This window comes from Scomber japonicus, chromosome 23 (assembly GCF_027409825.1).
Source record: "Scomber japonicus isolate fScoJap1 chromosome 23, fScoJap1.pri, whole genome shotgun sequence".
NCBI classification, from domain to species: Eukaryota; Metazoa; Chordata; class Actinopteri; order Scombriformes; family Scombridae; genus Scomber; species Scomber japonicus.
In genome coordinates, this window is record NC_070600.1 from 19,213,531 (window position 1) to 19,285,619 (window position 72,089).

The 72,089-nt window shown below is 39.2% G+C and overlaps 1 protein-coding gene across 1 annotated transcript; it reads right to left on the reverse strand.

Moving 5' to 3' along the window:
- Positions 1-1,207: 1,207 nt before the first annotated feature.
- On the reverse strand, positions 1,208-29,097 carry LOC128353106 (liprin-beta-1-like). The gene is made up of 25 exons (XM_053313794.1): positions 28,994-29,097; positions 19,484-19,562; positions 17,556-17,761; positions 16,442-16,522; positions 15,363-15,476; positions 15,131-15,241; positions 13,459-13,551; positions 11,946-12,063; positions 9,704-9,765; positions 9,555-9,621; positions 8,778-8,896; positions 8,496-8,569; positions 7,556-7,592; positions 7,065-7,218; positions 5,986-6,121; positions 5,777-5,899; positions 5,282-5,432; positions 4,713-4,824; positions 4,541-4,629; positions 4,287-4,409; positions 4,052-4,177; positions 3,268-3,456; positions 2,342-2,503; positions 2,108-2,173; positions 1,208-1,974 (listed from the first exon to the last, which is right to left on the reverse strand). The coding sequence occupies exons 2-25, from the start codon at positions 19,545-19,547 to the stop codon at positions 1,876-1,878; spliced, it is 2,676 nt and encodes an 891-aa protein (XP_053169769.1). The 5' UTR covers positions 19,548-19,562; positions 28,994-29,097; the 3' UTR covers positions 1,208-1,875.
- Between the last annotated feature and the right edge of the window lie 42,992 nt (positions 29,098-72,089).

A 72,089-nucleotide genomic window follows, 5' to 3' on the forward strand; every position in this document is an offset into this window, starting at 1 on the left:
TTAACACTTTGCAAGTTATTTTTATGCACTGTTGAGAAATTTTGCGAGCACTTGCTTTGTTTATACAGAATTGTGTAAATATGATTATTCCATCGCAGATGTTGAGAAATGTTTTACTTGCCGTTTGTCTGTTTGTCAAGCAGTGTCCAAAATGTGTCACACGTCAAAGATGGTTGTTGAACGTGATGTGGATACTGATGCAATGTCTTTGCTGTGGCAACAGTGGCTACTTGTGTTTATGCAACATAAAAGGCAATTGCTAATGAATTATTGATGCTTCAAGTCTTTAATTGTGTTTTATGATGAAGCTAAAGGTCTCTGTCAAACCTATGAATCATCCTCCTCTATAAGTGTTTGATTATAACTGTGTTAAAGTGTTTATCTTGTCTGTTCTAAAGGGAACTTTAAATGAAATGAAAGACATTTTTTCCATCAGAGAAAATGCTTTTCTCTTATTTTTATTACCAAAAAAAATTAAGAACAACAGAATAAAACCAGAATTGGTATGCATGACAGTATAGATCTGGATTCATTCCTTCCAAAAAAAAAAAAAAAACAGACTTCGGTTTCCGTGTTTACTTTCTAACATTTTGGGAAATAATGTTTATTATTCACTTTTCACGCTAAAAGACTGATACTACTTCCATGTCTGTGTTAAGTACAGCTGGAACCAGGAGAAGCTGAACTTAGAAACAGGTAGATGATTAAAAAAATATATCTGTCAACCAACTACTCTAAAGTTTACAAATGACATGTTGAATCTTATACATTTAATCCACACAGAAAGAAAAAGGTGTGGTTTTAGGTGGAGTTACGTGCTTTAACAATGAAATGTATCTGGATTAAACTAACAAGATAAAACATGGTCATTTGAAATGCTGGTAGGTTTATTTTTGAACTCCACCTGTTTCCAGTGTTTATGTTGAGCTTATATAATTATAATCACCTCCTGGCGCCAGCTTTACATTTAAAGGCACAGACATGAGTAGTATTTCCTTATCTAGCTCTCAGTAAAAGGGGGTGGATGTTTGTATTCTCATAATGTCAAACCATTTCTTTACATGATCAGGTCAGCCAAACTACAAAAAAAACATTTTCTCACTTCCTCCAGCGGTATTTAGCCTCACTGTTAAGATTTTAGTTGCTCCAGTTCAGTTCAGAGCTTGACTTTTCTCTCTCCGAGCCAATAACAGTGAACTTCAAAAGCAATCTCCCTTTTCAGGAACAGTGTTAGAGTTACTCTGAATACTCTGCAGAAGGCACACCATGTGTTCCTGTGATTTACCAAAACTACAAGCACCACACATGCACATTTCATTCATCTCCATTGTATCAGAAACCTCACACGGAGCTGGATAAACCCTTAAAACACAGACAAGCTCATTAAAATGATCTGCATGGCTAAATAGAACAAGAGAAAGTGAGTACATTTTTCCTGTTATTTCAGTGAACTCACCCTTTACAATAATTTGAAGCAAATGAACGTACCACAAAATGGAAAAAAATTGAATCTGGCTTCAGCCGTGGACATGAAAACTGTTCAGTGCTACACTCAAAAGACGAGTAATACAGCTGAGGATAAGTCCTTAAAATAAAAAGGAGAGAAAGAACAAACACAAAAGTAAGCGTTGAATAATAAAATAAATGCAGAAAGAGAAAGAGGTACATTGACGCAATAAAATCTCGCATTTTCAGGTCATGCATTATAGTTTGGCTTCAATAAATATGTATGTTCGGGCTATGGTTGTGCTTAATGATGAGAATACTGTAAAAGCAGAGGTCTCACATGTTTACTGTAAAGGTTGGTGGGAGGTGGAGGGATTGGCACAGTTTAGGTTGTTTTAAACTGAGCACGGTGACTCAGAGCTCGGCGTCTCAAATCAGATGCTGGGAGTTGGTGTCGGTTACTGCAATGTGGACCTCTGGAGGACTGACGGAGACCTCCTGGAACAGCTCATCTTCCTTCAGCATGCTCTGAAACACAAACAGGACCAGAGAGAATAGTTATATAAGGTTTATAAATGACTCAGGTTTGTACACTATGTCCAGTGTTGGTTATTCTTTCACACAGTTGGGTTTTTTTACTGTAAACATGTCAGTGTCTCACCGTCAGATTGTTGATTCCCTCAGAAAACGCTCCTATCTGTCTCACAGTCCCTTCAGAGTCTTCCATCTGATCAAATATACAAACAGGAGATCAAATATGAGACATAGCTCAAATACAAAGTAAAGGAATTATTTAAAATGCTTCAATCATTGTAAGAATTGGAGATGAAAGAAGTTAAACATCATCCAGAGACATCCTGTCTGGTTTAGTATCAGCAGGGATTTTAACCCTCACCTGTTCAAGGTGCTCGAAGGGTTCCTCGTAGATCCGTACGCCGCCTCTCTGGAAGCTGCTGCTTTTGGGCATTTCCACGTTCAAGGGGCAGACATACTCCTCGCCGTCATCGTGACGCTTTTTCCTGAGACTGCTGAAGCCGCCGAATGACAGTCGTCTCGGCTGAAGGAGGGAAAGAGAAAGAATTACTTTACCAATCACAGTGGGACATTAATAATGAAATAAAAGGGTAAAGAAAACTTTGATGGACGTGTTTCACTGCTTCCTGATATTTTATAGGTGATTTATTATTCCCAAAAAAAAATGTAATCTTTAATAAAAATAATTGTTAGATTCATGTTCAAATGAATGGCTGTGGCTCAGAAAAAAGAGCAGGTCATCCACTAATCAAAATATTGGTGGTTTGATCCCCGGCTCCTCCGGTCAGCATGTCAAAGTGTCTTTGGGCAACATACTGAAGCCTAAATTGCTCCTGAAGGCTGTGACATCGGTGTGTGTGAGAATGAGCATTTGAACTCCTGATGGGCAGCTTGTCACCTTTCATGGCAGCTTCTGCCATCAGTGTGTGAATGTGTGTGTGAATGAGTGAATGTGACATGTAGTGTAAAAGTGCTCTGAGTGGTCGGGAACAGTATTTTACAACAGCAGTATTTTCTAGTCTTGTTTATGTTCCGGTCATAAAACCACAAAAAGAAGAAGAATTTAAGCAGCTACTAACATCAACTATTTAATGTTAAACAATATTATTATTCATTAATAAAAGGCCTGATGAAAAATAAGCCAACACATAATATCACTATATGAAAATATTCCTGGACAAAAGCTGAAACAACAACAAAGACAACATTAAATACTTGCCATCTAATATTAATCAATCTGTCCACAGCACAGTTGGACAGAGAGGGATTTGTTTTTGGGGCGTTTACCTTGACCTTGGCGGTGGCGGTGAGGACGGTGTAGTCTGGGTTTTCCAGACACTCCTGTTTGAGCCGCTGGGCCTCAGAGCCGATGAGCAGGTGGAAATGTGTAGCCAGGTGGCGTCTCAGCAGGGTTTTGTTGGGAGGGATGTTGAGCAGAAGGGCGAGCGACTCCACGTTGAAGCGAGGCTCCAACACCTTCAGAGCACGCAGATATTTGAGAAAACATCATGGGGAGAGGTCAACGAGGGTAACGGTCATGACAGAACAGTGTGCATGATACTTGTTATCTTGTCTGCTTTGTGGAAACGTAATGAGAGATTGTTCATATTAATCAGTCATGTAGTTCTTATCTTTATTCTGCCTTAACATTTGTGACATTTTCATATTAATCAGTCAGCCAACTACTGTATTCTAATAATCGAATAATCATTCAAAGTAATTTTTAGAAAAAGAAGCAGAAGAATTATCTGTGTCTAGCTTCTAAAATATAAAGATTTTATAGTTACTTTAGTCTTCTAACTTAATGTGTAAAACAACATTTGAAGACTTCACCTAGGGCTTTGGAAATTAGTCATCAATACTTTACAACTTCTGAAATTTAAAGACCAAATGACTAATTAATTTGAGAAAATTCTTTAGAGATTAATTGAATCATGCTTTGTATTCATTTTACTTTTTTGCAAATTTCCTTTAACATGTTCCGTGATTTGCTTCCATCATAGTTTTTAGCTAAATTTCATCTAATTTCCCCTAATCATCTTCATCATCAACCATGTTCCTGCCCTCTCACCATCAGCCCTCCATGAACGCCGCTGCCTCTCAGATTCGGGGCATATTCTGCCAGATCCACGGAGCGGAGCCACTCCATCACTCTGTGGTTCGTCCACTGGGAGATCTCTGCTGGTGTGATGTTGTTCTGTACAGTAAAAAAAAGCATGTTTCAGAAGCGGTTTGATCCCAAATAACTCTAAAAGTACTTAAAAAACTAAAATAAAAATGTGTGGGTTGTGACTTCTGTGCGATACCTCATCAGACGGTCGTCTCCTGAGACAGCTGGGTTCGTAGGAGTTGAGGCGGAGGACCTGAATGGCCCTCTTGATGCTGAGGTGATGGAGAACGCTGCCCACCTTCATAGACAGCAGGTCCTCCTGGGAAACAACAAAGAGTTACCACAAAGTCATGTCACCTGTTGAATGATTTATTTCGTGGCAGAATATAAAAAAGGTTTCTTGTCACTTTATTGACAAACAAGCTCCTCAAGCTTTCAGTAAGAGCTCACCACTGTCATGTAGTGCAGCATCCGTCCATCTACCCGACCTTCATCAAAGTGATTTTTATACTGCGGGAGGCCGATGTCATCCAGCCATCCTGAAACATCAACATCATGCATTTACTCTAAAGCCTGAGAAAATGACCGTACAGTCAACCTTTAAAGATGACATCACACTCACTGGTAACCCAGTTGTGGTCCAGTTTGCCCTTCAGATCCTCTTCCTCTGACCCGAGGGCCTGCAGAGCCAGCTGGAGCTTCTTCCTGTGGAGAGGCTGCTTCATGCCCAGCTCCTGATGATGTTAACAGGAAACCAAAACATCACACACAGGAAATGTCAGACAGCGGCAGGTCAGAGGTGAAACGGAGCAATTTTACATCCAATTTCTTGGAGTTTAACCTCCAAGAAATTCGTAAACGTTAAACTTGAACTTTAAGCTAAAATTTGAAAGGTCAGAAGTAAGAAATTTACTTCATGAGGCTGCTTTACACTATTATACGAGATTAAAATCTGGTGTTTTAGCTCATTTAGGATTTCTGACACCGCTAAAACAGGAAATTATCAAAAGCCAAACAATCCAAAATAGACTAGACAGGAACTGACAAAAGGTCAAATACAACCAACAAACTTCAACTCATTTTCTTATTATTTCTTTTCAGGTCACTGCCCTGAAATCTAAATATATGCCACATAAAAACACAAAGCAGCACTGTGCTAGCAGTAAATCTTTCTCATAAAGACACTCCCACCTTCTCCAGATCGTGTTGTGAAGCCTGCAGTAGTGTTTGTCCAGATTTGATCCAGCTCTGGCCTTGGCCGACATATAACCCGAGGCCTTGTTCATGCAGCCAGTCACACACTTCCTCCTTATTCCACCGTGAGAGAGGAACATCGACAGCACTGGCAGGGACAGAAAAAGAGTATCGAAGAATTTAAATCGACAGAAAAAGCATTGACAAAACATTTAAGTCGTTTAGAAGAAGAAATAATAACCACTTTAAAAAAATGCAATTTATTTTCTGTATACAGTATTTTCTTTTCTCTAAGGAAGACTGTAGGGCTGCAACTAATGCTTTATATGGTTATTGATTGATCTTGCAGTTCATTTTTTGATTAATTAGTCTATAAAATGTCAGAAAACAGCCAAAAATTACCTATCATGATTTCTGTAGCTGTTTTTTTAGATCTATATTTGCACTGCAGTACAGGTTATGGTTAAAATGTATCACTATTATTCTGCCTACTTGTGTTTTATTTCTCGTGACCAGCCGAGACGAGGGCCGGCAGTGGCTCTGACTCCGCCCCTCCTGAACTCCATCTCTGCAGCATCGTCCAGGTTGAAGGAGGTGGAGTGACTCCTCTTTAACCTTCAGGAGTAAATATCGCAAAAAATCAATGACCAGACGTGACGTTATAATAATGTGAAAGCAGCTGACGGATCACGGCTCGTTACCTGCCGAAGAATTTCTTAAAGCCTTTGGACTTCTTTTTGGTTTCGGGTGAGGAGGGCAGAGGAGCTCCATCTTGAGATTTCCGTGAAGGAGCACCAGCCAAGTCCAGATGTTCTGTTCCTTTACGTTCTGTCTCAGCTGGGAAATAATTACGTACACATTTACATAACTGAATAAAACTGGATCACCCATCACCACTGAGAACAGATCAGATTTTGGACAATTAGCACTACAAGACTTTCTTTGAGGAATCTACCAGCTTCAAACACTACAGCATCAACTAAGAGGCACCGCTACAATCCAGGAGTTTATTTTACTTTCCTAGTTCATTAACCTGAAACATCACAACTGAGACCACCCATGCAAAGGATTAGTCGATTACTATGAAAACACACTACTATGATTTTCTCATTTTCAGCGAATGAGAAATGCTTCATTATTAAAACCGGCCACCATCAAAAGAGCTGAACTGCAGATGGTCTGAAGTCATGAATGAGGGACAGCTGGATGATTTAGTGAAATCACTGACACTAACTAACACCTCAAACCACAGAAAAGAAACAAGAAAAACTAAATTAAATCAAATAAAAGAACAATGTTTTAATGAAGATCAGAGCAGTAATTCCCAACTTTCCTTCTTAAATATTGTATAAAAATGTTGTTTTATCTCTTTAGGCCTAACAGTCTAGAGGAAAATGACTCTTTAATCTAATTGCTCACAACTCTGAGTAAAAATGGTTGAGAATCACTGATCTAGAAAACAGTGGAGGGAAAGTTTGTGTGTATCTGAGACAGTGTGACAATGCGATCATTTCCTTATACAAGTGAAATAATCACATTACAGTGTCAGTATTGTCTTTATGTACATCCAGCTGTATCATCCAGAGCTGTGGTCCAAAAAGGCCACTCTGCTCTACTGTACCTAACGCAGGTGCACTTGCACTCCGTGAGCGATCTTCACAAATTACCACCCGTGGTAAAAACATGAGAATCAGTAACAAAACACAAAAAGACATATTAATATAGTGAAAATGATGAATTATGTACATTTCTAGGACTGCATGGGAATTCAGGAGCTCACCCAGATTTGGAGCGCTGGCCGTCTGTTTGCCTCCACGCAGCTTGAAGAAGCCACGACCGAAGGAGGCGCGGGCTTTCTTGGTACCAAAATTTTCATCGCTCGTGGCGTTTATTTTACTCGACGAGGAGGAACCAGTTCTTGTTTTATCTTTAGTCTGTGAGGGGGGGAAGAAGTTCAAACACAGAAGTCAGATCAAGACAAAAAGATAAATAATTTCATCTTGAAAGGCGGGGGGAGTGTAGTTTCGCTATTTAACCACTAGATGTCAGAAAATGACAATGTCAGGGCAGGATCCTGTGATTGGTCCTGTGACTACTTGAAGAATAATATTAAGATATTCTCCATAATATATGAAGTTGAGAAAGAAAATGTATGAACTATGAACCAGACTTTGAGTGTTTACACTATCGGAATTAGTATAATAATTAAGGTCAGTCGACTTTTTCCACTACAGACTCAAGCTGTGCAAATCAGAGACGGCCTGGTCTTACCTGGTCAGTGCTGCTTGGCTGTGGGAGGTCTGGGGAACTGGGGGGGAAAAAAAAATCAAGCTTAATCAAGAACTGAACAAGTAATTAAAGAGATCTGAAGTGTTCCCTGCTACAAGTAAAAGTACAGTTACTATGTTGATATACCACATGTTTACAAAGCCAGATTAATGGTATACAAAAAAAAAGAAAAGAAAAAAAAAAAGAGTTGAGTCCAAATAAAAATGATTTTCCTAGAAATTTAAAATGCTATTCAACACAGCCAACTGAATGATTACACAAAGCCAGATAAGATAAACTGTGTCTGCCATGTCTGGATTTCTTAAACTAAATTCTTTACAAAGTTCAACATTTCAGACCAAAGTCGCAACGAGTGAAAACAGACCTTCAGTGACTGAAAGAAGAAATTAAAAAACAATTATGGTAACATGAGTAAGTAATTTGTTGGTTGAAACAACTTAAACTAAAATTTGAACTGGCAACTTCTAGTGAGCGCAACTGGCAACACGCTGAATGTAACATCAGCTGTAATAAACTCCGACTGTTCAGGACAAACTGTGTACTTTGGGAAATTAAATCACCTTTGGAAAAAAAAACATCAAGTTTGAATAAATTGTGTGTGAATAATTCAAAGTATTCAATGCACGAAATGCACGAAAGGCCGAGCACTGAGACTTAAACTTAGATTTCAGGGGACAGAAAAAATGATTTTATTGTTTTTGGATGTTATATTGTGTATATTGTCTTTATGAAACATATGTGATGCTGGTGAATGAGTTTCTTAATTAGATTGAGTTGTATTTACTTTTGGTCATGTGGTAAAGATATTTTCTTCATTTCCTTGTATTTCCTTAAGCTGCAGAGCATTAGTGTTTTTTTTTTTTTTTAAATAACATGTAGGAGCAGGAAGTAGACAGAAAAGTCAGATGAGCGTTGGCGTTACCTTTCTGCCGCCTGTAATTGTCGTTCTCTGTCCAGTTCATTCATTTCAGACAGCACCGCTATACACGGAATAGACTGAGGAAAGGCAGAAGGTAACAGAGAAAAACAGGATTAATTGGACATTTTTCCCCATTCGACAGCAGAACACTTACTCATTATCACAAATAATAAGCCAAACAGAAGTGTGAGGCTGAATTTTGATTTTTTTTTTTTTTCTTCTAAGGAAGTTTACAGTCTAGGGTTCATCCTGTGTGCAAATTGTTTTGACAGAGGTTGTGTTTACCTCGCCAGAGCTCCTTCCTGCCTCCCCTTCCAACACCAGAGTGACCTGATCCACCTCCATGGCTACAGGAAGTGAAGGATCATCGGGGATATCGTCATAGTCGTCTTCCTTCAACTTGTCTGAGAGGACAATTAGGACAGTAATCAGGGATTTACTGGAGTTCATCCACCCATTAAACTTTATGATATGACATACAGTAGATAAGAGTCAATGTTATTGAGTACATGACAACAGTATTCTGAGTAAGAAAATCTCTCTAAGTTTATTTTCTTCACATTTGTGGTAATTTGGAGTTGAAATGGTTCCCAATTAATAAATCAATTAATTTAGGGCTGCAAAAAACATTATTTATTATTGATTCATCTGTCAAATATCTTTTCAAATAATCAATTGTCAAAAAAATGCTGATAACAGTTTCCAAGAGCCCAAATAGTAGTCTGTAATCCTGTTTTGTCCAACAAATTTAAATATTTTCAACTTTGAACTCACAAAGGCCAAACTGGAACCAGCAGTTTTAATTGTTGCCCTTCTATCAATTATTAATTAAACCCCTAACTTCATCTATGAATTTGATAAATAAGTCTGTTTGCTAAGAGAGATCTTGAGAATATAGATTTTCATGTAAGATATTATATTTATCAGCCTTAACAACAAGTGATGTTGCTTTGATTCAACTTTCCTTCAATATTTATGTGATGAAGCGATGCACATATCAAGGTTAGTACATTTGTAAATAATGAGTAACATTATTTATTATATAATCTTAAACAGTCGCACCTTTGACCAGCTCCTGCACTTTCTTGCATTTAGTGAGTGACTCCTCCAGCTCTTTTATCCTTCGCTCCTGTAAATAAAAACACATAATGTTACAGAGACGACTGCTTTAAAATTTAAATCAGTGACCACGTTGTCACATCACACTGTACCTTCTCATCGTTGACTGACGTCAGCGACTGCAACACCATCTTCATCTTCAACATTTCTGCATCTGGAAAAAACAAACAGAAAAAAGAAACAGGCTTTATGCTTGTGGAAGGTTTAGTGTAGCTTCAACTCACCCGACTCTGAAACCAGTCAGCAGAAATCAGAAATAATGAAGTCACAGGGACTCAGCGTGCCTGTCGGCAGGGTTCATGTCTCAGCTTGTTGCTGCAATGAACTTAATTCAATTATCACCACAAAGTATTGAAAAAAGTGGGATTTTGTGTGTTTGAGCGGGAGTGCTATACAATTAAACATGTGCCAACCACTAGGTAATCTAATACAAACCAGGTTTATCCTCAAGGAAAACCTCATGAGCTCTAAATGTGTTTACATGAGCAGAGCTTGTGATTATATTGTGGTAAAGAAGTAGGGTTGAGGTTTAATATCATTTAATCCTTACATCATTATCCAGTATGAAATCTGCGGTTTTGTTTCCGAGTTAAACAACTTTAAAACTGCTCTGATCAATATTTTCACATTAGCAAGGGATTCAAATATGAAAAAGGGTCTGTGGAGAATTTTTAGTGGTTTCCGGCTCATTGTTTTGGCTTTATGAAATACAACTTTCCATGAATTGGTTCAGTCTCACTGACCAGAGCGAGAGCCTGACCAATACTGGATTTTTGGGGTCGATGACCACACTGATATTAGGGAGTAAAATTATTCTGATATCAATATACCGGTCAATATTATTATATGTACAGAATACATTGATAAACTCTCCATCTAAATCTCTCAACTGTGATGAAGGCATTTTACAGTTTAACAATAAACTTTATTGTATAAAATGACATCAGTGCACTAAAACTTGAATTAACAAAAGGGGTCAAATATATACATAAAATGCTGCCTATAACCGATATATCTGAGATAGGTCATTATTGCCTGATAATATCGACTGACGGATATATCAGCAGCACTGCTTTAAAAACCTACTATACACTATTTGTCCAGCACTGAACAGCAGACAGAGAGAGTTAGCGACAAAGCTGAACATAGTGGAGCATTTAGCAGCTTAACTACCAGATATTTCCTTCAGGAGATGATGGAGACCAAACAAGAGCTAAAAGGAGAGAGAATATTTAGATTTGATGAGTGGGGAGAGATACTTAATTGAGATAATAATATGTTTGTGAATGTTTTGTTCACAACTTGTTTCTGTCCCAAAAACCAGCTATTGCAGGTTTAAGTCACAAAAGAACCAAAACCTACGGGTTGATGCTCAAAGAACAGAGGTTTTCAGCCATAAAAAAGCTAAAAAGCTATGAAAAGTTGCTCAAAGATGTGATACGATGAGTTATACTGTGAGCTTCCCAAATATGGTAACCTCTATCAGAACTCAACTCTACTGTATACAGTATGAGAGTCAGGGTGGGCTCTTGTTTGGGCAGACTGTGGTTTATTTAACCATCTGAATACAAGCAGGGTGCAAATGAGCTTCTGCAGAGCTGAAAAGTCCTTGAGCTAAATTTTCTTCATCTGTAGGTGACCCCGGACCTCCGTCTTCGCTGGAGGAAAGCCAGCAAACTGCAGATTTCTCTACCTAATTGCATTAAATTGCATTTAAAAATCCCTGATCACCACTTAGCTTCAAAACCATTAGCTCCACTTTTTGCAGAAGTGGAGCTCTGACCCAGTTAGAGGCATCGCTTTTGGAGGGTTGATGTTGTCAGTGTCTGAACTAACAACTAGTGTCTGTAAAAGGGAGTTGAGAGATCAAACACAATACATAAGACTGTGTTATACAGTTCATGTATACAAGCAGACCCTTACAAGAGACTCCCTTTCAAATAAATGGCATTCCTTTACCATCACAGAGGATAAGATAATGTCAGCAGCGAGTGGAAGGAGTAGTGGAATCAAATAGTCAGATGTTTGGTATGGACCCACAGAGAGATAAGAAGTTAAGTCAAAAGATCCTCAAATCACCTCATCACAGTTCAGACCGTCTATGAAATGTAAGATAGGGAAAAAAAGATTAATGGAGGAATTTAATTTCTCAAACCCAAATGAAAGAAAAGTACTCATTATTTGTTCAGGAGGGGTGCTGGAGGGGGGATCTAGTTTTACTGGAATGAGGAATGCTTATTTGTCCAATCCTCATAAACCCTTTTGTAATATTAGAGTTGGACTCCATGAAATGGCACAAGCAGATCTCAGAGAATTATTAAAAACAGCTCCCACCTCTCTCTCCCCCGTCAGCTCTGTTGAGGTTCTCCACCCTCAGTCTGCTCTCGTCTTTCAGCCTCCTCAGCTCCAACTCCCGCTCATCCAGCTGCTGCTGCAGAAGCTCGAGCTCCTCCTGCAGATGAGAGAAGACAGAAAGTCATTACTCTGTAATTCAGGCTTGGGAGGACGACTGTCATTAATTAAATCGGGAGACAAGATCATTTTTGGATTATCTTTTTATTTGAAAGTTTCTAGAGCCCAGACGCACATTACTGAGTATATGATTAATATGAAATTAGCCCCTGAGAAAAAGGAATGACATTAGCAATACTTACAGCATTATTCATCATAATAAACTTAACCAGGTCAATAAGAGGATAATGTTATAATTACTGCAGCATCCAACAAGGGCTTATTTTCATTCTTGATTGAAATCTGCTGACTGTTGGGAAATAAATTAGTCAATAAACAGGAGGTCAGTTAGTTAGTTAGTTAGTCAGTTAGTTCAATTATGTGTTCACTATTTAACACACTGGAGGTCTTGTGAGATGACCGGTGGTTCTCAAACTGTTCAATGAAACTCATTTATGAAGAAGAAATGATCATAAAAAGATTCAATATCAAGATTCATGTCTGCAAGACTTACTCAAAAATGAAAAACGATATTTAAAAGTCGAAGATTGGAGCATTAAGTTCAATGATGTTATCTCTTTAGTTTGAAGAATTTTAGAGGCTAAGGTATTGAGTATTTCACAAGAAAAAAAAAAGCTCCATCTGAAAAATATACATGGGAAATCCTCCACAGTTTGGGAACCAGCGCACAAAAATTAAACTACTAGAGCATGTTATATGGTTAGTATATAAATCAGAGTATTAAATACTGGATGCAGACTCTCTTATCAAAAGTGCCCGAAGAACGAACTGCTCAGAAAACTAATTTAAATCAAGATGTACCGATGAACAAGAAGTGTAGCTAGAATGTGCTTATTGTAACTAAAACTATAACATTAATATATTCTATCAGTCTATAGGTGTTAGTTCATACAAGCTAGTAGAGGATTTGGTACAAATCCTGTGACCGGTACAGGTGGAAGCACTTACAGCGAGTGTGGTGAAAGTCAGGAAAACAGGGGTGCAGCAGTGGAGAAGGAGCAGGTTTAGAGGATCTTAGGGGGGCCAGAAAGAAGTAGAGTACAGGCTGGAGATTAAACCTCGTTCACCTCATCTCCAGTGAACCGCTCAGTGTTCCACTTTGGACGCTTGACAGGTTAGCATGTTGCAGAAAGATGTTAAAATAACAGTCGAGAGGGAGGAGGAGGAGGAGTGGAAAAGGGTGAAAAAACGGGGAGGCAAAGGAAGGAATGAGCAGAGACACAACGTCATGGAGGTAATCACAAGGTTTTTAACATAGTAATGATGCATTTTAAAAAAGGAGCGAATCAATTCAGATCTGCTGTCAAAGTTCAATGTGAAATAATGAAGTGAGTGCTGACTGGACTTCCTTCAGCAGTGAACTGCACACACTCACTTTGGTAGCTTTGAGTTTCTTCTCACACTGCAGTCTTTCATTCTCCATGTCAGTCACCCTGAACCGCAGGTCCGTTACTTCTTGGTAAAAGCCCTGGGGAGGAGAAAAGAACTCCCATTACCCATTAAACTCAGAGCGAAACCTGCACTGGGGAGGTTTTTGGAGACTGTGTGGGAGAGATTTCTGATTTTTTAACATGGGGGGGGGGGGCAGAAGTCCTGCCAAAGGTACCAAACATTATTATCCGACTGATGTCCCTCAGGAGAGAATTTGAGAAGCTCAGTCCACACACGGAAACAAATCCTGGTCTAAAGGGAAGCGTCATAGGTAGTAACTGCTTTTATCCCCATCAGTAACAGTGTAGGAGGAGTGTGATTAAAATGAAATGTGTGTTGTTATTTATCATCTGCAACCCATTCATTTTTAACTTTGAACTCCAGGTCATCATTGCTCCGTTTCACTCACTTTATTTACAGGCTCAGTGCAAAGTCACATATCACAGCTCGACATGCAATATATTATTTTCAGGGTACATTAGGCTACATGAATGCTACTATAAATGAACTAGAGGACTTAAAAATGCTGGATATCTAAAAGGTTTCTAACACAGCAAATATCTGTATATAAATGGAGGATACTGGCAAAAAAAATGTATTGATAGTAAAACAAAAGCACATTTTGCCTCAGTTGTTTTGAAAATGTCCGACAAAAGCTCAAAAAAATTCATGAAAGTTATCTTTTTGAACATTTGAGAAGCTGAAACTGCTGAATATGTTTTGCTTAATAACTGATGTAAACAATTAATAAGTAATCACGATTATTTAAAAAGGTAAAATTTCTGTCTATTCACTAATCGATTCGTGGCTTCAGCTCTACTACAGTTCCCATCATACCGTGAGAGATGTAAGAGTAATGGTTATGTATGTATTAGGCTCTGTTAAGGGGTTTCTTTTTTATATGAATCCTAAATTAATTTATAGACATCTCCCCTCAACAAATAGTTACTACTATGAAGAGAAAGTTGCACTGTGCTCTAGTTTGACTCAAGTTTAAACACTGAGAGGAATCAGTTATACTTTTGACACTAAATGCATCATCAGAGGTGCTAAAACTTACTAAAACAAATATAACAGATAATTACAAGACGCAGCATTTCTTAGATGGAGCTGATATGACGTATTCTTCAGGGTTTAAAGTTTAGTGGAGCTTAAATGGAAAGAAAAATAAATATGTGCAGCTGCAGACAAATCAGTCAACTCCGTTCAAGCTTTTACTGTCTGGAAAACACCATATATATATACTGTTCTCACAATATATGGACAGAGTGTATGGAAACTTTAACTTTCACAGCCTTTTAGCCCCCTCAGTGAGGTGGGAGGAATGAGATGGGGGTGGTCTGGCAGGAAACAGCTGCTGGAGCACAAGAGGTGTCTAAGCCTCTTTTGTAACCCTTGAAGAAGTTCAACCCTGCACCACATGACAGATCTGAGTCTGTCCTCCAGCCGAGTGAGACGGACCTTTGTGACTTTAAAACAATGACCGGGACGCTGCCAGGACTGAGTCACACATCAAATGAAATGAAAGTGCAGGTGCAACTAAAAAAACGTCTGCTATCCCTGATCCATTTCACAGGGCTGGGGATGTGGTAGAATTTAAGAGAGAGGGTCCTTACCTCACTGTCCTTGTGATCTCTCTCCACAGAAGTCAGCTTCAGCTTCAGGCTCGACACCTCCGTCATGAGCTCCAGCTTCTGTGTCTCCAGCGCCGTCCGGTTCACCAGCTCCTGTGGAATAAGACAGACACTTTGTAAAGCTGAGGGGAAAGTATTCAGTGGAGTCAGTATGGAAAGATGTGAGGAAGAGGAAATAGCAACTACTACTACTACTACTCTGTAGTGGCCTCACCTGTTGAAGCAGCTCCTCAGTAGCATTTAGTTTCTCACGATGGTGCTCAAGACAAGTGTCTAGGTCCCGAATCTTTTCACCTTGCACCTCCACCTGGTCTGTTAGAACACTTACCTGGACAATAGAGAGACAGTTATATTAAATCACAATGGCTGATTCTCAAAGACCCCAAAAACTTTATTAGCTTCTTAAATTTGTTTCTGCAGCAGTTTTTAATTAATTCATATGATGATGATGCATCTGCCTTTTGTTGTCTGTGCTCATCTCACTGATTTGAAGAGGGCATGGTTTAGTTAGAAAAACATCATGTGTACTTCTGAGCACCAACCAGAGTTTACTTAGCAACCATCGAAACAAAATATGATGACAGATGTTGGGTTGTTTGCTTTTGTTGCCAGTACTTTCAATCAAATCACACCCACGCTGCCCATATGAATCAGATTATCTGTGTTTTTGACTGTTAAGATCATAATAAATGAAACATTGTAGCTTATTTAGTCATGAATGTTTAATTTTATAGAGGAAAAACTGTATTTAAAAAGAAAGTCTTTAAGGATTTGTATTAAGATAAGTTGTGTCAAATTTTTAGTCATGACCTCCAAACTACGGCTATTTCAATTTTTCAAGTTGCAGTAGTAGTAAACATCAGTTAAAACACTGAATGTTATGTTTAGAGTAGTAGTATATAGCTAAAAGTATATAGTAGAGGTCAGACCTTCATTAAAAATTAGTCTTAAACCAAGAAATACAGGGAAAAATTAATTTTGAATCTATGCTTCATGGTTTAAAAAGTTATGATGAAAAGCATAAAATGCTTTACAAGCAGCCACATGGTGATGCTAAGGCTCAATAAGACTGGTTGGTTCTTTTTCTCAAAATTTCTACAAAATTAGTTAAGTAGTTTTCAAGGCATTTTGCTAACTAACAGACAATACAACACACAGGACACTAAACAGTCTCAGTCTCCTTGGCAGAGGTAATTACACAAGAGCAACCAGGCACAGTACTACTTAATTGCCCATTCAAGTGCAATTGTTTCGTAGCCTTGCATCTGCGTTGGAGAGTTTTCGCTCACAAACCTGAAGGATAAGACATTCTTTGTCACTCTCCAGTCGTGACAGACGTTCTTGGTAAACTGCTTCTGAGCCATGGCCATTAGGCTGAAATGAGAGACAATGTATGTTGATTTGTGTTGTCTGAACGAACGGCTGCATCAGTGAAAGAGGATTTTAAAACCATCATTTCTTTTTAGAAGAAAGCTCATTAAAAAAAAAAGGTGGTGGGAGGTCTTTAGCTGTCATGTTGAAATGTGGGTCTAGCTATAGAGTCCAAATGAAAATACACACCAGTCTTCAGCCCACATGGGTTTTCTAATGGATGCACATCTCTTAAGTACATAACCATTTAACCTCTCTTAAATGAACTATTAACTCACATTGTTTTCCCTTGAAAAAAAAAAAAGTACAGATATGAGAGTTGAGTTTTTTGGAAAACATGTGAGGGGGTCAATAGTGCTCTCACGTGCAAGTGATTTGAAAATTGAATCAAAAGCAAAAGTCTTCTCTCAAATATCACACATGGAGAGGTGAGGCCATGTGGGGAGCAAAACAAAAGCCTCAGTCTGATTCAACGTGAGTTCAGAAGATGGAAACTATTTCCAGCAGGACTCCTATAGAAACTCCATCATTCACACAGGCACGTCATAACAGTACTTTTACTTTAAACAGACTCTCTGTATAGGCAATGGAGCACGATCAAGAGATGCAAAGCAGATCAGATGATAATTCACTCCAGGCTACATCTAAACAGGCAACGTGCAAAAGACAAAGATCTTATCTTTTATTGACTTGGGCTGCAGCAAAAATGTGCTTAAAGTGAAAATCAACTGAAAGTTTGTTTTGATTTATATATATGATAAACTTTGACTGTAAGATAAACACTAGATGACATTTCTAGTCACCAGTTACATTACAGCACCAGTCCAACACTCTAGAAAGGGTATAGACCTGCAAACTGATCTTAAGGAGTGGGAGACTGGTTTACTGCAACCACCGCAGCAAACCAGAGGTGAAGACTGAGTTACAAGCTGTCAAATTTTTACGATTTCATTTACAAACACTTCTAAACTGTAAAATATATTATCTTCTGTTTCTAAAAACATTAACGACCAAATATAGCAGGCTTTTATTTTACCATTCGTCCATGCAGCCACCCTGCAACCCCTTCCGCCGTTGAATCCGGTATCTGACATCGCAGGTTGTCCTTCTCCTCGTTGTCCATGAGCTCCAGCGCCGCCCGCAGGTCCTCCAGTAGATGCAGCACCCGAAGGCCACCCAGGAAAGGTGAAGTGGGCGACTGGCAGTCAAACAGCCCGTTGGAGTAGTCCATGGCCTTGGAGCCTGGGAGATTGGAGAGAAAGAGTTAGATGTGTGATGAGAGAAACAAAAAGAAGCACTCACTATTTCATATAAATAATAAACACAAGAGTGAAGATGTGAAATTACAAGAACTCACCAGGCTGGCAAGATACTCAAAATAAAAATTTGATGTGTCAGAAAAATGGCAAGCTATGACTAAAATGAAAGATTTATGACTGAAGCTACATCTGGTGTTCATTTGTGGGAGTGGTGTGATCACGGTGACTAAGCAAAGCAGTAAATTTTAGTATTTGTGTGACTGATTGTTTACATCTTCTTTTTTTTTCTCAACTTCCTACCAAACTCCTGGCTCCATCATCTGGATGACATCAAACAAACAGACTTGGAGTCATTGTGTATACACTGCTGACTTTTCATTGTGTCTGACAACACGCCAAATGTCATTTTTAGTCCAGACTACACCGCCCACCTTAAAATAACTAGTAGCTTTACTTAGGCTTGGTTCTTCTGAGGCCTATTTTACTTGTATTGTATGTTTGATTAGAGATGCATCATGGTAGGAGATCTAATCACATGACCTCGTCCACAATTTTGGAAAAAGTAAGAATATTATATGAAAACTTAATGGGTGATGTTTATCCATTTTATTTGACACAATATTTCAATTAAAGAACCAAATTTGTACCATACCACATTTCCCCAAAGAATATTCAGTATTTTAAGTACTGAATATTTTACTGATATTGTTAAAATGTAAGTAATATTTCTGGGGGGAAAAAATCATAAAAACTTTATTGAAGTGCGTATTAGTATTCTTTCCATGCCTGCATAAGCACTGTTACACAGTCCTGTACAGAAGCTGCACACAGGGATTTAATAAGACAATAAATAAGCAAAGGAAGACAATTCCATCTCCTCCCGTATCTGTGTATCTGCTTTTACTTGAATGCAAATGCACCAATATGTTTACTGATCTCGAGTGCATGATGTTCTCATCGTGTGCTGCAGCAGCGCACTCTGCACCATCTGTCATCTGTCTTAAATGTCAGCCATAATGAAGATGTCCAACGGTAACACGGAGGGAGCTAAATAAATAAATATCCCAACAATCATGGCTTCCTAACAGTAGCGAGGGAGTGGGGCTTGATGAAGGCTGTGGCTTCTGCGGAAACAGAGAGGAGGGGGGGGGGGGGGGGGGGGGGTTGTCATGTGACCAGCCGCCTGGCTCCCATTGGAAAGGTCAGCGCTATAATTACACACATCAGCGGAAAAGTGGGGACTCTGAAACTGAAGCCTGCTCTGCTCATCTGTAGCGGCACAAGTATAAAGAGTGTGGCCAGAAAAAAAAGTTCCCAAGCAGGAGTTTGTATTCCACACGCACAAAACTTGAATAATCATTAGTTTCCGTCACTGCGGGGACAATGGAAACGTTCATTCCTCATGGTGGAGGAATGCAGCGGAGGCAGAGAGGGCCTGTGATATAGCAGCACAATATCAAGCAGCAGTACTCCCAACTTTTATGTATATTCAGCAGGATTGCATTTAACAGCAGGTAGGAGGTAGGAGTGGAATAAGAAGGACATCATTGTGTTTGCCGTCTACTGGACTTGATATTCCCAGCTTGCGTTTCAATGGTTTCCAGATGTGGCTCGACCCCATAGTATGCCATGCCTACTTTAAAAAAAAAAAAAAAAAAAAGTGCTCTGGCCAGGTTTTTAAAGTCGAAGTGTACACTGTGGTTACCTGCTATGATCCCATCCATTTGCTCCAAGGCTGCTGCCAACATCTCGCTGGCGTCAGACATCATCTCTGCTCAATGAATCTGAAATAGGAAAGAAAGTGTGTGAGGGAAAAAAAAGAGAAAGAGAATAGAAGATGATCCATAAAGCAGCCTGCTGCCAGTTCTCGGAAGTTAAGAGAGTCACACATATTTTCCTCAAAAGCCAACAATTGTACAGACGAGGGGATCCCCAAAAAATTCAGTACCCTGCCAAATGAGAACAGTAGCCAGCTGTGGGATGTGTGCAGCTGCTAGAAAAGTCTCTGGTGATTTTTTTTTGTATTTTTTTTCAGTAAACAGACCAGTAATATGTAGATGTGGAAGAGAGGGAACATTTTTAAAGAAAACAATTACTATTAAAAGCCCAATGTTGACTTAAAACTCTAATATGTAGAAATCGTGTACACTGAACAAGTAGTTAAGTGTCTCAAATCAAAGATGAGAATGACTTGCAAAAGTAAACAAAAGAAGATGATTATTTAACTTGGAGAAAGACCAGTCAGGTTGTTTTCATTCAGATTCAAACTATTCTCAAAGTCCAGCTGTGGTCAGAAGTGGAAACTTAGTGGGGAGAGATTAAGCCACCTTAAAAAACAGGTAGAAATGAAATATGGGCTAAGTGTAAATGAGTGTAACCAGAATGTAAAGCATGAAGTAGGATCTGATCAACTTTGTGGGTTTTCTCTGTTTGAAAGAAGATTCCTATAAATCTTTCACTTGTGTAATGATTTTGAGTAAAGCCCAGAATTTGACACTAGTATAAGCTAACAGATCTCAAATTATTACCTATTAATGTATTCATTGTTTAACAGAAAGATTTATCAGCAACTATTGTAATAAATTGGATAAGAACACTTGTGATGATCTCTTTCTCCCATCTTCTGAGGTTGTGGACTGTTAATATGGTGAAGTATAAATTTGAATATGTCACCTCAGGCTTTAGGAAATTGTATGTCATCTTCAGATATTTTAAAAGACTAAACAAACCCATTAATCAGGAAAATGATCTGCTGATTAGTCAACAATGAAAATAAACAGCTGCAGAGATAATCCCTCTCATTATTACCGCTCTGAGCGTCGCTTTGCTCCGACACAAGTATCAGCTTCCAACTACAAAGCCCGCCTGTACGTTATTACATTTCCATTTCAACAAAAATATAACTGTATTATCACTAATCGTGTTATGGTACAAACTCCCATTCTTCCTTCTCAAATGACTGCTGCATTAAATTAACCCTGCAGTCTGAAGCCACAGAAACTGGCTGCTTGAGAGACAAAAAACAAAGTGATCTCCAGGACTTATTACCCAGCAGGCCTCATTTCCGGTGACCACGCAGTCACGGGTGCTCATAGGCAGACTCCCTATCTGAAATAATGGCACTATTCTCCCAGGGGTCTCAAGCCTCGTAAGCATTGGCATGCACGGCATCTCAGGCTTCCATAACAAAGTTGGACAGTATCCCCATGACCGCTGGATTCAAAAACTTATCACATGTCTCTCCTTTTCTTGTATTGACCACTTATCACTAAACAAGATGTGATTTAAAAAGGGGGGGGGGTTGAGATGGTGTATGTGGGTAAAGCTAATTCTCAGAAATAACAGCAGCAAAAAAACAGTGGCTCTACTTGTTCGGAGGTCTCATGGTGGGGGGAGGGGGGGGGGCAGGGTCTTACAAGCTTTACTTCATTTCCTCTCTCTCTGGGGTCACAGTGTCACACCCAGCAGGGTAAAAATTGGGCATTAAAAGCATAATTAAACCAACAGCCTCAACATGAGCTGGGGGGGGGGGGCTGGGGTCTGCTACTAACACAAGGGGCCTTAAGTGCTCCATTGCCTCATTGCCAGAAAAGGGGGGGGGGGGGGGGATTTCTTCTATAAAACATCATATGCACACTGCTGTTTATCTCCACTACTCCATGAACTCCGTGAACATATCATTAAGATTATGAACAGAATTCTTGAAATATAAAAGCACATATGAACCACATGACGTCCTTTTAGAAGCAACAAAAAAACTGAATTAGAGGTCAGTGTCAGAAAAATACCTCAAATTTGAAAATAAGATGAGCCACTTCCCAATTCGATTTTACAGTTCCCATGAGGATGGAGGATGGAGGATGGAGGAGAGCCACGGATACACGTCTTACTACTAATAGGCTTTCCTCCGCAGGTATTTCCCTAGTATGTTGGAAAACCATCACTCACCCTCACCGGGGTGGAAGCTGTATTTGGTCAGCTGCTTGTTTTCACCCCCGTGGGAGAAACATAAAGCTTATCTCCTTTCCAAAAAAAGACACTTTTTGTTTCGAATCCAAATATTTCTTTCTCCCCATGAATGCCGAAAACAACAAAATGCATGAAGAGAGGAACACCAGTGGGTGCTATCTTATGCACTCAGCTATCCTAGCATTCTTTTTTTAAAAGATAAAACAAACCACAGTGTGTTAGTAAATCTCTCTTGTTTAAGCTGCTTTTCCTTCTTTCCCTGTTGTCTTGTGATAAAAGCTGCAATAAATGTGATGCCTGATGCACACACACAAAAAACCATGCATGTGCCATTTCCAGCACATAAACCGATGTGCATGAACACAACGTGCAGTGAGAGCATGTGCATATCACGCAGTCTTCAAAGCAGGTGGACATGTTTTTCTAAAGTAATCTGAGGTAGAGATTAAATAAAAGATGAGAGGCAAAATCTTTTAGTAAAGCGTTTGTTTTGTTTGATAAGCAGCTGCAATGATTGTGTGGTTTTTAGCATTTACACTGATCTGTAAGATGCCGATCAAAGACACATTCACACATATAAAATGAGTAATTATTTCTGTGATTCATTTTATCACTATTTTAATTAACACAGGAGTCAACATTGTATTTTGCTGTTAATATTCTTGTTTTTTATCCTTAGTCGTGTCACACCTTGCAAAGTCTGTTCAGATATGAGTGCTACTGTACCAACTGCCAACGATGGTTTACAGGTCCATGTGATGTAGTAATGATATGGACGCTATAAAAAAACGGAAAAGCATGCATAATGGTCACACATACTGACCACTGAACCTTGTCGGTGAAACTGCATGTCTTCTTTCTCATTTGTTTCACAGACAGATTCAGATACATTTGCACCATTTTTTACTAAAAGACTGAATGCTCCTGAAAATGTCAAATGGTGTAACCATAAAAGAATGATAAATATTAAGTATTTTATCCCCTTGCAGTGTATTTAAGTGTACTTATACAAGTGATTACTTCATTTTAAAACATCAAATGAAAAGATAATTTAAGAGTATTTCTACATTTAAATTTTAAAGCATTATGTCAATATTGGGCAAGACATATCCTAAAAACAAGTTTTGACAAATTAAGTAAATTTTGCTAAAGAAAAACATAGTGTTGTGTTGCAAAAGTGGATTATATTTATTCTACATTTATTGTCCTGTATATAATCTGATTTGTATGCTCGTTACCCCATTTGACACTGGGTTGCACCACATCATTGACCCTTATGGATAATTGTGGGAGTGGAAATGAGGTTTATGTCCACATGCACCCAGTATCCACAATGACTAAGATTTATGAAACACAACCATGCCTGCACATGGCATAATAAATCTAAATCATATGCATATTTCTGGCTTCATGCATGCACAGTATCAGTCATGAATCTAAACATCTGGACCCTGGTATTTGAGTTTCATGAGAAATCGAATCATTTGGTGGAAAAAAAAGGAGCATCTAAACTTCTCCCATGCAATTCAGAATACAGGGTCAATTAACTTCTGAGAAAGAATCAAACCAGGAATTAGATGCGCACTTCAAAAAAAATGCTGCAGAAAATGGTATTAAAACTTGCCACGTAAACTAGTCTCTTCATTCTTCTGATGTATAAAACCAGACCCTTTAAAATGCCAGTCGGAGACATTTTCCACTTCCTCGTGCATCAGTGATGAGCAGGTCATTCTTAAAAAATTTTCTGACCAAAAACCTCAAGAGAAAAGCCCACAGATGAGGGTTAACTCTCCAACCGTGTGAGGAAGTGTCTGTAATGATGATTGATAACGCCACAGCGGAGGAGTGAGCCCTACACACATTCCTCAGCAGGTTAAGTCTCCCGAAAACCAAACACTAATGCCTGGTACTGACATCCACGGCGACCCCTGCGACCTGCTTCCCTCCAAGCCGTCGCACAAAATCCTGCAAGGACTTTATTGAGCTGAAAAACTGAAGCAAACAAACAAACAGTAATAATGCAATGACTAACAAAATCTACAATGTGCTCATATTGTGCATACTTAAAAAATGGATAAGGCTGGTGGGATTTGTTTATTATTGTCAACAAATCCCCAAAAAAGCCTCAAACCATCAGTGAAACCAATGCTGATATATCCTATAAAGCTCCACTGTTGTCTAAACACTATTAAAAACACATCAGTGACCCACACTGCTGCAATGAAAATGGGCACTGTAGCATTTTCTGACTCAAATATTCACTAAAAAGCACAAAGTGTGTATTGATCCCCCCCAAAAATGCATTACTACCTTGTGTTTGAGTATCATAACAGTGCCCAGCTGTTTAAGGGAAACTGTTTTTTTAAGAATACATCTGAGAGCTGTTTTTAAAGGGGCTTGAGGGCTGAATGCCACTGAGTGTAGGCAAGTCAGAGTAGAGAGTATTGAGAGATTGAGGATTAATGGATTGGTTTTGGTCTTTCCATGAAAAGTTGTTGACATCAAGAAGGGGGAAAAAAGGAATAAAACTGACCTTATCCTTGACGTAACCCTGTCCAGAAGTTGTAGATTTCAAGTCTTTTCAAGTTTTACATTGTGAAAAGTACCTCGACTGCTCTTTTCTGTCATGCCAATAACTTCTCATTGGCAACTCTCAGCTAACTGCCAAGTGGAAAATGTTCATATTACAAAAAGGCATGAATAAAAAAACCTGGAGTTGAACAAAGAACTAGTGACAGCTTCTTCAAATTGAACTCTTTTTTTTCCTCCTGCAATGACATTTTAATCATCTCAAGTTCTGAATACACTTTGTTTGACGCTTGATGCTCTGACAGGCAGAGCTCCTTGTACAAAAACCACATTACAAACACGACTGATTTATGGCTCAGCTCCCAACAAAAAAGTTCAAATAAAATGTGTTTCAAAAGTCAGCACTGTCCATCTAAATACATCTGGCTGAAGTAATATTTAATAGATCTATTTTATAGGAAGACATCAGAGAATCACACTTCACTTCTTTCTGATGCTATGAGGTGATTTTTAACATCAACCAGATGGAGAGACGAAAGATATGGATGGAGGAGGGGGGAGGGACAATGTGTTTGAAAGGAAAATGGGCTGGGATTACTTGACCCTACGCTGAGTGGTCGGTCTCTGAAACACACAAATACACGCCTCCACCGATGCCTCAAAAACACTCGTGGTCCAATAACCCAGTTCCAGCTGTGGTGCAGATGTGCTTTTCAGAATACAACTGGCTCGGAGTACGGATAGCAGCGGCGTTAGCTGTTGTAGTACAGTAATCCGAGTAGAAGGAGTCAAAAGTTCAGACCTGGGAACTGTTATTGATGACAACCTTGTTAACTTCCTGAATAAAAAAAGCTACATTATTTGGCCCTTTCCAAAACTGTTTGGAAATATCTGGTTTATATTTTTCTGATAGAACTCTTTTACTTTTAGCAGGTGTCCCACAGGGATCAGTTTTGGGTCCATAGCCATTTATTATTTATGCATGATAAATAATACATATACAGTATTTTCCAACTTACCATTCTAGTATCTGTAAAGCTGATGATACCATCTTCTAAGCTCTCAGTGTCACTAATAAACAAGGTCCAGATTACAGTGTACCTTCTGTCTGTATGCATTTTAAAATAGCCTAAACAATGCCATTGAGGTTATCTAACTACTGCATTTTAAATATTCATTGAACATTGCTGTTTTGTTTTGATTGAAGATTATCCAACAATACTCATACTGTACATCTGGGTCATGAGCTAAAAATAAAGTGTAATTTGTTATTCCTGTACTGAGTTTGCTTCTATGGATGTTTGTGTTGCTGTCAATGCTTTCAATCCACTGACATACAGCAGCATTTGATTATATTTGAGATAAATATGATCTCATTACTGCATCAAGAAGCACATTTGTGTGTTAATTTAGAAAGCTTAATTATCTAATTTGCAAAGCTATCAACCACCCTTAGTTGAATTTATAGGTTAAAAACCGGATTGTACCCTAAGTTAGTTTAAAAAGTTCCTAAAATCTGAATAAACTAAATCAGTACTATCAGCTGCCTGCTCTTCTAGGAGTCACTGCAGTAGTATAAATAAACTAAATATAAAGTTTATGATAAACTATATAAATAAAGATTACTATTAGATTTGGTATCAGTCGGAGAAGCTGCAGTAATATTTGCAGTTATCGCTTAATCATTTTCCCAGAAACCCGTGGACACATCTCACATGATTTGTTTTCTCTAACCAACAGTCCAAGTCTTTTGAGACATTTATTTGATTATGAGAGCAAAAAAATGAAAGCAACAAATCCTCTCATAGAAGAAGCTGGACCTTGAAAATGTTTGGCTCTTTTGCTTGGAAAAAATACTTCCAGACAAATGAGGCAGTTATCAAAAGTATTAGGAGAACTTGTTGATCTATTGATTGGATAATTGGATCTCTGTACTATCTTTAATCTGCAGTTCTAGGGCTATGACGATAATCGTGATCATGTGATGTCCACCACGGTATGGGGTTGGGTTCATTATCGTCATCAGTTTTTTGTTTTTTTAAATGCCAAAAACAACTGGATGGAGATTATGGTGAAGAATCTGCTTGCGTTGCCTCGGCTTGCTCCAAGAACCAGGCCGCGATATTGTAATTTGGAGGTATGACACGTTGCTTTTTCACCATGGTAAGACTGCCAAATATAGTACAGCAGTAATCGTTCCAGCAGTGTGTCAATACAGTAAGTTAGTCACACGTGAAATCCAACTTCCAGTCAAACACCTCGTCTTTGTTTACACCCCCCCTTCACTCCCACCCTACGCCTGAGAGATGTTACAGTGCTACTTTTAGTCTGTAGATGCTGTGAGGTCAGCTTGTTTGACAGAAACGACTGCAGCGGCAACGGTGGCCACATCGAGAGACACTGCAACAAACAACTCTTTGTCTTCCGGAGACTCACATGGTAGCAAGGCGACACTGATCCCAAGTTATTACAGTTTTTCCACGTGGCCCGAAACTACATCACAGTCTGAAATCACATTGGAAGAAGTGAGGAAGAGGAGGAGGAGGGGAAGGAGGAAAGGGGGGGGGGTGGCTGAAAGGAGCTGGAGGAACTGAGTAAGAGATCATGGCAAGCCAAGAACAACTGCCTTTTGTTATCAAGGTCGTAGCATTAAAGAGAGACCTTTCTAAAAGTGAAGTCATATTTAGTGTCTAACTGTTGAGCTGCTGCAGTAAAACTCAGAAGACAAGTAAAATACTGCCAAGTGAGATGAGTTCTACGTGAATGAAACCATAAACAGGATTCAAGCAGAGGCATCCTCACACACTCAGGAAGACCTCTGCTTGGTCCTGTCAGGAAACGTTTCCTGGCACATTTGGGAGAAATGTCTTCCTCTCAGTCACAAACTGCCATTTCCCAGAAATCCCAGAACTGAACTGACTAGGGGGAAAAAAAGAAAAACAAACACTAAAACTAAAAATTTAAAGCCACTGTCCCTGGAGCAGACTGGAGTATCACCTTTTCTCTATTTAGAGGAGGATCTAGCATGACTCATATTATTTTTTTTAAAATGGAGCCTTTAATTATATTTATATGCGTTAAATGTTTCAAATTAAGATTTTTAATTGAATTTCGAAAGCTAATAAACATCCCAATATATCATATGACTTCAAAAGTGACACCTCCCCTCTTTCAAAACACATCACCACATGAGCACCAAACCAAAGAATGTGAGGAATGCGAATGCCTAGAAGAAGGTTTCCAAGATAGGACGCCGCCTGTCAATTTTTTGGACAAGTGGCGTCAAGATAAATGAAACCTAAACCTCAGAAATCTCTTTAGGGGTCTCTTGTCTACTCACATTGATCTTATTGCAGGTTAAGTTTGCTGCTAATACAAACCAGGCCTGATTAATGGACTTTGTCTTCTCTTTACCTGAATAACAAACAAATGAGAGTGCCTGCTGCCTGAGGAAATACGATGATTGCTGCCCGGAGATTAGATTTATTTATTTTAGTCAGTTCAACAATCACTGGGCAATGCAGTATGTGAATATGTGTTTTATTAGGGTAGTACTCCAACTGTAACATCAGATATGCATGTGCAAGAGGCAAGTGTGCAAGAGGCAAGTGTGCAACACCGTGAACTTTAAGCTACTGAGTGTGATGGTAGGATACAAATATGGTTACTGTCAACGAGGGAAATAAAATCCTTTGTTATGCTTTCAATTCTCAGCCTATGAGCCAAGACATCAGCAGACGTACGCAGAGTAAAGAGCTGCCAGCAGGTCATGCAGTGCCTCAGGAGGGAGGTTTTTTTTCCTGAACATATACTACAGAGGTTTATACAAACAACAGGCTGCAGAAGTCTGAGACTGATAATGAAAGAAGCTGACACAGGACCAGGAGGAACTTTAAAAGTGCTGGCTTTGTGTTGGCCGCTACTGCCCTTTGTGTTCCTGGGAGCCTGACAAGAGGAGTGATCACATATTTATAGACATGTGGCCCATAATAAACCAGCTCTGGTTAAACTAAAAGGACGTATAGGTGTAAATATAGTATGTATAGTGGAAAATATACATGATTTCACTTACTAAAAGAAAGGAAACTTCTGTTTGGATGGTAAACTATGTGGATTAAAGTTATTTCTTGTGTGTCTTTTAGTATAAATGACATTGAAGCACTATGAAGCACTTACTGACTTTGTTGAGGAGCATAGTAAATATGCCATAAACTTTAAACTGTGTGGATTAAAGTTATTTCATGTGTGTATTTTAGTATGACATTGAAGCACTATGAAGCATTGACTTTGAGGAGCATAGTAAATATGCCATTAACTTTAAAATAATAGTCAAATAGCAAATAAATGAGCTAGCTATGATGATGCTAACTGATACCAAAGCAGAAAGTAGTAAACACACCAAACAATAACCTACAATAACTTCAATTTGAACTCAAATAACACCACAGATGCTGTAATTATAGTAAGTAGCTACCCATAGAGAGATAAGTGGCATAATTGATACTCAAACGTATTTTAACAACAGATAAAAAAGCTTAACTTTCTTTTTTTAGTGTCAATGTTGAAAGTTAAGACAAACACATTATATTTAGCTTCGTTGAGTCTCATTTTATACGGAGTTTAAGCACAAAATCAGCGTGTTTTGTCAACACTTAACTTAGCAGTCCCTGCGAAGTTTGGATAAAAAAAAGTTAAGTGAAAACTTCGGTGAACTTACAGTTTTCGACCAAAAAATGTGGAAAAAGAGGGATTCAAGCTTTTCTCCAGTAGCCTTACTCCAAAACACTTTGAGCAGTTTTCAGCGGAGCTTCATTGTCGGCGTCCAGCTTCCCATTGAGTTTCTGTGTGAAGTGAAGTTTTCATGCCAAATGAAGATAAATGCTGCGTTCAGGTTCTCCTCGGACTTTTTAAGCTGTGATGTGCCAAATGGGCGCTTCAAAGAGGATGTGTTGTATTTTGCCCCAGATGTGTTGCTGCTCCAGTACATTCCCTAAAACAAGCTAAAATATTGATTTACCTGACTTGTTATTAGAGTTAATACTTGTGAATAACTTTTCTAACTAACGTATGTCACTCTACGTGGACAGCAACTAATAACTACAACCCAACACAATATTGAAAATTACATAAGCAATAAAAAAGAAAAAAAAAAGTGATGTGTAAATTATTAAAAAGTTTCTTGTCATCAAAAAGCATATAACGTCAACTTTCGGCAAGTCGTGTACCAAACTTTGTTCTGAGTTGTTGTTAAAATGTAATATTACGCAGACGGGAACTCATTTTTCCGTTTATTCCGACATGACTTGAATGCCACAAAATACATGGTAGGCGTCAAGCTGAAAACAATGAGGGAGGAAAATGTAAGGAGTCTATAATGATAATGCCGGAAGTTAGACGATTTTACCTAAAAAATAAAAACCATAACACTTCAAGTCAAAAATATATAATTGTGGGGGAAAAAACAACCAAATGGTATTATCAGAATCAAACTTTTACTATTTATAATGGCTGTAAAGTCACCAAACTTTGAAAATTATGTGAATATCATCATGAATGCAACATCATCAGTGATCATCATCAGTGTCATTTGTAAAGCTTGAAATTGAGTTTAGCAGCTTATCTAACACACTACTGATGTCGTGGGCAGCCAAAAAGGCTTTAGATCATCGCTTGTGATTAACATTAAAAGTTCTGAGATTGAGGTTGGAAAGAAAACAACAGATGCTTAACCTGATTGAACAAGTTGGCTTCACCCGCAGTTCACTAAATTAAAAGAGTTGAGTGCCAATAAGTATCTAATAATCAGTGTGTACTTTATGAAATGCATTAGTCTCAGTGATTTTCTGATAAAGACCTGGCATGTAAAGTGTCTCACCACATGAATGAAAGTCAGTGGTAAGAAGTAACATTTACTAAAGTATATTTGTGCTTTTCTCTGGTATTTCCATTTTCTGTTACTTTTACTACATTTGAGAGAGTAATTATAATATACATTTCTACTCCTCTACAGTTACTTAACAGCTTTAGTTAAGTTACTTTACAGATTATGATTTTCACCCAAAGAATATCAGTTCATCAGATATAACATATTATTGTAGATTACTAGCAAATAGTCAAAGTTAGCTCCACATCATGCACAATCGATCAATGCATCAGATAGTCTGACTTTGAAGATGTCCAAAAATGTCAGTACTTGATGATTTCACAATGGGTGAAAGGTCATGTTTACATTATGTGAACTTGAATGACAAGTATATTTGCTTATATGTCAGTGCTGAAAAAAAGACACACAGACAATCACTATTTTATGGTCCAGGAGAACATGTTTATGGAATATTATGAATATAACATTTTCAATGCTGATTTTGGGAATGTATTCAATAAACACATGTCACTGTGGCTCACATTAAGGAAAGTCCAGCTAAATCAGATGTAAGGGTGTTTTTACAGCTCATGTAAAAATGGGTCATATTCGTCCCTGAACAGTATGTAAGGGTTACAAACAATATTAAAATACATAAAACCCCATTGTAAGGCATAAAAGCATTGTCAAATTACTTTTCACAGTTAAACTTATTTTTTACTATCAGAAATGAGAAACTGTCACAGTATTTATAGCATGAACGTAAGCTGGACTTAAGTGGTGAGATAACTGAGGGTAGTGCATAAAAGAGTTAGCTGAACTATAACAAAGTGGTCAGTGCGTGGGTTGGGTGGGAGTAATCACATCACACTGTGGGCAAATTAAAGCCCTATTCTTAGCGATAAAGGTCAATTTCATTCTCAGTCCAATTTAGAATCATCGCCTGTTGTTTGCTAAAATATATAAATATATAAACACACACACTGTAAGTCTCTTTGCAAATATCTTCTATCTTCAACAGCCACAGTTGGAGCAGTTGGAGCTTGATGTAGAGTTTGATGCAACAACAGGCACATCAACCAGCAGGTGGAGTTAGAGATGTTCTCAAGCTCCTTGGACTATATCCAGAGAAATAGTTGCCTTTATGAAGGAGCCTTGACACTGCCAAACAAACACAGAAAGGTAAATTCACTATACAGATGTTCCAGCCACATCCTGGAACAGAAGGAAAACACTGCAGGAAATGTGAGTGCTTGATTGTAGTCCAGAGAAAAACAAACATATACATGGTTCTCAGTTCTCATGGTGTTTGGTTTAATCAGAGTATGAACTTTAACAGCACAGACTATCTGAGAGAGAGAGGGAGGGAGAAAAAAGGTGATAATGGTGTAGCAGCCCGCAGTGCAGTATAATGAATGTGTCCTAAGATTAACTACATGCTTCCATACAATATTTAAGGAACTATTCATGTGCATGCAAGTGCTTCCTGTCATTATTCACATTTGATGATCAGTATGGTGCATGCTGATCGAGGTTGATCAACAGAACCAGTCTAACGCTGGAGACCATTTATAATGTAAAGCATCACAGTTCCTTCCTTCCTTCCTTCCTTCCTTCCGTCTGTCCTTCCTCCCTCCTTCTCTCTTTCTTCCTTCCTTCTGTCTTTCCTTCCTTCCCTCCTTCCTTCGTTCCTTCCTCCCTCCTTCTCTCTTCCTTCCTTCCTTCCTTCCTTCCGTCTGTCCTTCCTCCCTCCTTCTCTCTTTCTTCCTTCCTTCTGTCTTTTCTTCCTTCCCTCCTTCCTTCCTTCCTTCGTTCCTTCCTCCCTCCTTCTCTCTTTCTTCCTTCCTTCCTTCCTTCTGTCTTTCCTTCCTTCCCTCCTTCATTCGTTCCTTCCTTCCTTCCTCCCTCCCTTCCTTCCTCCCTCCTTTCCTTCCTTCTTCCTCCCTTCCTTCCTTCCTTCCTCGCTCCTTTCCTTCATTCTTTCCTTTCCTTTATTCTTCCTCCCTTCCGTCCTTCCTTCTTTCCTTGACTCGAGGACAACAGGAGGGTTAAATTATATACTCACTTTACAAAACTTAAACACTTGGAAAATATGGGTATTGCCATTCATAGGTCTACATGTCCAGATGTTGCAGCTGTTGAAGGGAATCTTGGTGGAGATATGCTTTTCGACTGGTGGCGAGACACAGCACACAAAGCAATATAGTATATCAAACGACAGGTTTTTTTTTCAAATCTGTCTTAAAACAACACTGACACATTTTTCTTGCTGTGATCATGTTCATACAGGCCTTTAGAAAATCCCTTCATTTGTTTGTAAGTGATAAATCCAAAGTCCTCATTCTGTGCAAGCATGTATTCAAAAGTTTATTTGAAGCTGATATCAAGCTTCAGCTATCCAAATGAGTCAAATCCAGTCAATATTTGTTAAAGTTACAGTCTCTTTAGTCTCTTTAGCGCCAAATTTCCTCTTTTTGTTTCAACTGCAGCTGAACAGGAAAACACTGTCCGTCAAGACACAAATGGGAAATTTTGCTCGAGTGTAACTGTGAAGAATTGATTAACTGAGACTGCTGAAGCCTCATACTGTCTTAAGATAAACTTTTAAATGCAATTTTGCTCAAAGTGAGGTGTGGATGTGGACTGATTACAGCAAGCAAAACATATTTGAGTGTTCATTTTGGGACCTGACTGTCTTAACTCCATTTATTAGACTATAACTTCCATATTACATTTATTTTACAAAGGCTGCAAAATGTTATGTGTTCATGCAGTTGTATATTACTTGTTGTCTATGTGTGTGTAGTGTGGAGGGGCTACAACTGAATTTCATTGTGCTATCCTTCAATGCATACTGACATTGAAAATGAACCTTGAACATCTTGTGATTTTTCGACAATTTAAACAGGTCCAGTGTTGTCTATTTTTACCTGTTGAAAAAACAACTAAGGAATAGGTACACTGTATTTGTGTGCATAAGCTAGAAAAATTGCAAAAGAAAAATTGTAACAAAAATGAGAACAATTTTCAGATGTGGTTGAGACTGATGGAAGCATACAGGTTGTTCTAAGTTGAATACAACTTATTTTCTAACATATAAACGAACAATAAACATGAAAATGTCCCAGCAACTGCCACCCACACCTTCTGTGTCGACTGAAAACAATATTGAGGTGAACAGATGTTACTTTCTACAGACTGGTTATCCCAAAATAACCCCCATTTCCAACCAAAAAATTGTGATTTAGTTGATTATCAGGCTATGGGAGACCTGAGTACATTAGAATATATTATAAAAATGTTTCTTATATATTTATTATAGTCCTTGTGAATTCCATGCACGTACAAATGATGTATTCTCCTATAATAGTCTCAGTGCTGCTCTGGGAATACAGCGTGGTTCAGTATATGGTGGCCTATATGTTTAACAAAAATGACTCCCTTAAGGCATATATCAGTGTGCCCATGTCTGAGGGGAAAACGTCCCTGTGCCTCTCATTATATAGCAATAAACGATGTAAAAGCAATTACTTATTTTTTTTTTTACAACCTGCTTCAGACTTTTATGATTCTTAAAGTACAGCACTCACTATTGTGGCAGCCAACTGGAATTCTGAGTTTGATCATTTGAAGGGAAATTATGCGGCTGAAAGCTTCGATTCTGCAGTCGGCTGTCATTCTGGCCTCATGAAATGTTTTGGCTATCTAACACAATCTCTGGAGACAATGTCCCAAGGCATTCAATCATGCAGCTTAGTGATTTTAGTGGCCATGGCAACCTCGCTGCTTGGATGTACCTACACAGGCCTGTAACAGTTCTTAATTTCCCTGCGAGTCGAGGGAGCCAGAAGCATCTCGAGACCAACATGACTGAGCTGATGTCAAGTTGTTCATGCTGAAGCTGGAGTGTGAGACTCCAGGCTGAGGTCAAGTGTTCATGTTGGTGCACGTTAATGGATGTGAAAGCATTCAGGTTACAGAAATATCCAGCAGTGCAAAAAGAGATCGTAATTCATATTTGACTCACCTGCTGGTCCTAAAAGCTGCACTGTATCTTCCACATGGGCAGATATGTGTTGTAGTTGTAGCACTATGTAGCTTCAAACATGTTTTTCATTGCAGAGTGAAAGTCTAACAATCAATAGGCGAGCAAAATTGTAAAAGCAAACTTAAGTTTTAGCCATTTTTCCACAGACATATTGTTAGATAAATGTCAAGTCCACAAACAAGTATCCAGTAGACACCAAGATGAGGTTTGTGGAGGGCAGCAGGGAGAGGGCCAATCTGTGTTTGACCCGTCACAGAGCTGTTATTGTCACCAGGAAGTCTAATAGCTACAAAAGCTCCATGGATACACAAGTCCTGCATAAGGACATGTACTGTAAATCCAGTTATTAGTCCTTGGAGGCATTTTTAAACAGGCTAAAGGAACATGTCACCCAGGGCAACAATGTGGCTCATTGACATATTTTTAAACAGTTTTTGGACAATAAAAGAGGCACAGAATAAGTAAGTATGAAGTAATTGTTGGGTAGGCTTTGCATTGGTTGACATTAAGACAAATATAGAAAATCAGCACTCTTAACCTTTAAATGTCAAAAACTGTGACTCCTAAAACCAAAAATAGATACTTTACATTTATTTTTGTGTGCAGACGATAACAAATGAGATGCGACCTGTAAATAAGTTATTAGAGCTTTGGAGATGCTGGAATTGAGACATGATTGAACTGTCTGTTCCCTTCAGGTATTTATGCCAAGCTAAGCTAATCACCTCCTGGAACACAGTGCTGATATATTATCACCATTTAAGTTCATATGGCAAACCTGCTATAGCAAACAGATGCCTATTTATACATCCAGAAGATAGACAGCAATATTCATTTGGAGGATTATTTCTTTGCCGTCTGGATATAAGCCCAATATTTACTTTCATTTTAGTTCTGTTTTTGGCCTCAGGAAATCTCCTGACGGATATATGTCTCTGAGCAGAGAGTAAAACAGTGAAGTTGTTGGCCAGAAACTCCAAACAGTGACCTGAACGCCTCTATAAAGCTTCATAGAGGCGCTGCAGTATCAGGTGATAATTCTCTGTGGGTTCATATATGGCAGATGCTCCACTGATAATATAAATCTGTGATTACATTAGCAGATTTTCCACAAAGTTGAACTATTTCTATAAATCGGGGGAGCAGAAACTGATGAAGATAAAGGAGACAAATGCCGACCCCCACCTTACACATTCAGCCAAAAGAGTTTCTCTCACACTAAAGAAACTCTTAAAAGTTAAGTGACCATGTGTTACACCCTTCAATAGAGGAAGATTCAACTAGGGTTAGAAACAACAGCGATTGTCTCAAGTCTGCATGTTTAATGACTGAGACAGAGACAAAGAGCTCCCCCTATTGGCTGTGTAGCTGAAGTGACATCACAAACTAAATTCTGAACTTCCCCTTTTTGTCCTAGTCAAAATAATATAAGACGGTAAACAACATGAACACACAAAACCTTATATAGCATAAAACCCAAGTACATTAATTTATATTTTGTATAATACCCACTAAAGACATCCTTTGAAAGGTACACCAAACATTTGGCTTACTATAGCTACCTGCAGCGAAATAAGTACTAATTCCTAGCCAAGCATCTTAACTTTTATAACATTTTAAGACTCACTAATGATGAGATTTTTAAACACTGAACAGTCTATCTTATCATAGCTAGTATGTGTTGCATTCAAAACAGACTGAATATGCTGTAAAAACACATTGGTACAATCTGTGACATTTCTTTAAGCATCAAATTCATTTCTAAAATTTCACACAGCTTTTTTCAAATAGTGCATTACAACATAAACTGTTTTCTGAACAGTTCAATACAGTATAATATATTGTAGGCTCCTGTGCTTTGTATTCTAAACAGTCCATCAATACATGTGAATATACTCGGCTTTTGAAACAAACACTCCATGAAATGTGTGTATGAGTGTAATCTGCTCTGGAAATAGTCCATAAAATGGTGAGAGTGTGTGAATAGACTCTATTTTTCAAAAGAGTCCATTAAATGTACGAATGAGTGTTTTCTGTTTTCTGAAAAATGAATTGTAGAAGTGTGCGTTTGCTATACCTCTCCATGATAGTTTCAGTGTCAACAGGCGTTCTGGAAAAGCTGTTAGCATCTGTATTCTCTCTACCTCAACAGTACTTGTTAGTGATATGAAAATCCGCCAGCTCAGCTACCCACACACATCCAGCAGCATTAGGTTTGGCTGTTGATAACACATACATTTGCAGATTATTGTCTGTGCGCACAATGCAAGATGAGCCAATCAGATAGTCTCTAAATTTTTCAGACAGCCCATTTTCGAGCCAGGATCTTCTCAGACTTAGTGAGTATGCATTATGCATATGTGAAGACTCGCATTTTCCCTGCCTACTCCTGATACAAGACTGCACAGAGGTCTTGATTGGAGGCATCTGTGTGTCAAGTGAAGAGCTCACTAAGGTCTGGGATTGCAAGGATTGGCACCAGATACTTTTTCAATTTCTAGAGTAGCTGTTGGTGATTTTTTAGTCCGTGTAATGGGCGGATGGGAGAGAATCATTCATGCATTTTTCTTTCATCTGTTTTGTCTTTGCACCTCTGTTTTCTGACCTCTGTGCATCTTGGGAGGCTTTCAGGAGGTTGTAGAGGAGGCCAGCAATGCAGGACAAATCTCTAATATATTCTCTATAGTAGCTCAAGAGACCCATGATAGCTGTGTGGTCTTTTCTCTTTGAGAGTCTTCACTGGAATGGTGATAGCTGGGTCAGTCTTACTACCCTCTATGATATGATATGACCAAGGTAGTGTACTTCCTACCTAAACAACTCACAATTGCCCAGCTTTAGCTTCATACCATGCTGTCTAAGCTGCATGAGCACTGTCCTGACATCCCCCACATGAGCTGAAAATGAGCTGCTCAACATCCTCAAGATATGGAATATAGATTTTTATCCCTCAAACCTTCCAGGCAGTTTCCATATGTTGCTGGAAGGCAGCAGGCACATTCAGCAGACCAAATGGTATCCTGATCCAATCATACAAACCCCAGGGAGTCACAAAAGCAGTCAGGTGTCTGCTTTCCTCAGCCATGAAGCCCTGACGGAGAACCAAGAGTTGCCTCCCAGGCCATCCATGACATTTGGCAATTCCCCTCTCAATTTCTCATCGATAATGTCAATTGAGATCCAAAGTCCCATAGAGACCTTGTCATTTAACGCTGCATGTAACAGTTAATTGGATTTTTTCCCCCTAATTAGAGGGACTTGTGTCTTTTGTTTTGGTTTATTGGCTTGAATTGCCTCACATGAGATTTGAGCACAGTGATTTTTATGAGCAGTCCAGTGTTCAACCCAGCAGGACTTGGAATAGTAAAGCACTTCTTTTTTGCATGATGCACATTGTCAGGGTTTCATTTGATTCTCTTCCCTGCCACAATGTGTACAGCATTGGGATGATGTTGTGGGACAAGTCTCACACTGTCCTTCAGGAGCGACCTTTGTCTATTTAAAGGATTACCAATAAACTGTCTTGTTCTTCTCATTCTGCAGCCAGCCAGGAAGTGTTTGTTGCTGCCGCACCCATAGCAAAGCAAACAGTCCTCATTACTGCTTTACTGACAAGTGAAACATTTCCTTCTGTGCCTAGAGGCTGATGTAGAGAATGAGAGCTGGATGGTTTCAGTTCTGAGTATGGTTGTCTTACTGACCATAACCTGACACAGACCACTGTCCTTGCGGTGGCAGCTGTGGCGGGCAGCAGGGGGTGGACTGTCATCTGCTAAATGACATTGTTTTGTGTCTGAATGAGTCTCTGTATGGACTCTTTAATTACAGAAACATCTGCTCTCAGGTCTTTCAGAAGTGTTGGACTGCTTGCACTCTATTCAGTTGGAGGTGCCTCACTAACACTCACAGTCTGACACTCATTTATTTTATCCCTGAAGCAAAGAAGTTTAGCCATACTTTTATCCACCAGCTCCTCACTCTGCAGGTGGCTGCTTATCAGTGAAATAAGTGATATTCTCCTATTGCCACACACAAATTACAAATTACACACTAAAATTCTGACCATAAAACTCTCTGGCTGGTGGTGTCATGGTGGGGGACTTAATGCGATATCTGACAAACTTTGTGTGATGTCATGAGTGGAGCAGCCAGTGACAAAGATTTTGTGGGGAACTAACCTGCTGACCATGAGGGGAGGGGAGTGAGGCTGGAGAGACTGCAGTGTAGTGCATTGTAACATCATATAAAACAAAACTCAAATATACGTTGATTTATACTTTATAAAGTACCGATTACACATAAAGGGGGTAAAGACCAGCTAGAGTGACAACATTCAAAGTCTCCGTACCATCAAGGTTGCAGAACCTGCCAAGATCAGATGTTAAAAGGTTGAATGAGCCCCTCATTAGCCGAAAGTTCAGAAATGAGATGATGAGACAATTTCATTTCATCATTCAGCTCCCTGCTGATGAGGGCCCAGAGATCATATTCTTTTGTTATTTCTTTATTTCTTACGTAACACACCTGACAGGGTGATAATTAATGAGAGGAGAGCTCAGGTGGCAGGGTCCCTGAGGGTTCCTGAGTCCCCCCTCAGTGACAGGTTCAAATCCAAGGCCTAATATACGCCCATTTGGTAAAGTGGTATTCATAAATGTACTTTGAACCACAGCTCACTTTTCTCTCCCATCTGCAAGAATCATATCCCTCAATATCAATATCTTTACATTCCCTAAATTATATTATTTCCCTCTCAACATATTGAGCATTCACCCAGCATGCATTACATGTATTCTATACACAGTTACAGAAAGAGCAAGGAGATCGCCAATTTAATTTGACAACTGATTTACATACTGTGACAAAACACCAGCAACCAGCACCATTGACTGCAGGCATTAGGCTCTGCATTTCCATTCCTAGGCTGCTGAAAAGAGTCATTCATTCTGTTATGTCACATGGATGCCATCCCAAGTGGTACTAACAATGAAAGAGAACACACCACAAATAGTTTTGTCCATCAGCCACAGAGAACCTCCTGACATCCCATAATTATTCCCTATTTGTCAGGAGGCTAATGATAAAGCAGCGGCTGCCCTGCAGGGAGCCAATTGAAATGTTGCGCTCAGAGATGTGGAGAAGCCACGACAATGTGAAGAGGCCAAGAGAGATGGGCTACAAATGAGCTGCTGAGTGCCAATGACTGACTGCATCGGTTCATGTTGAGTCAAAATCATTTAAGATAAAAAATAATGGTAAGAGAAAACCTCATTTTAGTTTTAAATTGTCAATATGGTTGTTATTCTTATATGTGTCCATTCACACCACCTCTGTGATAGAGATTTGTGTGAGCTTCCTAACTTTTTAGAAAACCTCAATTTAATAGAAATCACCTCAGACATTGGTCTTATTGATTCCACAGAAAATAATATCCTGGATGTCCTTGTAGCAAACTGCATGGCAATTATAGAGCAACTGAAATCAAATCCCTTGTCATTTTATTTTTAACAATATTCACCATCCATGTTTCCTTCTACTTTTTTCGCTAATTCTGCCTCCTAAAAATGACATCTGTATACCTTACAATAGCAAATATGTATTTTAAAGAAGTACAGTGATGCAGGGTATCAATGTATCAATAAGATGAGTAAACTTCTTATTGCAAAGTTGCAAAAAATGTATCACTGAGTGTATCTGTAAAATCTAAAACAACATGTGACATGCCACTCTCTCCATATAATGGAAGTACGGTAAATGCATCCTCCCAATTTGGTGGTGCATTTAAGCCCCGATTTTCTCATCTCTCCCTCTGCAGCCAATGCCGCTGCTGCCCTGCATCACAATATTGCTTCCTTCTCATTCAGCCACCACCACCCCAGCATCCACCTGCATGCTCTGGCTACGGGAAATAATATCACTCCCCAATATCTCTGTGCAAACATATTCTGTGGGGATTGATGAGGTCAGACCCTTTATGCCAAACTCTAAATATATTTTGCTTGTTGTAATAAATGTAACATGAGGCTGATCCGAAGAGAGAGAGAAGGGCCAGGCTCAAAAGGAATGCATCGATCCCTTTTTATGAGGGTCGTAAAATTGACAATTCACTCTACATGAAGGAGCTGGTTTGTTTTCTTTCAGCCATTTTTCCTGTCATGAGGTATAATCTTTGGGGGAGAAAGCTGAAGAAGAACCCTTTTACGACCCCAACGAACTTTTACCCAGGGGTCTGGTTCCTTTGCTTATATACTAAATCTAAACTTATCACTCACATGTGAAGTCACAGATAACATGTGTTACTTAAAAGAGAAACAACCTTTTGTTCTTCCAACCTCCAAATGAACCCTTAATTCTTCCCTCAATGCAACCTAATGACTTTAAAATGACATATTACCCTTTTATTAATGAACAATGTGATCCCTGTAACATGATATTTCTGTTTTACATTTATTTGATGTCTATGTTATCCCGACAAATTTCATATCATTTTGGCAACTACAAACAGTGTTAGAATCCAACAGGAATCTAGAAGTATGATTTGAGTAAAATTTATTACCTCTGCTAACATAAGATCAGCATAATTGTATTTGGTAAGATCAGAAAGCCATCATAATCATTTCTTAAATAACATGCATGTTTCAATTTTATTGTGGGATTGGAATCTAAGAATATATATAAATGTTATCCCAATTCATATCTGTCATGCCTGTATTAGGGTGAAGGATTATTTTTATTTCCCTCGTACTGATGAGACAGCAGTGATGAGAAATTAAAAATTAGATCTTAGCATTTCAATTAGGATCGAAGACAATCCTCTGACTGTCCCTCAAGGAGGTGGGATCTGCTCACACACCCCAAGAGTGGGCGTAACCGTCCTCCCCCAGAGGACAAAAGCGCCTGTTTTTGAAAATTTCTCTCTCTTGTTTTTTTTCTTCTCTTGTTTCTTTTTCTTTACTCTAGTTTTCTTGTTTTAGCTCCTTGCTGCTCGCTTATAATCTCTTAGTACTTTTCTATTAGTTAATCTTTCTTTTGTAATTTTGCAGTTTAGAGCATTTTTCTTTTGTGCCTTTATCCTTGATTTTTATTATAAGTCAATCAGTCGTACTCCAGTTAACGTCGCTGCCTTTTTGATTATCCCAGCGTAGTTTATTTACCTTTTTGATCTTTTCCTAAAAGCCCACGTGCTTCAACCTTTGTCCGTTTCGGACTCAGACAGCAAACCTCATTTAACTCAGTTACTCCAAGGCTCATCACAAGCCTAACAGACTTTTTCTCTCAGTAATTCACGCTGAGGTCAAGAGACCAGACCCAGCCATAACTGAGGTGTTAAGACAATAACTGAGTCAGCCACAGAACATCGTGTCTCCACCGCCTGAAGACCCGCTCCAGAAGAAGCAGCCTCAGAACCGGCACGCCCAAGAGCCAGCCTCACTGAGAACCGGACACCGACCCAGAAGGATCCCCGCTGACTAAGGCCATCGAGATTGATCTCCCGCTGGGCTTCGTGAACGCGACTCCATCGTGGTTGGTGAACCGCAAATCTGCTGCAAAAGTAGGGTACTCTTTTACACCTCATAACAGGCTGGTGATAAGTGGTAGCTGACCCCTCCAACTCAACTGCCTCATAATTTTAATATCGACAGAGTAGCTTTAAATAGCGTTTAAGATTTTAGACTGTTCAGTCATCACTGCTGCATCATGAGTTTGAGTCGCTATTAACCTTCGCTGAGCATAATTAACCTACCTCTTTGACGTTATATGTGTGCATATGTTTCATGACGCTATATCTATTGTTGCTTAATTCATGTGTTTAAATAAATAGCCTGTTAGTATCATAGACAAACTGTGTGCGTGTGCAAATTATTTCTGGTTAAATACACAAAAAGTTCCCTGACGCCTAGAATTCACGAGCCTAAAGATATTTGACTGATTCATCAAATTTGCCTTAATCAAATCTATTTAATTGAGTTATGGTTATTTAATTAATCCGAATTGAATAATCATAACTTCCGGATCTTACGTCCGGTGGTGCCCCTTTTAACGAGTGATTAATTATAATAATAATAATTATACAAATCCGCTACATTTCTGGTGCCCCGTGTGAGGCATCATAACTGAAGTGTATTTAACTCAGAAATTAAACAAATTCCTCGCAGTGTTGGTTTGACTATGCTATGTACTGACTGTGTTTGAGCATATCCACCTGAAATCCAAGCGTCTAACTGCAATGTTTAATTGTGTACTGAGTATGACTGATTGTGCTTACCTATAATAGTCAAATATCCGCTTACTTAGCCGCAAGTAAGTCCTCCGCCCGCAAGGGGCGATAGAGCGCTAGAGACTACGCGCTGACTTCCCGTAGAAATAGAGAAGTGTTGTGTTTATGAAAGTTGCATGCTTACAGCGTAAAACATACGCTTATTGATTAAAGGCCTTAGGCAGAAGACATTGCACTGCGGATACCGGTCATTGTCCCCCTGCCCTGAGTGTGGAAGGTCTGGCTGCGTTTATCCAGCAGATCCGAAGTCTGCCTCAGACCCTCCGTGTTAACAGCTTGGCTTAGCTAACCAAGCGGTTCAACGGCTGTACCCCGGCTAGGAGGTTTTTTCCGTCTCTCTGCCGGTAAGCACACCGTGCCTGCACCGTGCCTGCATCAGACAAGGTTGACAAACCTGTGTTTGATTGCGAGAGAAATACAGTGTTAAATCACTTTTGTTTACGTCCCGCCGCGGACGCGTGTTCATGCTATAAAGCTGATTATTGATACTAGCCTGTGTGCTTGCCATGTTAAGTCCCCTGAGACTGAAATAAATAATTCTCTGTGTTTGATTGCGAGAGAAATACAGTGTTAAATCACTTTTGTTACGCCCCGCTGCGGACGTGTGTCCAAGCTGAAAAGCTGATTATTATTACTGGCTGCTTCGCTAGTTGTGTTAAGTCCTCTGAAGACTGAAATAAAATAATTCTTCGTGCCGGTCTATAAACGAGATAATAGACCTGAGAGCAGTGAAGTGTTTAATCACTTAGTGTACGTGTGTTGAAAGCTGAAGAGCTAGTTGTTGCTTGTACTAGTTTGAGCTAGTTATATTGAACTACTTGAGCCTGAAATAAATTATTTCTGTGCCGCTGATTACAGAGTAAGCAGCTGTTGTTGAACTGTGGTAAAATCGCCTGAACGGCCCAAAAGGTTCAGACTAGCCACGTAAAAGTTTCCTCTTTCTGAAGCCGCGATTGATAATTGCTTTATATCAAAGTAGAGTTTGACAGACATTGTTAGACGGTAATACTTTGCTGCGGTTGTCCACACTGTCGAGAGGAAAAGAGTTGAGATAGTGCTTTGCAACTGTGCTTTAAGACGAGCGGAAAACCGTTCAAAACTGGAGGCTTTCTCTGCCTCGCCGCCCTTTGTTTGAGAGTTCATGCCAGGTCATTGAGAGGAGAGTGTTGCTGCCTGTGTCTGAGGGCGAAATAGCCATTTTTGTGCCAGCGCGAGCAAGTCCTTCAGTGGGCGTAGCCAAAAAGCGTCAGCCTTGACGTCACCGCCCTTCCCTTTCCTTTCCGCTTCCGTCGCTCCATATCCAGAGAAAAAAAAACTGCAGCGACATCTGGTGGTTGATTTGGTTAACTGAATTTGAATGTCCCTTTTATGCAAACCTTCATCCGTCATAAGAAGCTTATAAAATTGTAACCAATACATTCAAATCAAGTTAAAATTGACAGTAATTGATTGAGTAACATAATTTTCTTCTCTAAATTCTAATTACCTGAAACTTGTTTAAGATTAATACATAGTATAATCACTATTGTAAGACAATCTCATGTTCACAGTGTAATTCCCTTAGCTCAATAAAAGTAACTGCTGTTTAGTATCATTAGCTCCAAACTTAATTCTAAAAGATTTTTCCGCTGTTCACCTCAGATGTACTAACTGTTCCTGGTCACTTCTACATTTAATGGAAAACAAATTTGGTTTATAATTCGAAAAATTTTATCAATTAAAATAAAATAATTTTTTTTGATTAAAATTTTTATTTTTATTCAATTGAAGACAAATTGTGTTTATTACTCGAAAAGGAAATTAATTAAAATAATTTTTATTTTAATTTATTTGATTGAAAAAAAAAAAAAAAAAAAAAGATTTTTTTTTTTTTTGTGTTTCTCTCATTGAATTTTTTTTCCTCTCTCTCTTCCCTTATTCCTAAAGGTAACTAGACAGTAACTGTACACATAACAAACCAGACATACTTGTTTATTGGCATAACTTAATGGTACAACTATGTATCAGGAATAGAACTTGTTACCTACAGTTACTACTAAAACAAACAACAATAAAGTTAAGAGTTTAATTGTCAAAACTAAAAGAATACATCTTAACACAGTAAAGGTGATCAGCTAATAGGCCAATCCCCATAGAACTGTAAGGTTAACATCCCTTCAGCCTCTTGGTCTGTTTGTTTTTTTTTTTTTGTTTGTTCTGTGTTGCGTGTTATTGTAAACTCAGCAGAAAACGATAACCCTCACTAGCCTGATAATTAAACAGCAAAAGATAACACACAGGTCACAATTTTAATTTGTACATCCAAAGCAAGTTATTTTTGTACCTTAGAAATTACTCTAGTCCAATTGCCATCGATTAACTTGACAAAACTAATCCAGGACATCAATTGATCTAACCAAATCAACCTTATGTCTGAAGTTGAGGAGTTAACCGTGGACGCCACGTCCACCCCGGAAGGCTCCATCATGGCAGACCCTCTAAACACCCTAGAGAACTTGCTAATAGAACTCACCAACAATACGATGCCGGGCCAAGCTACTGACATCCTGGATGCCGCACCTCCTGCACTCGAGTCGATGTTAGACACCTTGATCCAGGAGAATTCGGCCAAATTGCCCAAGGACAAAGCGTTAGCTAAAGTGTTAGGGCACATAGCGCTCATAACGGTAGCCCAAGTCCGACACGCCCGCGAGCAGGCTGAACGAGCCAAAGGTGTGTTAGCTGCTCGCAACCAACAACTCCAACAGATAAGAAGTGAGAGAGGTACGATACAACACCTGCTGGAGAGTTCTAACCTATCCCTGGAACACGCCCATGCTCGCGAACAGACACTAGCCACTCAGGTGTCGGAGCTCATTGCCGCAAGGGAGGAATGGGCGAATGAGAAGGAGGAATGGAAGTCGAAGAACGCTAGGCTAGCGGACACGCTCTTCCTTAGCGACAAAGAGCTAAAGAAGGCCGAGGCACAGCTCGAAAAGGTAAGTAGAGACTACGATGAGTCCCGAGCCGCGCTTCGCCGAGCCACGAACGCAATAGATACCCTACGCTCCCAAAACCAAGTCTACGAGCTGGACGCGAGGGATATAGAGGAACAGAACCAACAGCTCCAACTAGAGTTGAACCATGCCCGGAGTGAAACCGAAGAAGCCCTCCGACAACGGAATAATCGGCAGGTTGAAGGGTTTACACCCAAAGAAGAACCGCCATATTCTCTTGAAGTAAATCGGACCCGACGAAACGCGTTCGTCGAGACTCCCTACAGGGAGAAGTCTCAGGATCCCCCTGTCTGGAGAGATCATGGTAGGGGGTCACCATCGTACCCCGCACCATATACACCAACTCCTCTTGGAGCTAACAGATACTCCTTGCACCCAGAAGGGTCTTCCCATCTGTGTGCCTATACTCCGCAAGACTATCCTCGTGCTCGAGGCCCCTCGGACAGGGACCTCGATAAGATTGCACGCAATCTAACACGCTTTGAACCCAGTCCCAGTGGTTCCCATGACGTCGCCATGTACTTGAAAGATATCGAGTTCTACTTGCGAGACTTTCCCAACGCGACTTCGAACCACCGTATATATCTCATCAAAATAACTTCCAATACCATTGTCAACAGGTTCCTCGAACGACAGCCCGACCACGTCAGGAGGGATTATGCCCTGCTTAGACAGGCCCTAGAGAAGGAGTTCTCAGACCCCATCTCACGATCTGGCTTAAGCGTTGCCATGATCACCAAACAGGGGCGAAATGAGCCCCCCTCACAGTTCTACCAACGCCTTCTTCAGGCCTACTTTGGTTCTAGAAATGAACCCGAAATGGAGGAAGACTTGAACTTCAAAACCCTCTTCATCCAAAACCTCCACCCTGGTACTAGCCATCATCTTGGAGTCATGGCAAACCCGCGCACCTCCACCATACAACAGCTGCGCGAACTTGCAAGTCTGGGTTTTGAAAAACAAAGACAATACCAGTCTAAAACCCAGGAGCCAAATTCAGTCTTGGCCCTTGACACTAAGTACTTGTCCTTGGAGTTAGAGGGAGCCCCAAGCGAAGCGCACCAACAAAAGGTTGCACACAATCCCCAGGACCCCCCATCCAAAGGAAGATCAAACCAGTCCTGGCCACAACCGTTTGAGAACCAAAATAGACCAGCCTGGTCCAATCGATCGCGGGGTCACCAAAGGAATGAGTCAAAACGATATTCCAGGGACTCAAACCACCATCAAAGCTCTGTCTCTTTTCACGAAAACTCTAAATTTCGTGATGACCAAGAAAGAGTACACCCCAGACGTCGGGATTTTGCCCCATGCGATAGACGGCCATTACAGCCGTTCAAACAGGAAACACTCAGAGAAGGCACGAGACAGGAGGATGAAGCCAAGCTCACTACCTCCGACCTCAGCCAAGAAGAATATGAAATAATTCAACACATGCGCCACAAAAGGCAAGAAAAAGGGGAAGACAAGGCTGACATCCTCACCATGTCGGTCAAATCTGACTCAGTCATAACCGACGATCCTGACTCCCAGTCTGACAACCCCAAGGGGGAAGGCCAAGACAACGAGGGAAATGCACAATCTTCCCCCCCCAGCACTGTATTGATTGTCCAGCCTAGCCCCCGAGACCGGCCGTCCCAGGACGACGCTACAGTCTTCCCAGTTGAACCACCGGTCCAACAATTCTTGGGCCATTTAACAAAAAGGGGGGCCGCGAAAAAGCTCTACCTTTCTTTAAAGCTGGAAGACACCTTGGAACATGAAGCGCTGATTGATCCAGCAGCCGATATCACCTTGATATCATCCTCGCTCTTTGACCAGTTGCAAACATTCACCCGTCTCTCTGGTAAAATCTTAAAACTCCAAACCTGTTCCTTGAAAGTTCAACCATACGCCTTTGAGGGAACCACTCTTTCGGCCTGGGCTTTGATACACATAACCATAGGTCCAATGAGTCTCACTCATCCGGTTTATGTGTCAAATCTCGAACACATCCCTCTTCTCCTTGGCCAAGACTTTCTTAATCGATTCGAACCTTTAATCGATTACAAGCGACTAGTGATGTGGGCCCAGGTCCGCCAGCCCCTGCCCATTTCTTTCCCACACGACACTGACTTTCTTTCCCACCCACCCAACCCTGCGGTTTACACCATAACCTGCTCACAGACTACTGTGACGCCGACTACACCCTCCGGCACCTCGCCCACGTCGGCGGACGTGTCTCTTTCTCCATCCCCGTCTGATACTGATCTTGTGTCCTTACAAATGGCCGACCCCGCTATTCGGTCGATGGTGGCGTTCCTGTCTAACCCCTCTGCCAACGCTTTCTCAACAGACGATTTCTCGTCTATTCCCGACTTACAGGCACTCTTTGATGTACGTGCCAACTTGAAGACCGTCAAGGGCATCTTGGTTTATGCTGCCGACGCGCCCAACTCTCTTACATTCGTGGTCCCTCGCCACCACAGGGGGGTGATGCTCAAGTATGCCCATGACTCGCCATGTATGGGCCACAAAGGAAACATAGCCATTTATAACGCACTAAAAGAAGTAGCGTACTGGCCACACATGCGGAAAGATGTAACAGACTACATCAAACACCTCCGAGTCACTTCCACTTTTGCGCAGAAACACTTAAACGAGAGCGCGGAAGGGCGAAAAGCCTACTACGACAAAAAGGCGTCGTACGATGAACTCCAAGTGGGGGACAAAGTGTGGTACTACACCTTTGCTCGACCCGTCGAACCGTCCAGCACCGGGATAGGGAAGAGAGCCTGCATGCCCTTCCCCCGCTGGACAGAACCCTATGTCATCACCGAAAACTCTCCCCCGTCGTATATCAGATTAAAGTTAACAAAAGGAAAAAAGAATCGATCCTTAAATGGGTCCATCGCAACCAGATCAAACCACACAAAACCCCCATGGGACTTACAGGGGACCACAATGTCCCAGTTAAGTCCTAAATAGAAAAGAAAAACGACCAAAGCAGGTACCGTTCACCCACAAATAGACGAAAGCAACGGTACCAAGCGATCCATATAGTCAGTAGAATCACATTCTTTGTTTTATAGTCCGTCTAACCACCTACAGCTCGATACGTAGTAACGAATAGACTACTATCCCTGGGTACAGGCAACACTCTCTCTCAATAGAACTGTTGTCTCTTGAATGTTTTGGATTGTATCTGTAAGTCCCCTTCACGAGTCAAGTACTAAGTGGGGGTTACACTAATCAATTTGTCAATTCCCTCAGCAGTGTGTCATGAACCGAGTAAAGGAAGATTTGAGGATGTTTGGCAAGACTCTACAAGGAATAAACTTTTGGGTTAAACGCACAAAGCAACACCTTGAGTAAAATCTTAGGTACAGTAAGCACCTTAGGGAACATACTAGAGGTGGATCATGCTCATACACAGTTAGTCACTATGTTGATGGCAGACCTGCTGAGAGATACAATGTCTTCAATTGATAGTTTGGCTACTGGTAGGATTCCCCTTTATTTAGTTCCCCTTTCACTGGTAGAAGAAATTTTGGCCACAGCCACTTCTGAAATGATCACTCCCCTACAAACACACTTAGCTTACACCCTAGGATACCTCCTAACATTTGTCATAACCTTTTTGTTCCTTAAACGTTATAGACTCCTTCAATACCAGGTTGCTAGGTGTACTGACGATTTAACAAATTATCTCGACTAACACCAACCGACCCTAGAGAAATTTAGATTTAGCGTAATAGATGAAGTGTGTTAGTATTAGTAATGCCTATACCCTCAGTTAACTACTTTTTGTTTTCTCTCCTTAAGTTTAGTATTGTTCCCACCTCAGAGCTTACCAAGGTCGAATCTTAAGAATAGGTATTTAGCAATCACCAGCCTGTTGTGATGATGTGCACCAGCTAACCCTTCTTCATCAGCCCACCATGTCCTCATCAATTGATTCGACGATCCTGGACCAGCATCCCCTAATCAAAGTGGGGGAATGTAACATGAGGCTGATCCGAAGAGAGAGAGAAGGGCCAGGCTCAAAAGGAATGCATCGATCCCTTTTTATGAGGGTCGTAAAATTGACAATTCACTCTACATGAAGGAGCTGGTTTGTTTTCTTTCAGCCATTTTTCCTGTCATGAGGTATAATCTTTGGGGGAGAAAGCTGAAGAAGAACCCTTTTACGACCCCAACGAACTTTTACCCAGGGGTCTGGTTCCTTTGCTTATATACTAAATCTAAACTTATCACTCACATGTGAAGTCACAGATAACATGTGTTACTTAAAAGAGAAACAACCTTTTGTTCTTCCAACCTCCAAATGAACCCTTAATTCTTCCCTCAATGCAACCTAATGACTTTAAAATGACATATTACCCTTTTATTAATGAACAATGTGATCCCTGTAACATGATATTTCTGTTTTACATTTATTTGATGTCTATGTTATCCCGACAAATTTCATATCATTTTGGCAACTACAAACAGTGTTAGAATCCAACAGGAATCTAGAAGTATGATTTGAGTAAAATTTATTACCTCTGCTAACATAAGATCAGCATAATTGTATTTGGTAAGATCAGAAAGCCATCATAATCATTTCTTAAATAACATGCATGTTTCAATTTTATTGTGGGATTGGAATCTAAGAATATATATAAATGTTATCCCAATTCATATCTGTCATGCCTGTATTAGGGTGAAGGATTATTTTTATTTCCCTCGTACTGATGAGACAGCAGTGATGAGAAATTAAAAATTAGATCTTAGCATTTCAATTAGGATCGAAGACAATCCTCTGACTGTCCCTCAAGGAGGTGGGATCTGCTCACACACCCCAAGAGTGGGCGTAACCGTCCTCCCCCAGAGGACAAAAGCGCCTGTTTTTGAAAATTTCTCTCTCTTGTTTTTTTTCTTCTCTTGTTTCTTTTTCTTTACTCTAGTTTTCTTGTTTTAGCTCCTTGCTGCTCGCTTATAATCTCTTAGTACTTTTCTATTAGTTAATCTTTCTTTTGTAATTTTGCAGTTTAGAGCATTTTTCTTTTGTGCCTTTATCCTTGATTTTTATTATAAGTCAATCAGTCGTACTCCAGTTAACGTCGCTGCCTTTTTGATTATCCCAGCGTAGTTTATTTACCTTTTTGATCTTTTCCTAAAAGCCCACGTGCTTCAACCTTTGTCCGTTTCGGACTCAGACAGCAAACCTCATTTAACTCAGTTACTCCAAGGCTCATCACAAGCCTAACAGACTTTTTCTCTCAGTAATTCACGCTGAGGTCAAGAGACCAGACCCAGCCATAACTGAGGTGTTAAGACAATAACTGAGTCAGCCACAGAACATCGTGTCTCCACCGCCTGAAGACCCGCTCCAGAAGAAGCAGCCTCAGAACCGGCACGCCCAAGAGCCAGCCTCACTGAGAACCGGACACCGACCCAGAAGGATCCCCGCTGACTAAGGCCATCGAGATTGATCTCCCGCTGGGCTTCGTGAACGCGACTCCATCGTGGTTGGTGAACCGCAAATCTGCTGCAAAAGTAGGGTACTCTTTTACACCTCATAACAGGCTGGTGATAAGTGGTAGCTGACCCCTCCAACTCAACTGCCTCATAATTTTAATATCGACAGAGTAGCTTTAAATAGCGTTTAAGATTTTAGACTGTTCAGTCATCACTGCTGCATCATGAGTTTGAGTCGCTATTAACCTTCGCTGAGCATAATTAACCTACCTCTTTGACGTTATATGTGTGCATATGTTTCATGACGCTATATCTATTGTTGCTTAATTCATGTGTTTAAATAAATAGCCTGTTAGTATCATAGACAAACTGTGTGCGTGTGCAAATTATTTCTGGTTAAATACACAAAAAGTTCCCTGACGCCTAGAATTCACGAGCCTAAAGATATTTGACTGATTCATCAAATTTGCCTTAATCAAATCTATTTAATTGAGTTATGGTTATTTAATTAATCCGAATTGAATAATCATAACTTCCGGATCTTACGTCCGGTGGTGCCCCTTTTAACGAGTGATTAATTATAATAATAATAATTATACAAATCCGCTACATAAACATTTCAAACATGAGAGGTCTGACTGAACTGTCATATATTTTTCTGCAATATCTGTTTTTGGCATCTTAACAGTGGCATGAGACACAACATTTTGGCAGGATGGACTTCTTTTGCTTTGCAGTTTCAGCAGATCTAATATGAGAATAATGGCAAGTTTGACAAATACATGTTTTTCTTTTAAGCCATAGCACACAATGCAGATTATGTCTCTACAAGCAATTGACATGACAACTTAGACCCTCCCTGCCTGTCTGATAAAAGCTGACATCTTTTAATCTTCATGACCTTGGTTCTTGACAGAGGCTTTCTGTTAAAAGTAGGTGTCAAGTGTGAAGCCCAAGCCAAGATAAGCTTTCAGGACATCTTCAAGGTTATTTTTTATTATTTGTATTATTTTCCTGAGATTTCACAAAGCCTCTCCAAGACCACAAAAGACGTTATACAACTATATTCACATGCTCTCCTCGTGAGGCATAAACTGACCCTCATATGTAGAATCTGTGAAGTTACTCTCTAAAAACTGTACTACTATTATTTTCAGTCAATATGGTGTAATTATCCCCCCCACTGTTGCAGTGGAGACAGCTTGAAATATATAATTAAACTTCAAAAAATATTTTAATTATGGTTATGATTTCATAGATCGGCAATTAATATGTAAAAAAAAATGCTTTGATAACATGTGCAAATGTGCAAAATGTAAAATACATATTTATACAAGGAAGACTCTAATTACAGTCCTGTGGCAAAAACATCATGAAATGCAAGTGACAACAGATGTATGTGGGAGGATGCATATGTTCATGCACAGTTTGTTACATATCTGTGATTATGTCAGCATCATCTCCAATATCGCAATGGAAATGCTGTACTGGTTTGAACTGTATAATGGTATGAGAAATAAGCCTTGACTGAACCTATAAGAAACCCATTTTCACATTTAACTGCCCATGTCTGGCTATGATTGTGGTTCACTAAATTGTAGTCGGATCCAGATCACAGCATGAAGCCAGGGCTTGTTTATTTGTCTGAAGATTACATTTAACATCCACCAATCTTTATCGGCTAACCACCAATCCCCTTTACGAGAGCTAACAACAGCCTTATTGTCAGTGAAGCTCAAAGGCAACCTATATTTCTCTTCACTACTGAAAAAGTTTGATGTCTGTTAGAAAACCATGACTCACTGAAAAGCTTTGATTTACCTTGAGTCACCTTTTCCTTTCTAGTGCGTCACACGGAGACAAACATTATCGCACCTTTCTAGACAATACGTCACAATTCATAACAAAAGACAGAAGACACAAAAGAACTGGGGGAGGAAATACAAATCATGTCTAACAGCTGTGTCTTACTACTGTCTGAACTACTTTTTAGCCCCTTATTGTGTTTTTTTACCAGCTTTGTGGAGTCCACTTAGATTTATTTGGGGCAGAGTACCACAGGAAGAGGATTCATCACTTATAAAACACCACACAGATAAGTCTAGTCCTTTAAAAATGTCATGTTTCATGTGTCTGTTACAGGTAAAATACTTTATTCATAGGGTTTTATGCATTGCCCTTATTCATAAAAACTCAGGGAATAGAGAAAATGTCAGAAGATTGTTGAAAGTGCTATTTATTCTGTAAATGTTTTTGCTTTTTAGTGGTTAGAGGAGCAAAGAAATGCAGCAAAAATCTTCCCCATTGCTTTATACTACGAGAAAATAGACCATTAAAGGATATAAAAGCATCCACAGATATTTAATTCACAGGGTGTCCTTCAGTTTTACGCCTGGAGCATGAAACAACCAACAAACCCTGACGAGACGACCTCAGAGACCTGCTTGCAGTATCAGTGGTGTGGGACAGTGTCTCGTCATGAAGAGCTCTAAATGTGTTCACAAGAAAAAAACAAAAAAACAAATTGGTGGACAATCAGTGCTGGGGAAATAGAGAAACCTAGATTTCTTTAGGCTTTCCATCACCTTCGGAACAAGCTGCAGCATGAAAGGAACAAAACAGAATTAAGTTGTGGGAAATGATCTGCCATGGAGCACGAGGAGCATGACGTGAGACACTACCTACCCTAAAGTGATCAGGCATCTGAATTTAACATTTAGCTCGTAGATATGGAAGAAAGCAGGCTGACAAGACTGATATTTGTTTGGATAAACAAGTTATTGGCTCTTGGGGTCTAAATCTGTGTGCAGTGTACAGGTTGTTCTATAACTCCTGGGTTTGGTGAGGTTTAATAACAAAAAGCTCCACATTTGTTTGTTCTGAGTATCTCTTTTTGCCCAGAGCAAAGGACAGTGGTATGAAGTATGGACTAAAACAAAACTGTGCATATTTAGGATGAAAAAGAATGAATATGGTATTGAGAATTATAGCGTTTATAATTTGTCTAAAGACTAAAGTTCTGACATTTGGCATTTTACTGCTTACTGTTGGAACTGGACGGGATGTCAATCTAGGAGAAGAAAAGCAGATTTGTTCAATGTGCTGTGTGTGATGATGAAATAATGACACAGAAAATGAGTTCCATTTTTCTCTGCTGTCCTTTGTACTGGGAACTGCACAGGACTGAGACTTGAGACACTAATAGAAGTCTAGATTTAAAAAAAACAAAAATCATATAAATTAACCAGCTACTTAGAGAAAGCCTCGGAGGAGAGAAGAAAAGCCCTTTATTGGGATAATCTGTAGATGTAAAGCAATTATTTTGTTTCTTTTCTTTTCCCACATGCCTGACCTAAACTTCTCAGCTTGGTTGACATGAACCAAAGTAATTAATAGGTTGACTGAGTGTCTTTTTTGCAGAAGTAATTGGTTCAACTCCCTGTTTTTTACCTTTTCCTGCTAATATGGAGTTTAGTTTTGCTGCAAATGCTAAAAGAAAACAACCTTCCCAATGACGCTAATACACTGAATATACTAGATAGAGGCCTTGACCTCACTGTTAAAACAGGCATAACTGCAAAAAGTGAAGTTAAAAAATATATTGACGTCAATTTGTGCCAAAAATGTGTTGTTTCTTTTCATCTTTTAGATATTTCTTTAATCCCTTCTTTCTATTTGGCTTATGTTTCATTTTGTGCATCACTTCTGTTGTTTTACTTTTTACATGTCATTTTTAAAGCAAGGAGGGCTTTCTATATGCAGGGCCCTGACAACAGAGACCCATAGGTTCACATCCTAAGTCCTGGTTGTGGTTAGGTTTAGGCAACAAAAGCATGTTGGTACATATTAGTAAAATATTGTGGTGGGACTTAAATGTTAATAAATATGTTTTCTTTGGAGACATTGAATATTTTTTCTGTATTATGTCTAAAACAAAGACCTTCATATTTCACTAACCACACCTAGTGCTGTGAGTTCCTTAATACTGCATATTGTACTGCAAGATTGGATATATAACAACTAGGTACATTATCTGTGAACATTTCACTCATATGTTCAGTATCAACATGTTTGCAACTTGTCAAATACATTATCTAACAACATTTTCTCATTTTGTGGAGAGAAAACAATATTCAGCCAGCATTACATTTCTCGCAAAACGTATTTGCTGTTTCAATTTAGTCTTATATAAACTAAATTTCCTGGAGACAGGGTTGGCAGTTGTCATGGTGATGGATCTGTTGATCTGAAGCTGTTATATCACTCGAGGTGCGACTTCAATCAGCAGATAAGGACAACAGACAGATGTAAACACAGTTAATCATTTAAAAATCTGAAAACAACAATCCATATTTTGTCATAAACATAACCTCCTATGAAGTAATGAGTTGTCTTCTGACAGTAAACAAACTGATTAATGATAATGATACTGAGGCAGTGAAGAGAGAGATTGAAATTAATAATATTTATTCTACATTTTTAATATTAATCTTTTTAAATAATTATGGAGTACTAAAACAAACATGCACACTGTGTTTATGTGCATACCTGATACAGTCACTGACTAATTGGACAGTTTCCCGAGACAAAAGCATCTGTTTGCTTTGTCTTCTGCCAGGTAGTGCAGAGGAAAAAACCTAGCAACAGGAGCAGACTGAGCTCATCGCTGTTCTCCAGATTTTCAACGCACCAACCACAAGCAAACACACACACACACACACACAAGTAAACAGGCACATGCACACACACACACACAAGCATCACTTGCAATTCTCAGTTGGGTAGACAGGACACGCTGTGCCATGAGAAGTACATTACACACCACAGTGACCTGAACATGTTCCACCCTGTTGACCATTCCAATAGAAAAACCCAGATGAGTGTGTTCTGGCAATTGCGGATGTTTTAAAAATTGACCCAATTTTCTATGACACTGTGTGGGTTAGAGGGGCTTGGCAAAGCCAACCGCATTTGATCAAAAAGCACACAGGCAAATGATTCATCTGTTAAACTGTGTCCTTTATGCGCTTGAACTAAATTTGCACCGTTTAAATCCTTGTTGTTTATGCTCTGAAGCTGTTATCGCTCTGTCCCTTGTTAAAAAACATAACCTGGAAGGTGACTGCATGATAAAAAATGTTGTTTGGTTGCGCTTCTTAGAAAGCACAGGACAGCAAGAGGCTGTGGAGGATCTTTCTATGAAAAATCACAAACTGAACAATTTGTGGATTATTTTATTTTCTGATTTGATGCTCTGTTGTCCACAGCGTGCTCCAAAACAGTTTTTATTTAACAACAAAATATCTCTGAAGAAGTACACTCAGCAGCTGGTAGTGCCACTTCTCATACACATGTCTGTTTCATCAGTCAATAAACAACTGGATGAATAACATATTATTTCATTTGAGTTTTTGAGAGAGACCATAGAAAATGTTAGACAAAAAGCATACAGAAAAATACAAAAAAATAGATTTAAATGGTTCAAATCAATGCAGAAGTGGTCAAGCCATCCTAACTTTTAGTCCATTATTTAGTCCATTACTCGAGGCACACATACACAGTCAATTTCAGACAACAAACCACCCAGCACTGTGGCCCCAATCAGCTCTGCTTGTTCTCCCTGACAAGCTCAACTTCTTCTACACTCATTTTTACCAGGAAAACAAGGAGGCCATCCTCAAAGCAGATCTACCACCTGATGAGCACTGATGGAATACCTGGCTGTGTGTTAGATCCTGTGCAGAGCAGCTGTCTGGTAACAGGCACAAACAATTAAAGGACCCACAAAGCAGAAGTCAGGCAATAAAGAGTTCAAGGGTTTAATCGGAAACAGGTCAGTACACAGGTAATCAGTCCAACAGGCAAAGGTATCAAGATTGGCAGGCAAAAAGGTAAGTAAATGGCAAAAGCAAACGTCGACACACACGAGAAACTAAATACAAATACGCTGGAACTCTGGGGGGAAACTTGACAGGAAGTGGATCCGAAAATGAGACAAGAGATAAGTGCCTAAAATAAAACAGGAAACACAAATAATGAAAATAACAGCCGGGGTCTTTATAGATATTTTCCATTTGTCAGTGGCCCAGGCAGTTGTGTCCACGAGTTTCAAGACTGCCTCCATTGTGCCTGTGTCAAAACACTCGACTGCTACGACCCTGAATGACTTCTGTCCTGTCGCACTCAACCCCCATCATTAAGTGCTTCAAGAGACCGCTTGTTTCATACTTCACAATCCTGAATGTGTATTGCTGTAGTACTCAACCCGCCCTGACCCACTACGACAGTCACAACTCGCACTTCACAATGCCATTCATTGACTTCAGTTCAGCATTTAACACTGATGATATGATCCCCTCCGAGCTGATCTCCAAGTTTAGCCAGTTTGGTATCACCACATCTATCTGCAACTGGACTCTGGACTTTCTGACTGACAGACCCCATTGTTTTCTTAAATTAGACAACCTGTCCTCCTCCATTATCACCCTGAATACTGGCATGCTACAAGGCTGTGTGCTGAGCCCTCCTCTGTACTCTCTGTTCAGGTGATGATGAGACGACCTACATGGATGAGGTTCAACACCTGCCAACAACAACAACCTGGAGGTTAACATCCAGAAACACTAACTACTGTACATTTCATTGGCTTTGTACCCATACTGACAATAAAGTCTAATGTAATGTAATCTACCACCATATTAGACTATTCAAGTTTCAAACACTTCTCATTATTCGGCAGAACATCCACATTTGAGATGAGGAGTAAGCACTCACCAAATTTGGTTCCTGCCTAGTTTGACAGTTTTATCTGAGTTTTGTGAGCTGCCCATGCAGGGACAGCTTTCTTCTTTTCCCTTTTCTCCAACTTTATTCAGTAAACGACGCATGCACGCATTCGTTTTGGTCTGACATGTTGGTGCTATGATGAGACATCTAGTGGCTATATTATGTATTACAACTTTAAATTAATATTCTGTCAGTGTAAATTTCATCAAGAAAACATTTTCACTGATAACCCTTTTTCCACAATATAAATTACAGAAAAACAAAGTAATGGCAAAATGTATTCCAACTGGATGTGTGAGTTTTAAAGAACACCCCCCCCCCCCCCTTGATTTAATGATCTCACAATCTAATGAAACTGTGTTGGCGAAGTTCAGTGTTTCCAAGTTTGAAACTCCCCTTAAAGGTAGGCACAGCTTGGTAAACAAACCTCCAGTCTTGCTGAGTAATAAATAGAAATCAAAAGGTACATATGCTCAGTGCTATTTCCCACACACACTATCTGGTTATTTGCACTTGAAGCACTGTTACCAGTATAAAACCACCCACATCATACTGTGTAGCTCAGGGATTTGGATGAGACTCAGAAATCAAAAGCGTAGGACGTTGTCACATACTGTGCCAGAAGGGTGAAGGATTTCATGCAGTATGATAATAATCATGATACCATAATAACATATAAGGGCATCAATCAGCTGTTATTAATCATCCTGATTATGAAACAAATGTTGATTTAATTCTCCAATTTACCTTTTATAGAATAATTTATCAAAGGTTAAAGCTCATGCAGAATAAATAAAATAAGTTTTTGATACAGATCTTCAACACACCTTTAAAAAGCACAATCGCTTAAATTTTTGAAAATTAAAGTAAAACTATTACAGAAAATTATGAAAATGTGATTAACGAGGACAAAACGTTTAATATGAAAATCCTCAGACGTGTGAAGGATTTCATTACAGATGAGCCAGTGAGTGGGCGGTGTGGAGCGTAAACTCTCGGTGTGGTTTAAGCCTTATCCAATTCATTCAATTAGCTGTAGCCTAATATGCTATAAGTGGATGAAGTGATATCCCCACTCCACTCTCTGGACGGACAACAAAATGGATCACCTCAGCTTCCCTCTCATCCGCTGACTGATGAGATGAGGTGCGGTTCTCTCTGTAATTATGTTTATCCTGAGCCTGTGCTCCGCTGTCTGTCTATAGGAGATCACATTACTGCCTCATTGTGAAAGATTTGTTCTCCTTCAAACAAGAGACACTTCATTCTTTGCGTAGGTGTGTGAGTATGTGTGTGTGTGTGTGTTTTTAAGTGGGATTACACTGTTTAAAAAGGTACCTGAAAGTGAGTGCAACATTTACATAATTTGTGATGGAGGAGTGAGGCTCACTTATCTTGACTGTCATAACATCTGATGACAACTTTTATATCTAACTTTTCACGGCTAATGCACCATTTAGATATATATTACATACGATATCTCTCAAAGGGGATTGTGGTGTTCGATGTTTATATTGAACATAGTCAAAGGTTCAAAACGTAAAAGTACGTAAGTAAAAATGCTCCCTGCAATTTGACCCAGGGCTTCAGTTTAAAAGCTTTGTTTGCAATGTTACCTCTACTTTCTTCTCGTGATTGTGTCCGATTCTTCACGCATGCCCAAAAACAACCATCAGTTCCAGGGTCTTGGTTGCTATGGTTATTCCACAGGTTGTTCATGTTGTCCACTCACATATTTCAGATCAAATTGGGTTTCCACATTTGGGGATGCATCTGAGAAGTTTCTATTTCAAGTAAAGAACGAGTAAAAGAAGTGAAATCCTCTTAGTACTGTGGACTCATCGGGAGTTGGGGCCTTAAAAAGATAAGAGGAAAAACAATGGGCGGTGAGGAGCTTGTTTCTGCCAGATGTTAACCGGAGGGGCTGCATGAAGAACAAGTATGAAAGCAGGAAATCACGGCTAATGGACCATATTAGGGGACTGTGCCATACTGTATTGTGATGTTTATATTGAACATGGTCAAAGGTCCAAAACCTGAGGTGAACATAAGTAAAAATGCTCCCTGCAAGTCAAAACCCAGGGCTTCAGTTTAAAAGCTTTGTTTGCAATGTTACTTTCTTGTTATGGTTATTCCACAGGTTGTTCATGGTGTTCACTCACATATTATAAAAGAAGTGAAATCCTGATACTACTGTGGACTCATCGGGAGTTGGGCCTTAAAAAGATAAGAGGAAAAACAATGGGCGGTGAGGAGCTTGTTTCTGCCAGATGTTAACTTGAGGGGCTGCATGAAGAACAAACATAAAACCCACTTCCATCTGTCTTTTGTCTTCAATGGGAAAGGATACAACTGGCATTCATTCCTGGATCATATCTCGATGAAGGCTAATGCAGGTGAATGCTCTGTACTGGTCCTGCTTGATCTTAGCTCCACGTTTGGCGCAGTACATCATAGCGTTATTATTGAAATGTTGAGAATATGGATTGGTATCTCTGGGACAGCCCTCCGGTGGTTTTACTAATACTCTTCTAACAGATCATTAGCTGTCTGTTGATGGCTGTACCACCTCTCATTTATTGCCTGGGGTGCTGCAGGGATCCATTTCAGGACCAAGTTTAAATTTTCTTTTTATTAACTTCCTTTGGGCGACATTATCAAACAGCATGATACTTAAGTTAATTGCTATGCAGATGATACTCAGCTGTACTTGTCCTGTGAACCAAAAAATATAATCTCCGCATAATTACCTAGCTGCAGTGAAGAATTGGATGGCAGCAAACTTTCTTCAGCTTAACTCTTTGACATAACTCTTTATTATAGGTCATGAACACACTCATGGCCAAATTATGCCTGCTCGTGGCTCTCTAGTGCAGCATGTGGTACCCATTGTTAATAATCTTGGAGTTATTTTAGACCAGAACCTCACTCTTAAGCCCTACATTAAAAGACTGATCCAGTTGTGTTTTTTCCACTTTATCTTTAGAATTTCATCTTTTATTTCTTTTAATAATCTTCAAAAAGTGAGTCATGCTTTAATCACTTCTCATCTGGCTTTAGGGCTATGTACTGTATTGCATGCCTTGGCTAACACATGATTGCTTCAGGGTGTCCAAAACTCAGCCACCAGACTTGAACCAAATCACGAAAGCATGATCATATCTTCCCCTATTTTAGTTTCTCTTCACTGGTTGATTTTTTTGATATTAAAATTTTAGTCTTGACTTTAAAGGTCACAAACGGTATGGTGCCGAGCTACCTGGCTGAGCTTCTAAATCACTACTCACCAGTCCGTAACTTAAGATCTGATAAGACCCTGTTTACTATTCCCTGTCAAGGCTGAAGACCAAGGGCGACAGGACTTTTGCTGTTAAGGCTCCAAACTTTTGGAATAGTTTACCAGAGGAATTTAGACTAGAAAATCTACTGTTAGTTAGTGTTATATAAAGTTATTTCTATACTCTATGGCTTAATTATTCTACCTTTTACTCATTTCATCTGTGAATTTTATGTGTTATTTTCATCCATTAGTTTAATGGTGTTTGTTTTATGTGTTTTTTTAGTTTAGTTTGTTCCTGCTTTCTTTTATTTGTCCTTGTTTGTGAAGCACTTAGTGACGGTTGCTACATAAATAAAGTTATTATTATTGTTAAAGCAAAATAAGTCATTCATAATGATGAAGCCACAGATAATTATCACCAGACACAGCAGGTTTATGAGCTGTTTGCCTTTTAGGGGCAGCAGATGCGGCTGGCTAAAACAAAAAAGGATATTTACACTTTTCTTAGCACTAAACAGCTGACAGGCAAAGTTAGTGACTAGCTTGTGAAGAAAGTCACACATATAGCTGCTAAATAATGTTTTTTCAGCTTGTTGTGAAGCATGTTAGCCCCAGAATAATCAATTATTGCAGCTTCAACTGTTATATGACACATTTTCAGACATCTTTTCTACTCAGATCCATTCATATAAATGCAGTCCACTTATTAGGACAATTCATTGCTTGAATACTGAGCTGTTGCATTATTCAAGAGACTTAATTATCATACAGATCTCTGCCACTGTATTAGACAGTTAACATGCAGATGGGTAGTACAGTACAGTACAGCAGCTCTTTTGGGAGCATATGTTTTTTTTGAATGTCTCCTAAGAGAGAGTAAAAGGATCTACACATGTTCAGTTTGAGTATGATGTGTTCCTGGTTGTCTATGAAATCCCCAGATTAAAACAAGTGGTTAAGCGTGGGCGTTCCTCGCGGTCCTTGCTTTACTAATCCTGTTATAAATCTCCTGCAGGCTAAGCTGTCTCAGAATGACTGAGGGATAAACAATGTGTACAGTAAACACCACCTCTGCCAACCATTATGATAACATTACATAATTTCTACAGGGGGATATGAAGATCTAATAATAGCGTTGACAGTTTAAAATATGTTTCTCTTAAGCAGTGTCCTCTGTCAAGGACCAAGTCACCAACAGCAAACACATAAAAGCAGAATGCATTTACATTATATTTCACCTGCTTTTCAATGATTTGTAGGTATAATGAATTATTATATGAATGAATAATCAGTCAGTTAACCACTTAGTGAATGATTCAGCTCATATTAACTAGTTAGAAACCGTTCCTTATAACACAAACTGACTTCCAGGTATAGCAATAAACTAAAAAATGACAGTCATAAATAGGGTTTGATATATGCATGTAGATATACACATGATGCCATATTGGTGTGGGGGTTTTGTTTACTCTCCACAGTTGAGGAGACACCAGACTTTTGAGCAATATTAATATATGTTCCAGAGAAACAAATGCCAAAACCAAGACACAAGGAATAATTTCATGGGTGAGTCGCTCTTAGATAACACACTACTGCCAAGAATATGTCGAATTTAATATACTGTTATCACTAAGCCTTAAGTAGCTATTACACTTTGCAGTAAGACTTTTCTATCTCAAAGTTATGACTGAAGAGAATTTTGTAGCTTCCAATTATTATTTATATTTATTATTCCATTTATTGACAGCAAACCTAGATGCAGCCACACGTGCGCACCGGAGCCCAAGCACCAAACTGATTATCTCCCTCGAAGAATAAACTCCACTTTAAATTGACTGTATGTGAGATTTGGGCTAAATTTGTATTGATCACGTAATTTGTACAAAAACATTCAGCCAACAACTTATTTTCCTGCTGCTTTTGGTTTTATTCCAACAAAATATGTTAGCAGAGCGTTTAACTTCAACACTGGAATAACTTGCACAAACTGATATTACTTATATATACAGTATATATAAATACAACTTTATTACAATAGGTAGGCTCAACTCAACAACCCTCCTGTTGTAGTAGGTAGGTAGGAAGGAAGGAAGGAAAGAAGGAAGGAAGGAAGGAAGGAAGGAAGGAGAGAGGGAGGAAAGAAGAAAGGAGTAAGGAGAGAGGGAGGAAAGGAGGAAGGAAGGAAGGATGGAAGGAGGAGGGAGCAAAGAAAGAGGGGAGAAGGGGAGGAAGGAAGGAAAGAAGGAACAGTCAAAAGAGATGGGGTCAATTTGACCCGGGAGGACGACACAAGGGTTAAATTTAATGTGCTAATATTACCTTTTCAAACATAAGTATTTTGATATGAAAACCAATCATTTTGATCATTAGATATAAATATCGAGTCATTTGTGACAACCCAAACTGCTGAAAAATTGATTGATTGATTGATTGTTAATTCAGTGGGTTATGATACCAGTAAAAGCAGATAGACCTCTTATTTCTTATCAAAGCTACTATCACTATCTACTAAGTTCAAATCTTATTGATGGAACAATTATTTCCACCAGTACACTTATTAGAGGGTAGTGATTGAGGCAATAATGACTTGTTGAGTCGAAAATTACTGACTTATTGAATGAGAGTCAATTGTAGGCAGGGATTTTTTTTGGAACTAGCATTTAGTTGCTGTCGGTGGCATCGCACTTTAAGGAACTTTTGCATCGGCTTCAGCCTCAAATCAAGGTAGTTACAGCTCGGCATTGAGGCATCCATACAGTGTCACAAACAATATGGCATCTATTATTGATTTGATGGATAGGTTATAACTTTAATAAAAGGTATAATCTGAAATTTAAATGTAAAACACAGTTAATACTGGATCACAACTAGATATAATTGATTAGTATTTTCTGAAGCTACTGAATGTTGACTATATGGTGAAAACAAATTTAGACATTAATTATCATGACAAACACGGCTGCTGCAGCTGAATTCCAGCAAGCAGCATTTATCAGCTGTAACCATGCCTGCTAATCATGACTGGGTTATGTGAGTTTACAAATCCACATGAGACAGCAGCGCTTGAACCAAACCACCTGTGCCCAAACTGCAGGTGCATCAGTCAAAAACTGTCAAAATTATCATATGCCAGTGGGAACAGTCTGGGAAATTATTACAAACAGACAATTTGCATCAACAAAGAGGAACACTCTTGCATTTTAATGCCATGATTGTTGCTTGTGTTTGTTTTGTTTCCCCCTTTTGATTTACGTTATTCTTGCTTATAGCCTGTAGTGATGTGAATCCTTCACCAGGCTGAAACATAACGTGAGAGGACAGTTTATTTGAAATCCGAAAATAAATCTTTTGAATTTCCTTTTTTGTTGATGACGGGATGAGAAAACAGCCCGAGCTCCTCAGGAAAGCTCAGCAGGTGGTGCTGGATTGGAGGCGTGAAATGACCAACTGTGAGTTTGTAACAAACGGCACAATGAAGTGTTTGACACCAACATCACAAAGACAAACAGACGTACTTAATCCCAGGTGACGGACTTGGTTGTGCACTGAAGCAAAAGTTTGGAAAGGTTGTTCTGGGTTTGTTTGTTGTGCTGCTGCAACAGAAAGATGATTTGTGTCAAAGGATTAGAGATTTTTTTTGGGGTATGTCAATCTCAGCCTAGTCTGCTCCCCACACAGTCTCATAGAATAACTAACAATACATTATTAATAAGATAAAACATCCCCGGTCGCAGAAATCTACATGCTTTGTTCAAATTATCCCGAGTCTGTATTTAGACAGTGTAATGCTGTTTGGGGGAAGAGGAAAGGTCAAGGTTAACCAGTCAGTTTACGTTATGCAAAAAACAAACAAAAAGCCTCAAAATCCAGCGAAACGCCGGTCATAGCGGAAAGGTCAGCCGTCGTCTAGACAGCTCGCTCCTGCTCCAGTAAACCTGACTGCTGTGTTGAAAGAAATGTTGCATGATTCCTGCTGATGTTGTTTTTCTTTTTTGCCTGTGTGATCTCAAAAGTTAGAAGACCTCCTCTCAACCGCTCGATCAATCTTTAAAGTTCAAAAGTTTATTATTAGTTCGGGAGTTAAATGGCTGGAAAATCTGTCATGGATTTAAGAGGAAGGGCTTTATTATATTATATATATTTTTATAGGACTGTTTGGATGGCATGAAAAAAGAACATGTAACGGGTGGAGGAAGTGGCAGGACCCAGTTGCCAGTTAGCAGTTTTAAATGACCTTTATTATACAGTCCACAAGGTAACTGAACAGGTATAGGCAGAACACGTAGGGCAACAGGCAGGGTTGAGGTGTATGACCCAAGGTTATTATAGTTTTGAAATTTTTAGATTTATTTTTATTTAGTTTTTCAGTTTGCTTTTTTATTTCAGTTTAGTTTTAGTTAGTTCAACAAGTGATTTAGTAGTTTTAGTTTAGTTTTTATTTTGAGGAATTGACTAGTTTCAGTTTAGTTTTAGTCTTAGTTTTTCAGGTATTAAGAGAAAGCCTTGACTTGTAGAAGCTGAAAAGGATGAAAGAATGTGTGACACCAAATATGTTTTGTCATCATGTCCTTTTTAATTTCATTCTTTAACCACGAAGATGAACTTTCAAATTTGTGGGATTTTTCCTTTTTAGTTGCATCCCACAAATGTTCCCATCAGTTCTCATCACTATACATTTACTCTCATCTATCAGTAGGTCGTACTCCAAGTAGTCTCATATTGGGCTGTGGCGTTTTCGTCCTGCAACTTTAGCCATTTCTAGCAAATCATAAAATGCCCGCTAAGCAGCTTCTTCTTGCAGTATGTCTTGCAGTATGCGGCAGATGATATCCGCTATGCTGCCCCCCTCTGGAGGGTAGCAGCATAGCGGCTGCTGCAGGACAGGCAGTAATCGAGGGGAGAAAACAAAACGACAACGTTGCTGAGGTTTTATTTTTTATTTATTTATTTTTTTAATTTCAGTTAACTAAATTATTTTTTCATTGCCAGTTTTAGTTTTAGTCTTAGTGTTTGTTAGCTATAATAACCCTGGTACGACCAGGCAGGAGTCTCTGGGCTCTCCCAACAGGATCGAAGCCGGAAGACGCCACACAGCCACAGGCAAACAGGAACACGCAATATTCAAGGTCAGGGACAAAAGACTGGTGCATTTACTGGGGTAGACACAAGGAGAGGAGGTCAAAGGCAAGCAGGGTCAAAACCAGGAAAGTAATCCATAAATAAGCGCTGGAAGGTCTAGCATGAAGCAATTGTCAATCACGATCTGGCAAAGAGTGAGCGGATATACTGGCTTGATTACAGACGGGGTGCAGCTGAGAGTCCAGGTGATTACTGATGAAGCCCAGGTGAACAGGGGCAACTGATGAGGTGGGTGTGGCTGATTAGCAGTATAGAGCAGGGGTGTGGTGAATAGAAATGTACCAGCAGCAGGAGAAAAGCAGAACAGACTGAGACAGAACATATAAATATATACATATAAAGAACACCTCAAAACACAAACACCAACACAACAAAATGACCGTTAAACTTAATGCAAGGAATCCATTCATCCATCTATATATTGCAGTGTTTGCATCTGGCACAAAACTCAGAAATCCTTTTGGCAACAGCAAATGTATGTTGTAGGAAATGTAATGCCAGCTGGATTCTGCTTTGTGGTTACATAATTAAGAAATGCAAGTATATCAGTAAAATGTTCCCTGACACAGAATCAATGTAATTTCTTTGTCATGGTTATGTTTTATCACTGTCAACATTTTATTAATGTGATTATACTCAATATTCACATGATATGAAGTTATGTGTAGTGTCAGAGGCTTTGCTCATTGTTTAACTGTCCTGCTGCAACTTTATTGTTTTGGTTCAGTCTCAATGCTCTCAGCAGACAGCACCAAATGACAAGAAGACACAGTGAATGACTAGCTGGAGCATTTAGCAGCTAAAGCACCAGATACTTCCCTAAAAGAGAGTGAATGATATGACTAATATTCACCAGGTGGACAGAACCACGACTCCAAATGAATGATAATGTTACTTGTTACGCTAACTGCTTGCAGGATGTGTAAAGACACATCTGTTTGCAAACAAGTGTGCCATATTGATTTAAAAGGTGATGATATGTCAGTGTTGTTTTCACTCCTTGTTTCCGATGCTCCCACATGACCAAAAAAAAAATCTATTAACGCAGGTTTAAGGTTAAGGAGAGATTGTGGTTTTGTTTTATTACAGATAAAGGTTTCTAGTGACCTGAAGCACAAGACAGTATCTCATTAATATTGAACATTATTAATATTTAACACAAGCCACAATTTTTCACTAAGCTTTTTCACAAACCGCTGTCAGTCAGGCTGCAGTAGAGAAATGTAGCACTGCCTTCTCTCTGGACCAAATCCAGGAAGTGGTTTGCCAGCAGAACTTAACTGAGCGAACTATTTAGTAATATGTTAAATGTAATTTCTAGTCAGACAAGACAGTGCTGATGTCAAAAGTATGGGATTAAAACAGTCTCATAACAATTTACAAACAAATGTCATGTTATATATTAGGGCTGGGCAAAAAAAAAAGATTTTTATATTAATCACGATTTTTTTCTGGCGATTTTTATTTATCTATTTATCTATTCGTTTTTTTTTTTTTATTTATTTATTTTTTTAATTTTCTAGAGACCAGCTAAATGTAGCAGTTTAGTTTATTGTAAGATGTTGGCGGATGAGAATGTTTTTTGTGAGGGCAGGTGCACAGTGATGTGTGTATTGTTTTTAGTAAATATGACTTATGATGTATTATCAAGTGTTTGGTTCAACCTGTTCTTGTTTAAGGAAAGAAAATCACAATAATTGAAATATAAAATTGCAATACTTGGTCAAATCGAATCACAATTTAAATCGAATCGGGACCCAAAAATCGTTAGAGTATCGAATCGGCACAAAGGCATATCGGCCCAGCTCTAGTATATAACTCGTAAAACACAATGCACAATATTATTTGTATCTCTAAATGTGTATCTGTGTAATTTACCATTCATATATCATCATTTGTATGTCGACTTAGCATTTTTAAATATGTACGTGAATTTACACCTATTTCTTCTGAGACTGTTCTACTGTGAAACACAAATGCAGGAAGCACGTGACTTGTGAAATGTCATGTGAGTCGTGTCTCGTAAAACGCAATGCACAAATAAAGACTGATTTGTATCTGCAAGCTATAAAGATATATATACAACTGACAAATGGTGACATACAAGTTATAAACTATGATACAGATACAAATCATTCTGCATTTATTTGTGACTTGCATAACTTGACATGTATCTGTAAATAGTTGTGAGACTTTTTTAATCCCTCATGTACTGCAGCTTCTCACAGATTTTGGAACAACAGTCTCAGGCCTCCTGGGAAAGTGTAAGAAGTCTCCATAGAGTCAGCTAGGCATTCCCAGTAGCTAACTGGCTGTATGCAGACCTCTTTTCTTTTAATTACAGTCAAGGTTTGCATCATTAGCTGATGTTAAGACTCTTTACTGCCATAGTTTGATATAATGCCTCTTTTAAAGCAGTAGCTATTTCTGTAAGCAGCAACACAAATGAGCTAAAAGCAATTTTATGCTTGTCTTTTAAAGGACAATTATATCTTTATTTAGAGAGGTGTTGAAGTGAAAACAGCACAGTCAACAGTTTTCATGTTTAATTTGTCAGTGCTTTCATCACTGTAGTGAAGTGGTGCTCGATGCTACAGGCATTGATGTCTCAAAACCAGAGCATAGAAAACAAAACATACAATACCTGCCTGAGAAGATTCCACTACTGGGAAGTAGGAAATTAGTACAGTACATTAGTTCCGCATTGTAAAACTATGGTTTGGGCCAAAAGTGATCACTGATCTTTCACCAATAAGAGAAAAAAAAATACTGTGGTGTGAGACAGTTGGTGCTGAAACATAATGAGTGATGTGTGTCTTCTGGTATAGAAAGGTAAAGGAAACTGGAGCAGGGATACGATTGAGCTTCATAAATAATACGATAATATTCATATTTGATTAAAAAAAAAGAGAAAAAGAAAAATTGGAGTTAACCTGAGAGAAATCTTTTGTCTGCTCTACAGTGCTGGGTGGTTTTTAAGTGATAGCTCATATTGATGGATGAAAGTTGAGGCAGTGATTCACCTCATCTTTCTAATATAAACTAATAGTAGCAGCAGTAGCATGTGACATAGACCGAAGGTCAGCAGCACTTTTACTCTGCAATGCTTTAAAACATGGGCCTCCGGTTTTACTACGTCAGTTTGGTGGCAGCCTGTCAAAAACTGCTGAAGTTCCCTTTGGCTTTTCCCTTTATAGCAGCTCAGTAGTGAGATAGCAGAAACATCCAGGCAGAGAATAGTTTCACATTTCATTTAAAGCATAAGAAGAACTCTAGCTTTGTATTCTGAGGTTCAACTGGAAATATCTTCACTTGATTTACAGTTAAAAAATCTTATTTATCTTATAACAAGTCTCAAAGCAGACCCCCAGTTCAGCCTCTGTCAGTAACAGGCCGTTTTTAGCTCCTGTCTCTTTAAGGCCAACTCCACTCTGATTGGTCAGCTTCCAAAAACTGCCTCAGCTACATGATAAACAGTAGCAGCAGGAAATGGAAACTTCTTAAATGCATCTGTACACGTTCAAACCCTAATATGATCTGGATTATATGAGCAGAAAGTGTAAACAAGATGTGAAGCAACATCAGCAACAAAGACAAAGCCGACAACCAAATGTGGGCATGTGTGAACGATCTGACATCATCATGAGGAAGACGTATAGAGGCAGCTTTGCTAACTAAACGTAGCTGAAGCCTACTGTATATAGCTCAATGTGCTTTACATAAAAACAAAATATTACAACATAAAATTAAAAACAAGAAAACTCAATTATAATAAACAGAAAAATAAAAAGAGAGAAAGAAAACAAAAAGCTAGACTAAAATAGAGCATAAAATATGAGAGAGCAGCATGAAATAATGATTTGCATTAAATTTTTAAAAGAACACAAAATACATTTTCATGTCCCCTTTAAAGAAATATTAGATTTCTTCACAGTTTTATATTAACAAAGTGATCAATAACTTAATCTATGACTTGTTCATACTGTTTAAACATATGTTTGATGTTTTTTCCCCCATTTTGCAGCTCCAAACTGCAGTGAGTCATTTCACAGAGCTGTCATTGCTAACAGCTGTATTTACTGTTTCCTGTCTCCCAACATCACACTGAACTTCAAATTGCAGTGATCACTGAGTCTAGCCATCTCAGTACCTCAAAATATACAAATATACTTCAACATGAACATGATATTTTTGTGTCTATTCTTTTACATTTACTGTCTCGTGGTGAACGTGATGTCACTGCTACTTCTTACAGCTACCGTTTAATGGTTGGTTGGATTTTTGGAGAAATATCATCACATCACCCGTCCCTTCGATCTCTCCCTCTCTATCAGTCTGAGGCAAGCGAGAGGCAACACCCTGTACTTTGATTGCAGGGACACTCAGCAGACACCTTTAAAGTTCAGCTTCACCATGCCATTTCCTGATGTCTGGCACATACAGTACACACACACACACACACACACACACACACACACACACACACACAGACGTCAGCAGTGCAGCGTTTAGTATCAGTCGTTCTTGAGTCCTTCCTGCCTGTTCTACTGTGTATTAGTCATAGTTATTTTCAGAACTAAAAAGGACTTGTGTAAAGTAATTACATTTTTTAAATTAAATTTGTACTTTTACTTCCCTGAAAGTCAAAAGCCAGGTTTTCAGACTGCTCAGATTGTTCACACATGCCCACGAATGGTCGCCTGTACTGTCGTCTGTGTTACTGATGTTCTACTGTATGTATATACTAATGTCATGTTGTCCACCTCCACCTGCATATTTGAGAAGCTAAAAGTTGAGAAGTTTCAGTAAATAATGAGAAAAAGAAGCAAAATCTTTTTATTTTTATTAGGAAGGAAGGAAGGAAGGGAGGAAGAAGGAAGGAAGGAAGGAAGGGAGGAAGAAGGAAGGAAAGAAGGAAGGAAAGAAGGAAGGAAGGGAGGAAGAAGGAAGGAAAGAAGGAAGGAAGGGAGGTAGAAGGAAGGAAAGGAGGGAGGAAGGAAAGAAAGAAGGAGGGAGGAAGGAAAGAAGGAAGGAAGGAAGGAAAGAAGGAAAGGAGGGAGGAAGGAAAGAAAGAAGGAGGGAGGAAGGACAGAAGGAAGGAAGGAGGAAAGGAAAGGAAAGGAAAGGAAAGGAAAGGAAAGGAAAGGAAAGGAAAGGAACGGAAAGGAACGGAAAGGAAAGAAGGACAGAAGGAAGGGAGGAAGGAAAGGAAAGAAGGACAGAAGGAAGGGAGGAAGGAAAGGAAAGAAGGACATGAGGAAGGGAGGAAGGAAAGGAAAGAAGGCAGTGAGGAAGGACAGACTGAAGGAAGGGAGGAAAGAAGGAACAGTCAAAACAGACGGGGTCAATTTGACCCAGGAGGACAACAGGAAGGTTAAACAGATGATGATATTATCCTGGTGAGGACAATCTCTAAACAAGCCAGCAGAAAAAAGCTGTTGAATCATTTAAATTATGATTAACATCCAATTTACTCAGTGAAGAACTGGTGTTACTGGTATTACTGGTAGTTACTGTTGGTGACGTTTCCTCCAAACTGTATGAAGGCATTCTGTGTGTGATGCCTCAAACTAAAGTCAGCTGCTTTTTTTAATCAATATTTTACTCATACTATTTAGTGTGACAGCAAACTCTTTCCTCTCCTGTGCTGCTCATGCATTAATTTCCTTAATTTGCTTGTGTGTATGCATTGATCTCTAGGATGGAAATATAGCATGATACCTCCCCTATATGCTACTGGACTCCTCAGACATGTCAACATGGATATACACGCCTCACTTCTGTAAATTGGATTCTATTGAAGCTGTGCATGTACTCAATCACATTTCAGCTTAGACTTGCAATTACCCCCTAACCTCAATAACGTAATGGTTTATTGGGCTTGTCAGGCAGCTATTAATCTCTAAAGCTCATCATTAGTATTAGCATTAATGTCATTAGCAATTATACATGAAGGGGAAATTGCGACAGTCAGGTTGTTT

Bases quoted from the DNA above. Each gene is read 5' to 3' on its own strand.
- LOC128353106 (XM_053313794.1), bottom strand. From the start codon at position 19,547: ATGATGTCTGACGCCAGCGAGATGTTGGCAGCAGCCTTGGAGCAAATG. The intron at 9,766-11,945 runs GTGGGAGCTGTT...TGTTTTTTCCAG, and splicing joins AGCTGACGGGGGAGAGAGAG to ATGCAGAAATGTTGAAGATG. The intron at 5,433-5,776 runs GTAGGCAGAATA...TGTCCCTGCCAG, and splicing joins TCACGAGAAATAAAACACAA to TGCTGTCGATGTTCCTCTCT.